Source organism: Gopherus flavomarginatus, chromosome 11 (genome assembly GCF_025201925.1).
Source record: "Gopherus flavomarginatus isolate rGopFla2 chromosome 11, rGopFla2.mat.asm, whole genome shotgun sequence".
In the NCBI taxonomy this organism is placed as follows: Eukaryota; Metazoa; Chordata; order Testudines; family Testudinidae; genus Gopherus; species Gopherus flavomarginatus.
The window spans coordinates 12,877,391-12,949,479 of record NC_066627.1 but is presented as its reverse complement, the minus strand read 5'-3'; the positions used below and the strand labels follow the sequence as shown (position 1 = coordinate 12,949,479).

The window sequence follows — 72,089 nt, the reverse complement described above, 5'->3', positions numbered from 1 at the left end:
AAACTTATTTCTTCACTTCCAAAAGCACAAGTCTCTTCTAAATGAGAGCAATGAGCCCTCCTTTGGGACTAGAGCACAGAAACCCAACATAAATCCTAAACTGTAGCAGAGAATGTACACAGGCTGAGGATCGGTCCTGAGTATTTTTCTTGCTTTCCTGAAGAAATAAAAAACTGCAATTACATAGGTGCCCCTCTGTGGAAATGACATTAGCCATCCCCAGGACTCCATATAATAATGTAAAATCTTCCCACAGCCACACAGATTGGGATATGATATAATTATACTGGAAGTTGGATGTGACAAGGGTTGTCTTTTGGCTCCGGTTTTGTCCAGAGAATAGAACAATGTGGTCCTGATGCATGATCAGGACTCTTAGATATTACCTCAGATCAAGCAAAGAAAGAAAGAAAGAAAGAAAGAAAAGGTGTCCTGTAAGCAATGCAAACCAGAACCTACCACTCTTGTAAATCAAACAGACATAGTTCCATGTCTGGCAGAATCTGGCAATCAATAAAGGGAGAAACCAGTATCTTATAATTAACTTGAAGGCAACTGAGAGTTTGTATTGTGTTTTATTACTTTATTTGTAGAAAGCGATTATGTAGCATTAATGCTAGTGATGAAGCATTTGTCCTCTTTTTATTTGTTATCTTTATTTAATTATTTTTAATTCTCCATGATTTTCAGAGATCTCAGACACTGAATTAAGTCATTGCCAATTACATTTCAATTTTAGACATATCTTCCTGATTCTGGAAATCTAGAAGTGTTAACAATAGGACTGTCTACTTTATCAGACATTTATCCAGGGCTCAATTCTGCAAAGGCACATGAATAAGCCACCTCAAGTGGCAAAGTTTTCTAGATTGTAGTGGTTGGCTTTAAGTGACTCCTCACAGGTGTTGTTTTTTTTCCTGAAACCCAAGGTGTCCGGGCTGTGGGCTCTGCGGCCTCTTTATTCATGAAGACTTTACATCTGTCTTTAGAATGGAAGTGGGTGCATGAAATAAAAAGCTTGTCTGTCTCTGCATAGAGACATGTCCCCTATCTGTGTAATATGATTGGTCATATCACTGGATTTCTGCTGAGGCTTACACTCTCATATCTATAGGATATATTCAGTGGTAATTCATGAGACCCAGAATCTCTTTCTGCTCCCACTACAAGCTAGCTGTGGGACCTTGATGGAGAATCGCTTCTTGCCTCTCTGTGCCTCAGTTTCTCCATCTGCGAAAGTGGGGTAAATACTGACCTGCCACAGCCAGAGGTTGTGAAGCTGGCACAACTGATGTTAGTTTCTCAGAGAACCTGAGTTGGAAGGTGCTGTATAAATATTAGGGGACATATTTTAATACTTTCAGCCTGAATGGGACCTTGTTCCATAAATAATCACACTGGTTTCTGTGGAATTACTCAAGGAACAATTCAGATAGTAATCAGTAAGGGCTCAAAGAACTGGCTAGTTATTCATCATTACTATTATCACAAATAAGAACAGGAACAATGCCTTATATCTTTTTCAGGGCTAGTCTAACAAATTAATTTCTATCCTGGAAGAAATGAATAATTTCAGAATTTGGTTTTACCCCAAATCAGGCCAAAAAGTCAACACTGCAGATTTTTCAATGAAACAAAATATTCTGAAATACAGCATTTCAATAAGGTAAAAATGTCAGGAGGGTTTAATAAGTTGAAAATTATATGATATGATATGATATATTATAGTTAAAATGATAAATATTAAATCATTTTCCCTCACAATATGAATTTCCCAAACAGATAAAAATAAAACATTCCAGGTGAACATTCAGATTTTGTTTAATCAGCATTTTCTTACCAAAAACATTTATCTGAAATGTTTCAATCAGCTCTACTCTCCTTTACAACCCTCTACGTCTATCCATAGTTGTTATATTGTCTGGCTGTCATATAGTCACATACTCCAAGTCTCTGGAAGTTTCTTCATATTTTAGACTGTTTAATTCCTTTCCCCCACAACAATATTCATATTTTCCCCTCTCCTTCTTTACTATCTCCATTTTTCTATGAGCCTTTATTTAATAAAAAAAAAAGCAATCAATTTCAGCTCTTGTCCATATACAATGAAAAAATAATCAATTCATTTTTACTTGAATTGTCAACAGTTATTTAGGAATGTCTTTGATTCAATAATAAGAATATACATTTCCATATCCATACCACCCGCTACTTGAGGATCTCAACGCGGTCTATACATGAGTTAGGATCTGAGGCTAAAATAAGGAAAGAGCAAGTTAAAAATTGCTTACACAAGTAAGAGGTGTTCAAGTGAGCAGGTACTGATGAAATACATGCTATAATACTTAAGGAACTGACTGAGGAGATATCTGAGCCATTAGTGATTATCTTTGAAAAGTCGTAAAAAATGGGAGAGATTCCACAAGATTGGAAGAGGGCAAATACAGTGCTCAACTATAAACAGAGGAGTAAGGAAAACCTGGGGAACTACAAACCAGTCAGCATAACTTCAGTATTTGGAAAGATAAAGGAGCAAATAATCCAGCAATCAATCTTCAAACACCTGGAAGATGATAAGTTACTGTCACAACCAAGAACAAATCATGTCAAACTAAATGACAGAGTAACAAGGCTTGTGGATGGGGGGAATCAGTAAATGTAGTATGTCCTGACTTTAGCAAAGCTTTTGATACTGTCTCACATGACCTTCTCATAAACAAATTAGGGAAATACAATTTAGATGGAGCTACTATGAGGTGGATGCACAACTGTTTGGAAGACCATTCCCAAAGAATAGTTATCAGTAGTTGAGATCATGCTGGAAGGGCATAATGAGTGGGGTCCTGCAGGGATCAGTACTGGGTCCAGTTTTGTTCAATATCTTCATCAATTATTTAGATAATGACAAAGAGAGTACACTGTAAAAATTTTGGATGATACCAAAATTTGGGGTGGGGAAACCCAGAGAAAGACAGTGGGGTACTGTAGGAGGTAGAATCCTGAGATAAGGGCACTGGGGTCCTGGAAGGGACACGGGGGCCAATGGCAAGCGGATCACCAGCCTGCAGAGGGTGCTCTGGGGTCTAAGAGCTAATTCCCAAGGACATCCAGCAGGAGGCGTGTCATAAACAGATAGCTAAGGGTTAATGTCTCTTTCACCTGGAAAGAAGTAACCTGAAACACCTGACCAGAGGACCAATCAGGAAACATGACTTTTTTTCAAATCTGGGTGGAGGGAAGTTTGTGTGTGAGTCCTTTGTTCTGGTCTTGAATCTTTTTCTCTCTCGGCTATGAGAGGATTTCTGTCTCTTGCTTCCTAATCTTCTGTTTCCCAGTTGTAAGTACAAAAAAGATAAGACAGTGATTTATATGTTTTTTTTAATTTTGTATTTACATGTGTGTAGTTGCTGGAGTGCTTTGAATTGTATTCTTTTTGAATAAGGCTGTTTATTCATATTTCTTTTAAGCAATTGACCCTGTATTTGTCACCTTAATACAGAGAGACCATTTTTATGTATTTTTTTTTCTTTTTACATAAAGTTTTCTCTTTAAGACTTGTTGGAGTTTTTCTTTAGTGGGGGACTCCAGGGAATTGAGTCTGTGCTCACCAGGGAATTGGTGGGAGGAAGAAGTCAGGGGGAAATCTGTGTGTGTTAGATTTACTAGCCTGACTTTGCATACCCTCTGGGTGAAGAGGGAAGTACTTCTGTTTCCAGGACTGGAAATAGAGAGGGTGGAATCCCTCTGTTTAGATTCACGGAGCTTGCTTCTGTGTATCTCTCCAGGAACCCAGGGAGGAAAGACCTGGAGGGGGGAAGGGAAATGGTTTATTTCCCTTTGTTGTGAGACTCAATGGATTTGAGTCTTGGGGTCCCCAGGGAAGGTTTTTGGGGGGACCAGAGTGCCCCAAAACACTCTAATTTTTTGGGTGGTGGCAGCTTTACCAGGTCCAAGCTGGTAACTAAGCTTGGAGGTTTTCATGCTAACCTCCATATTTTGGACGCTAAGGTCCAAATCTGGGACTAGGTTATGACATGGTGGCAGCGCTGGGAAAGATAGAATCCAGAAGCCAGTAGGAATTTATATTTTTCTTTTCTCTGCTAGGGGCTTTTAAGCAGACACAGTTTGGTTTTAAAGGGAACCAGAGAGAATTTTTTTTTCTCTGCTCTCTCTTACAGTTTCTGGCTTGCATATTAAGCAAGGAACCATTAAGGAACTATTACGAGTCTTTTGTCAGACAATAGCACTCCCATTAGGGGGCAATTACCAGCACAATACACATGCAAATAAAGTGGTTTTTCTGGTTTACTTTACACTGCAAAGATTAGCTAAAGGAAGAAAAGGAAAAAGGCACTGTTGCTAGGCAGACCTCAGGAGGCAACAGAGAACCTGCAGTTCAGAAGATAAACACCGGAGGGCACCCCAACACAAGAAAACAGGAACTATGCCTAACAAGACAAAAATGAAGGCTGAAGGACAAATCAAAGACGCCGAGCACAGGCGAGAGATGGAAAAAAAATGCAGGAACTAGAAATAAAACAAAAAGAGATGGAGCTGAAAGAAAGAGAAGAACAGATCAAAAATACAGCCCACCTCAGAAAACTACAAGAAGAAGAGGTGGCCTACAAAAGAGAACAAGCAGCCAGAGAGGTGGCCTACAAAAGAGAACAAGCAGCCAGAGAGGCAGCCTACAAAAGAGAGCAAGAAGCCAAAGATGCAGACCACCAAAAACAGCTGGAAATAAAAGAGAAAGAGTGGGAACTCCAGAGGGAAGCCCACCGACAGGCCATGGAATTAGAAAAGGCTAAGCAAAACACAGCCAACCCTAACAACCCTGCGCCAACGATTGTTCCACAGCACAGGAAATTTCCCACCTACAAGGCAGGTGGTGACACTGAGGCCTTCTTAGAAAATTTTAAAAGAGCCTGTCTTGGGTACAGCATCCCTGAAGGCCAGTACATGTTAGAATTGAGGCCACAGCTCAGTGGACCTTTAGCAGAGGTGGCAGCTGAAATGCCTAAGGAGAACATGAACGACTATAAACTTTTTCAAACCAAGGCCAGATAAAGAATGGGGATAACCCCAGATCATGCCCGTCGGCGTTTCAGAACCCAAAAGTGGAAACCAGATGTGTCATTTCCCAAACACGCCTACTACGTTGGGAAAAATTATGAGGCCTGGATATCAGGACACAATGTTAAATCCTTGGAAGAACTGCACCTCCTCATACAAATGGAGCAGTTCTTGGATGGTGTTCCTGAGGACATAACACGGTACATACAAGATGGAAAACCCAAAAATCTCGCTGAGGCGGGGGAGATTGGAGCCAGATGGATGGAAGTGGCAAAAAGCAAGAAAGCTACTGTCAAGGGGAACGAATACCCCAGAGGGCACACCGACCATTAACCCTACAACCGAGGGCAGCCAAAAACCCCATCTACAACCCAAGTAAAGCCACTTTTCTTCCACCTCACCAGTCTCCAGTAACTCACCTCAACCAGTAACCCATCAGATGTGATAGCGGATGGATTTCTTCATCAAGTAGTTGAAGTACCTACGAGAGGGGATGCCATTTTAGATTTGGTTTTTGTGAGCAGTGAGGACCTCGTAGAAGAAATGGTGGTAGGGGATAACCTTGGTTCGAGTGATCATGAGCTGATTCAGTTCAAACTAGATGGAAGGATAAACAAATGTAGATCTCGGATTAGGGTTTTCGATTTCTCGAGGGCTAATTTTAAAGAGTTAAGGAAATTAGTTAGGGAAGTGGATTGGACAGAGGAACTTGCGGATTTAAATGCGGAGGAGGCCTGGAATTACTTTAAGTCGCAGCTGCGGAAATTGTCGGAAGCCTGCATCCCAAGAAAGGGGAAAAAAACCATGGGCAGGAGTTATAGGCCAAGCTGGATGAGCAAGCAACTCAGAGAGTGGATTAGGAGAAAGCAGAAAGCTTACAGGGAGTGGAAGAAAGGCGGGATTAGCAAGGAAAGCTACCTTGGTGAGGTCAGAACATGTAGGGATAAAGTGAGGAAGGCTAAAAGCCGCATTGAACTGGACCTTGCTAAGGGAATCAAAACCAATAGTAAAAGGTTCTACAGCCACATAAATAAGAAGAAAACAAAGAAAGAAGAAGTGGGGCCGCTATACACTGAGGATGGAATGGAGGTTAAGGACAACCTAGGCATGGCCCAATATCTAAATAAGTACTTTGCCTCAGTTTTTAATAAGACTAGTGAGGAATTTAGCAATGATGGAGGGATGATAATCGGGAATGTGGATTTGAAGGTGGATATTACCACGACTGAGGTAGAGGCCAAACTTGAACAGCTTGATGGGACAAAATCGGAGGGCCCGGACAATCTCCATCTGAGGATATTAAAGGAACTGGCGCGTGAAATTGCGAGCCCGTTAGCGAGAATTTTTAAGCAATCAATAAACTCAGGTGTTGTGCCGTACGACTGGAGGATTGCTAACATAGTCCCTATTTTTAAGAAAGGGAATAAAAGTGATCCGGGTAATTATAGGCCTGTTAGCTTGACGTCTGTAGTATGTAAGGTCTTGGAAAAAATTTTAAGGGAGAAAGTAGTCAAGGACATAGAGGTCAATGGTAATTGGGACGAATTGCAACATGGATTTACTAAAGGTAGATCGTGCCAAACCAATCTGATCTCCTTCTTTGAGAAGGTGACAGATTACTTAGATAAAGGAAATGCGGTAGATCTAATTTACCTCGATTTCAGTAAGGCGTTTGACACGGTTCCGCATGGGGAACTGTTAGTTAAATTGGAAAAGATGGGGATGAATATGAAAGTTGTAAGGTGGATAAGGAACTGGTTAAAGGGGAGACTCCAGCGGGTCGTATTGAAGGGTGAACTGTCAGGCTGGAAGGAGGTTACTAGTGGAGTCCCTCAAGGATCGGTTTTGGGACCGATCTTATTTAACCTTTTTATTACTGACCTTGGCACAAAGAGTGGGAATGTGCTAATAAAGTTTGTGGATGACACAAAGTTGGGGGGTATTGCTAACACGGAGAAGGACAGGGATACTATTCAGGAAGGTCTGGACCACCTTGTAAACTGGAGTAAGAGTAATAGGATGAAATACAATAGTGAAAAGTGCAAGGTGCAAAAGTGCACCTAGGGATTAATAATAAGAATTTTAGATGTACGTTGGGGATGCATCAGTTGGAAGCGACGGAGGAGGAGAAGGACCTTGGGGTATTGGTCGATAGCAGGATGACTATGAGCCGCCAATGTGATACAGCTGTTAAAAAAGCAAATGCGATTTTAGGATGCATTAGGCGAGGTATTTCCAGCAAGGATAAGGAGGTGTTAGTACTGTTATATAAGGCGCTGGTGAGACCCCATCTGGAATATTGTGTGCAGTTCTGGTGTCCCATGTTCAAGAAGGATGAATTCAAACTGGAACAGGTCCAGAGACGGGTTACTAGGATGATCTGAGGAATGGAAAACCCGCCTTATGAAAGGAGACTCAAAGAGCTTGGCTTGTTTAGCCTGGCCAAAAGAAGGCTGAGGGGGGATATGCTTGCTCTATATAAATATATCAGGGGGGTTAACGTTAGGGAGGGAGAGGAATTATTTAAGTTTAGTTCTAATGTAGGCACGAGGACGAATGGGTACAAACTGGATATTAGGAAGTTTAGACTTGAAATTAGACGAAGGTTTCTAACCATTAGGGGAGTGAAGTTTTGGAACAGCCTTCCGAGGGAAGTAGTGGGGGCAAAAGACTTATCTTGCTTCAAGACTAAGCTGTATAAGTATATGGAGGGGATGTTATGATAGGATAGTTTAATTTGGGCAATTGATCTTTGATTATCACCAGATAAGTCTGCTCAATGGTCTGCGGGGAGATGTTGGATGGGATGGGAACTGAGTTACTACAGAGAATTCCTTCTTGGGTACTGGCTGGTGAGTCTTGCCCACATGCTCAGGGTTTAGCTGATCGCCATATTTGGGGTTGGGAAGGAATTTTCCTCCAGGGCGGATTGGCAGGGGCCCTGGAGGTTTTTCGCCTTCCTCTGCAGCGTGGGGCATGGGTCGCTTGCTGGTGGATTCTCTGCAGTTTGAGGTCTTCAAACCAGTTTTGAGGATTTCAATAACTCAGTCCTGGATTAGGGGTTGTATTAAAGTGGATGGGTAGGGTTCTGTGGCCTGCCTTGTGCAGGAGGTCAGACTAGAAGATCATATTGGTCCCTTCTGACCTATGAGTCTATGAGTCTATGAGTCTATGAGATGGAAGATGCTTTAAGTGTAATGAACTGGGACATATCAAGGCCAAATGTCCAAAGAATGCCATCCGAGTGCAGTTCATTACACCACCATCACCCAAAAGATCCCCAGGCCCAGATGCCTCTCAAATACCCTTGGAGCGAAGGGAAAATTTGAGAGTGGGCGGAAAGAAGGTTACTGTGTGGAGAGACATGGGGACACAAGTGTCAGCTATCCACCAATCCTTCGTCGACCACAAATTCATCAACTCAAAGGCCCAAGTGGCAATTTACCCCTTCATGTCACAAGCTGTAGTCTTGCCTACAGCTGAACTGCCTGTCCAGTACAAAGGCTGGTCAGGAAAGTGGACTTTTGCAGTTTATGACAACTATCCCATCCCCATGCTACTGGGGGAAGACTTGGCCAACCAAGTGAAGCGGGCCAAGAGAGTGAGAATGGTTACACGCAGCCAAACCAGACAAGCTTCCAAACCCATTCCTGTTCCTGAGCCATCCACAGAGGCCCCGTCTGTGTTACCAGGGACCCAGACAGAGGTAGTGGACACGGATTCCACGCCAACCACAGAAACAGCCACAGCACCTCCAGTCCCAGGCCCGGAACTGGAACAGCAACCAACACCAGCAAGTGCAACCACATCTTCAAACTCAACGCCAGAGGGCGCCAGCGAGCCAGAACTGGCAGAAGCAACGGACAGCCATACCCAAAAGGCTCAACCAGAGCCTGAAATACCCTCAGGTGCACCAGCGGAGAGCGGTTCACCAGCAACAGAAACAACCCTATCACCTACATCGCTTCCAGAGAGACCAAGTCCAAGTCCCCAGTCTGAGGAAGAACTGGTGACCCCAGCATCAAGGGAACAGTTCCAGACTGAGCAGGAAGCAGATGACAGCCTTCAGAAAGCTTGGGCGGCGGCACGGAGCACCCCACCGCCTCTCAGCTCTTCTAATCGATCCCGGTTTGTTATAGACCAAGGACTTTTATACAAGGAGATTCTTTCTGGTGGACACCGGGAAGAATGGCAGCCACAAAAACAGTCGGTGGTTCCAACTAAGTAGTGGGGGAAGCTCTTAAGCTTAGCCCATGATCATCTCAGTGGCCATGCTGGGATGAACAGAACCAAGGACCAGTTGGGGAAGTCCTTCCACTGGGAGGGGATGGGCAAGGAGGTTGCCAAGTATGTCCTGTCTTCTGAGATATGCCAAAGAGTGGGAAAGCCCCAAGACCAGGTCAAGGCCCCTCTCCAGCCACTCCTCATAATTGAGGTCCCATTTCAGCGAGTAGCTGTGGATATTCTGGGTCCTTTCCCAAAAAAGACACCCAGAGGAAAGCAGTACATACTGACTTTCGTGGACTTTGCTACCTGATGGCCGGAAGCTGTAGCTCTAGGCAACACCAGGGCTAACACTGTGTGCCTGGCCCTAACAGACATTTTTGCCAGGGTAGGTTGGCCCTCCGACATCCTTACTGATTCAGGATCTAATTTCCTGGCAGGGACCATGCAAAAACTGTGGGAAACTCATGGGGTGAACCACTTGGTTGCCACCCTGTACCACCATCAAACCAATGGCCTGGTGGAAAGGTTTAATGGAACTTTGGGGGCCATAATACGTATATTTGTCAATGAACACTCCATTAATTGGGACCTAGTGCTGCAGCAGTTGCTGTTTGCCTACAGGGCTGTACCACATCCCAGTTTAGGGTTTTCACCGTTTGAACTTGTGTATGGTCACGAGGTTAAGGGGCCATTACAGTTGGTGAAGCAGCAATGGGAGGGGTTTACGTCTTCTCCAGGAACTAACATTCTGGACTTTGTAAGCAACCTACAAAGCACCCTCCCACACTCCTTAGCCCTTGCTAAAGAGAACCTAAAGGATGCTCAGGAAGAGCAAAAGTCCTGGAATTACAGACATGCCAGAGAACGTTCCTTCAAGGTAGGAGACCAGGTTATGGTCTTGAAGGCGCAACAGGCCCATAAGATGGAAGCATCATGGGAAGGGCCATTCACGGTCCAGGAGCACCTGGGAATTGTGAACTACCTCATAGCATTTCCCAATTCCTCACTAAAGCCCAGAGTGTACCATGTTAATTCTCTCAAGCCTTTCTATTCCAGAGACTTACAGGTTTGTCAGTTTACAGTCCAGGGAGATGATGCTTAGTGGCCTGACGGTGTCTACTACGACGGGAAAAAAGACGGTGGCATGGAAGAGGTGTACCTCTCAACCACCCCGGAACGTCTGCAGCGGCGACAAATCAAGGAGCTGTGCACTAGCTTCACCCCATTGTTCTCAGCCACCCCAGAACGGACTGAACGGGTATACCACTCCATTGACACTGGTAATTCTCACCCCATTAGAACCCCACCCTACCGAGTGTCTCCTTATGACCAAGCTGCTATAGAAAGGGAGATCCAGAACATGCTACAGATGGGTATAATCCGCTCATCTACCAGTGCATGGGCATCTCCAGTGGTTCTGGTACCCAAACCAGATGGCAAAATATGCTTTTGCGTGGACTACCATAAGCTAAATGCGGTAACTCGTCCGGACAACTATCCAATGCCATGCATTGATGAGCTATTAGAGAAGTTGGGACATGCCCAGTTCATCTCTACAATAGACTTAACCAAGGGGTACTGGCAAGTACCACTAGCTGAAACTGCCAAGGAGAGGTCAGCATTCGTCACCCATGCGGGGGTGTATGAATTTAATGTCCTTCCTTTCGGGCTGCGAAATGCACCCGCCACCTTTCAGAGGCTGGTAAATGGTCTACTAGCAGGACTGGGCGAATATGCAGTTGCCTACCTCGATGATGTGGCCATTTTTTCAGACTCCTGGCCCGAACACCTACTACACCTGGAAAAGGTCTTTGAGTGCATCAGGCAGGCCGGACTAACTATTAAGGCCAAAAAGTGTCAAATAGGCCAAAACAGAGTGACTTACCTGGGGCACCAGGTGGGTCGAGGAACCATAAACCCCCTACAGGCCAAGGTGGATGCTATCCAAAAGTGGCCTGTCCCGAAGTCAAAGAAACAGGTCCAATCCTTCTTAGGCTTGGCCAGGTACTACAGGCGATATGTACCACACTACAGCCAAATCGCTGCCCCACTGACCGACCTGACCAAAAAGACCCAGCCAAATGCAGTTAAGTGGACTGATGAGTGTCAAAAGGCCTTTACACAACTTAAGGCAACGCTCATGTCTGACCCTGTGCTCAGGGCCGCGGACTTTGACAAGCCATTCCTAGTAACCACGGATGCATCTGAGAGTGGTATAGGAGCAGTTCTCATGCAGGAAGCTATGGATCACAACTTCCATCCTGTCGTGTTTCTCAGCAAGAAACTGTCTGAGAGGGAAAGTCACTGGTCAGTCGGTGAAAAGGAATGCTACGCCATTGTGTACGCCCTGGAAAAGCTACGCCCATATGTTTGGGGACGGCGGTTCCAGCTACAAAGTGACCATGCTGCGCTAAAGTGGCTTCATACTGCCAAGGGGAACAACAAGAAACTTCTTCGTTGGAGTTTAGCTCTCCAAGATTTTGATTTTGAAATTCAGCACATCTCAGGAGCTTCTAACAAAGTAGCTGATGCACTCTCCCGTGAGAGTTTCCCAGATTCCAGTAGTTAAAAAGTGTTCTTAAAATGTAGAAGTTTGTTAGTTATATACTTAGTGGTATATGTAAAGGTGCATGTGTTATATTAATCTGTTTATTGTAAAGTTCTAGGAGGAAATCGCCGCCAGTGAGCTTCCCCACTGTCTGCAATTTGGGGGGCGTGTCATAAACAGATAGCTAAGGGTTAATGTCTCTTTCACCTGGAAAGAAGTAACCTGAAACACCTGACCAGAGGACCAATCAGGAAACAAGACTTATTTTCAAATCTGGGTGGAGGGAAGTTTGTGTTTAAGTCCTTTGTTCTGGTCTTGAATCTGTCTCTCTCGGCTATGAGAGGATTTCTGTCTCTTGCTTTCTAATCTTCTGTTTCCCAGTTGTAAGTACAAAAAAGATAAGACAGTGATTTATATGTTTTTTTTAATTTTGTATTTACATGTGTGTAGTTGCTGGAGTGCTTTGAATTGTATTCTTTTTGAATAAGGCTGTTTATTCATATTTCTTTTAAGCAATTGACCCTGTATTTGTCACCTTAATACAGAGAGACCATTTTTATGTATTTTTTTTTTCTTTTTACATAAAGTTTTCTCTTTAAGACTTGTTGGAGTTTTTCTTTAGTGGGGGACTCCAGGGAATTGAGTCTGTGCTCACCAGGGAATTGGTGGGAGGAAGAAGTCAAGGGGAAATCTGTGTATGTTAGATTTATTAGCCTGACTTTGCATACCCTCTTGGTGAAGAGGGAAGTACTTCTGTTTCCAGGACTGGAAATAGAGAGGGTGGAATCCCTCTGTTTAGATTCACGGAGCTTGCTTCTGTGTATCTCTCCAGGAACCCAGGGAGGAAAGACCTGGAGGGGGGAAGGGAAATGGTTTATTTCCCTTTGTTGTGAGACTCAATGGATTTGGGTCTTGGGGTCCCCAGGGAAGGTTTTTGGGGGGACCAGAGTGCCCCAAAACACTCTAATTTTTTGGGTGGTGGCAGCTTTACCAGGTCCAAGCTGGTAACTAAGCTTGGAGGTTTTCATGCTAACCCCCATATTTTGGACGCTAAGGTCCAAATCTGGGACTAGGTTATGACAAGGCGCCGTAGGGGTGAGTCTTCACTATGCTACATACACCTTTATCATCTCCACCATCTGAAAGATGGCATTGACTGAAGGCAGACACAAAGCCTTCTCCACCTGCTCCTTACATCTCATTGTGGTGATCTATTACAAGAGTGTCAGCCTGATCTATTTAGGACCCAAATTCACTGACTCACCAGACAGCAACAAAGTGCTCTCTCTCATATACACAACCATCACCCCCACCTTGAACCCTTTATGTATCGTCTGAGGAACAAGGAAGTGAAGGGGGCTCTGAGGAGACTGTAGGGGGACAGGATGAAGAGAAAAATATTTTCCTTCAGAAAGTAATTTGGGCACAGATCTTGTTCTGATATCAGTTACACAACCATGCAAATTTGGAGTAGCTCCATTGACAACAATGGCGTTCAATATTACGGTAGAACTAGTGTCCAAAAACTGCATAATGAAACGTGCAAAAATGTTGTTAACATTTTGTCAATTTTGGGGGAGCTTGAAATTAAACATTTTGGCCAAAAAAGTCACCAAAGTTTCAGAAATGATGCTCATCTCTCTAGCTGCTTGAAACAGAAAAATTACAAAAACTCATCTACAATTCAGATTAATATGCATAGATTTTTTTTCATCTCAGCTCAAATTTACAATGAAAAATGTTGAAAAATTTGATTTTGGAAAATAATGTTGATGTTCTGTATGTAAAATCATTGTAAAATAATGTTGATGTTCTGTATGTAAAATCATTGTATGTTAGATGATATGTACACATGATTGTCCTCTAATTACATGTATTTATTATGAATGGCTTGCTGAGATCTGTAAAAGCAGCAAAGAATCCTGTGGCACCTTATAGACTAACAGACGTTTTGGAGCATGAGCTTTCGTGGGTGAATACCCACTTCCTCAGATGCATGTAGTGGAAATTTCCAGGGGCAGGTATATATATGCTAGCAAGCAAGCTAGAGATAACGAGGTCAGTTCATCAGGGAGGATGAGGCCCTGTTCTAGCAGTTGAAGTGTGAAAACCAAGAGAGGAGAAACTGGTTCTGTAGTTGGCAAGCCATTCACAGTCTTTGTTCAATCCTGAGCTGATGGTGTCAAATTTGCAGATGAACTGAAGCTCAGCAGTTTCTCTTTGAAGTCTGGTCCTGAAGTTTTTTTGCTGCAGGATGGCCACCTTAAGGTCTGCTATAGTGTGGCCAGGGAGGTTGAAGTGCTCTCCTACAGGTTTTTGTATATTGCCATTCCTAATGTCTGATTTGTGTCCATTTATCCTTTTCCATAGAGACTGTCCAGTTTGGCTGATGTATATAGCAGAGGGGCATTGCTGGCATATGATGGCGTATATTACATTGGTGGATGTGCAGGTGAATGAGCCAGTGATGGTGTGGCTGATCTGGTTAGGTCCTGTGATGGTGTCGCTGGTGTAGATATGTGGGCAGAGTTGGCATCGAGGTTTGTTGCATGGATTGGTTCCTGAGCTAGAGTTATTATGGTGCTGTGTGCAGTTACTGGTGAGAATATGTTTCAGGTTGGCAGGTTGTCTGTGGGCAACGACTGGCCTGCCACTCAAGGCCTGTGAAAGTGTGGGATCATTGTCCAGGATGGGTTGTAGATCCTTGATGATGCGTTGGAGGGGTTTTAGCTGGGGGCTGTATGTGATGGCCAGTGGAATCCTGTTGGTTTCTTTCTTGGGTTTGTCTTGAAATAGTTGTGTGTAAGTATAAAGGCACAGAGCTCAGCAGCCAGTTGTGCTGTGGCATCATCAGAGATAGTGTTCCTGACAGCTTGTATTCCATCTGTGTGTGGGATGTTCACAGATGGAATACAAGCTGTCAGGAACACACAGATGGAATACAAGCTGTCAGGAACACTATCCCTGATGATGCCACAGCACAACTGGCTGCTGAGCTCTGTGCCTTTATACTTACACACAACTATTTCAAATTTGATGACAATATATATCTCCAGATCAGCAGCACTGCTATGGGCACCCGCATGGCCCCACAATATGCCAATATCTTTATGGCCGACCTGGAACAACGCTTCCTCAGCTCTCGTCCACTCATGCCCCTTCTCTACCTACGCTACATTGATGACATCTTCATCATCTGGACCCATGGGAAGGAGACTCTGGAAAAATTCCACCACGATTTCAACAGCTTCCACCCCACCATCAACCTCAGCCTGGACCAATCTACACGGGAGGTCCACTTTCTTGACACCACGGTGCAAATAAGTGATAGTCACATTAACACCACCCTATATCGAAAACCTACCAACCGCTATGCCTACCTTCATGCCTCCAGCTTCCATCCCGAACACATCACACGATCCATTGTCTACAGCCAAGCACTGAGGTACAACCGCATCTACTCTAACCCCTCAGACAGAGACCAACACCTACAAAATCTCCACCAAGCATTGTCAAAACTACAATACCCGCACGAGGAAATAAGGAAACAGATCAACAGAGCCAGACGTGTACCCAGAAGCCTCCTACTTCAAGACCAACCCAAGAAAGAAACCAACAGGACTCCACTGGCCATCACATACAGCCCCCAGCTAAAACCCCTCCAACACATCATCAAGGATCTACAACCCATCCTGGACAATGATCCCACACTTTCACAGGTTTTTGGTGGCAGGCCAGTCCTTGCCCACAGACAACCTGCCAACCTGAAACATATTCTCACCAGTAACTGCACACCGCACCATAATAACTCTAGCTCAGGAACCAATCCATGCAACAAACCTCGATGCCAACTCTGCCCACATATCTACACCAGCGTCACCATCACAGGACCTAACCAAATCAGCCACACCATCACTGGCTCATTCACCTGCACATCCACCACTGTAATATACGCCATCATATGCCAGCAATGCCCCTCTGCTATGTACATCGGCCAAACTGGACAGTCTCTATGGAAAAGGATAAATGGACACAAATCAGACATTAGGAATGGCAATATACAAAAACCTGTAGGAGAGCACTTCGACCTCCCTGGCCACACTATAGCAGACCTTAAGGTGGCCATCCTGCAGCAAAAAAACTTCAGGACCAGACTTCAAAGAGAAACTGCTGAGCTTCAGTTCATCTGCAAATTTGACACCGTCAGCTCAGGATTGAACAAAAACTGTGAATGGCTTGCCAACTATAGAACCAGTTTCTCCTCTCTTGGTTTTCACACCTCAGCTGCTAGAACAGGGCCTCATCCTCCCTGATTGAACTGACCTCGTTATCTCTAGCTTGCTTGCTAGCATATATATACCTGCCCCTGGAAATTTCCACTACATGCATCTGAGGAAGTGGGTATTCACCCACGAAAGCTCATGCTCCAAAATGTCTGTTAGTCTATAAGGTGCCACAGGATTCTTTGCTGCTTTTACAGATCCAGGCTAACATGGCTACCCCTCTGATACTTGCCTAGATCTGGGACAGAGATATGAACAGCGTTACCTCTAGGCTGATTGCAAATTTAAGGTCAATGCTGACCAGCAGCTATTAATTTAATCATGAATGGTTGGTTGACTGTGACAAAGTAAGCTGGTAGTTCAGTCATTCCTTTCTGGGAGAAGTGTCCACATGTGAGGAAACTTCCTTCTGAATTCTCATTCATCACTGCCTTGTTTTGCCAAGGTTTGAAATAAATCACAGTATATGTGGGCAGGGTTTTCCATGACCTTGTGTCTTCTGTAATGGATTACACCTGTACAGAAGAATGACAGAGCAGATGTAAAAAGCTACCAGAATAGAATGATAGGTCCTGGTTCTTCTCTAAAAGACTCTGGTGTAAATCAGAAATGACTGCATTGACATCAGAGGCATAAATCAGAGGAGAAATAGGACCTAAGCATTTATAGTCTCATTCAGAGGTGTGAATGAGTATGCAAGGTGCAAGGCAGTGGATATTCATATTCTACTCTCCTTTGTAGAATTGGTCCCTATACAGTAGACCATTTGGCTGGTTGTTTTCCAATTTCTTCATTCTAGGTTCACTTTTCATGAGAAAAAATACTTGAAACTTCTGAAATTAAAACCATTGCACTGGCATGAAGGAAGGGGCTGAATCATGACAAGGATGTTGAACGTGGAGTAACACACTGATTGTCTCAGACACATTGTATAAGGCTCTCAATAAAATAATAGGACTGGTAGCAGCAGAGCAGGTGAAAATGATGTCTGGTCACCAAAGGCAAAAGTAAATCAAGACACTTACTGGTATGGGGCCAGGGTGGCTCTGGCCCCCAGAAGGGGGGGGCCTAAGGCAGAAGGGCAGGGCTAGGGGTCAGCCACCTGGGGACTAGTGGACCATCCTTTTCTATGGCAATGCTTTAAGGTCCCTGCCCCTCCCCCCGATGAGTGTAGTGGGGAGGGGGCAGAGGGAGCAGCTGCCAGAACCCCAGACCCTTTTAAATTGCTGGCCTCAGGGCAGCTGCTCCCTCTGCCCCCGCCCTACTACTCTCGTCGGGGGGAGGGGCAGGGACCTTAAAGTACTGCCATAGAAAAGGACGGTCCTTAAAGTGTTGTCATGGCAGCACTTTAATGTCTCTGCCCCTTTTGCCTCTCCTGTAGGCCGCCCTACTGGTAAGGACCCTACCAGCAGTGCCACCTACAGAGGAGGCAAAAGGGGCAGGGACATTCAGGTGCTGCTGTGACAGTGCTTTAATGTGGGCTAGGTATGGGCCGGCGCAGTTCTTACCGGTGTGCCGTACTGCCCCCTACTGGTTCACTTTCACCCCTGCTGGTCACCAAGGCCCAGATCCACAAAGGGACTTAGCATCTCAAGATGAGATTTAGGCAGCTTTAGGCACCACTGCAGTCCACAAACACCTGTTCTGCTGCCACTAAACTCTATAGGCTCCTAAACTAACTAAGGGCCAGATTTTTAAAGTATTTAGGTGCCTACTGGGATTTTCAAAAGCATCTAAAAACCCACTGAAATCCATACCTTTAAAAATCTGGCCCTAGGCACCTACCTTTGTACTGTCAACATTTCCTTACTGCCTAAACTTCTGCCTCTAGGCATGGAATGACCATTTGACACCAAAGCTGCAGTGTGATCAAAAGACCTGTGAAGATTGGTGTCTCCAGCCTGTCTCATCTGAGGAGCCTTATCCACGAGGCAGGCTCTGCATGAATATAATGGCCCGAGGGAGACATGGGAAAAAATGAAGTAATAGCAGTCTCTTCCATTATAAAATTTAGCCTGGCAGTTAAAGAACCACTTGGGCTGTCAGACACCCAAATTCAATTCCCCTCTTGGGTCAATCAGGAGAAGGAATCTTCCAGCTCTGAAGTGACTGCCTTGACCACTGGGGTACAGAGTCATTTTCATTTGCTGTGAGGCCCAATGCATATTTAATTGCTTGTACAAAGTGGAACAGATTCAACAGGAGAGACTGGAAGAGCACAGTATCAGGATTTCCTTTAATTAGGCTTGGTAAAATTCAATTTTTATTTTTTTATAATTTTGATGCATAATATTGATGTTTGTTTATAACAGGGTTTCTCAAACTGGGGTCGCCGCTTATGTAGGGAAAGCCCCTGGCGGGCCAGGTCGGTGTGTTTACCTGCCCCATCTGCAGGTCCGGCTGATCGCGGCTCCCACTGGATGTGGATCATTGCTCCAGGCCAATGGGAGCCATGATCGTCCAGACCTGCAGACGGGGCAGGTAAACAAATTGTCCTGGCCCACTGGGGGCTTTCACTACACAAGCGGTGACCCCTGTTTGACAAACCCTGGTTTATAAGCATTTTTCTATTTTTATCAATTTACATTATCACAGTTGTGTAACATCATAGGATTTAAGTATTTTTTCTGATTTTTATCAGTTTATATGTTCATAGTTGTGGGAAATAATGAGGGGACAAAGACAAGAGGGTGGGTCATTATTTAATGACAAGAGACATTAATTGCAAAAAGTTAAAGCTTTATAATCACTAAAACAGAAAATGAAATCACATGACAAAATATACAAGGTAAGTATCATTCAATCAAATTCTAATAAGTTCCCAAGCAGCATTTATCTTACTTTGTCTATCCATAATTTTCTATTCTTTTCAAAGGAAATATTTTTGCTGTTTCGTGTGTGTAGGGTGAAATTGATGCTTGTCGTCATTTACCAATAAAAATCTCATCCTTCAAACCTACCCTTAAGTCAGTGGTTACAGCATGTAGCCAAAACATCGAAAACCCATCTTTGAATCCCTTCTACTTCTCGGGCAGAGAGGGGAACTAATCTGAGGGCATCTCCCATATTTTTGGTGTGTGCCCTGAACAGTGGGCTAAAGCTTATAAGAGAAGTTGCCTCCTCTCTGTGACATTTTGTGTGCAGTCAGGCTGGCTCTAAGAATGCCTACTGGATGAAGTACAGCACATGTTGGGCCCATGGATCTTTAAAGGCGCCTTGTGAGTACATTGACCATTGTAGCAGTGGAGATATGTCTCCAAGTTTTGCATCTGTTGTTATGGCAGGGGCTGGTGCTGCTTTGTTTTGGTGGATCCTGGTGGGGAGTTTCTGATGATGAGCTTGGTGATGTTGAGGGGTTGTTTTGAAGGCCAAAAGAAGGAGTTTGGGAAAGATTTCTTTCAGGATGTGGCCCCCAGTGAGTATGCATTGTAATTTTTTAAATTATACTTACATTCATAAATCTGCTAGACAACAAAAAACATGTTTTTAATAAAGACAGTGGATATCTGGCTCATTATAACCATTTGTAACTCACTAACCCCACTTTGTCCAATTATTGTAGAAGTGTTAACTGCCTACCTCACCTTCAGTGATTTTTGTGACATGTATTAATGTGTTATCTATTTCACCCTTGTATTTAGCTGTGATTCTCTGAGTACCTTTCTCCGACCTGAAGAAAAGCTCCATGTAAGCACAAAAGCTTGTCTCTCTCACCAGCAGAAGTTGGTCTACTAAAAAATATCACCTCACCCAACTTGCGTCTTTAATATCCTGGGACAAACATGGCTACAACAACACTGCAAACAAGGTATACCTCATGTAGACCATCTGAACTGTGGAGAAATTCATCGCTACTTAAATCCCTAAAATCACTTCCCATCTTGCAGTGCAGCTCATTTCACTCACATTACCCCAGGAAGATTCAGGGTCCATCCAGACTATATCTTATGAGTCAACCTATACCTGCCCCGCAGTCCATACTTCTAAACTTGCCCTTTCTCACACTTAGGGTCTTACTACAGGTAATAGAACAGCTCTAATAATTAAGGATGCCCTCATGAGCCGTGGTTTGCTACACTGCATCGCATGATGAGCTCCCTTTCTACATGTTTGATTGCAACTCACAATAAATGCCTACCACATAGTTGGTGATTGGTTATAGAAGTCATAGTCTTACTTAGAGCTTTTCTCAGGGCCTCCTTGACCTCTTTGTTTCTCAAGCTGTAGATGAGGGGATTGGTCAGGGGAGTCAGGATGGTGTAGAAGACAGGGAGCACTTTGTTCAGGTCTCGAAGGGCAGCAGTGTCTGGGAGCATGTACACAATGGTTAGGGTCCCATAGAAAATTGTGACCATGATGAGGTGAGAGGAGCAGGTAGAAAAAGCCTTTTGCCTCCCCATGGTGGAAGGGATTCTCAGGATGGTGCTGATGATACACATGTAAGATGTCAGCGTAAAGAGAAATGGAAGAAGAATCATTATGAAGGAGAGAAGGAAGATCAGAAGAACCATCTTGCTGGTGTCACTGCAGGACAATTTGAGCAATGCGATTTAATCACAAAAGAAATGTTCAATTTCATTGGGCCCACAGAAAATCATTTGTGACATCCAGCATGCTGTGTTGTACTGACTGTGAAGCCACTTAGCCAAGACCCAACTCCTAGCTGGAGGGAAAACCGATCATTCATAAGGGCTGAATAATGCAGGGGTTTGCATATGGCTAAATACCGATCATAAGACATCACTGCTAGGAGACAACCTTCTGTAGCTACCAGACAAACAAAGCAATGCAATTGTACAATACAGCCCTCAACAGAAATGGTTCTGTCCCCAGTCAGGAGACTGGCCAACACCCTGGGCAGAATGTTTGAGGTGTAGCAGGTCTCCAAGCAGGACAAGTTTCCCAGGAAGAAGTACATGGGAGTGTGGAGGTGCTGATCAGCCACAACTAGCACAACAATGAGGATGTTCCCAGCCACGGTCACAATGTAGATCACTAGGAACAGCAGGAAGAGAAGAATCTGTAGTTCGAGGAGATTCCCAAATCCCAGGAGGATGAATTCTGTGACACCTGTTTGATTTCCCCATTCAATATCTTCCATGGGTTGTATCTACAGAAAATAACTCCCAATAATAATTAAGTGAATTCTGTCACTGTTTGATTTCCCTTTACTCTGTTTCCCATGACCAGTCCCTAAAAGATAGTTAAACACAACCTTTGCAATGTTATTAGATGAAGTTAGAAATTTAATACAGAGTCAATAATTTAAGCCTATAAAGATTATAATTTAAACTCCGATTTTCCCGGTGATTACTAATGTTATTTTTGACCTGATACTCCAGACAGTGAACATTCATTTCTTCATATCTCTGATGCTTGAGGCATCTGATATCAGCTTAAAAGTAACTTGACATTTCATTAGCCACAAACCTTGTTAATACAACCAATGCAATCTCCATTTCTTCCAACTTGAACTCTGGTCTCTTTTGTGGGCTAGAACCCACTTCTTCATATCTGATGAATGCCTGAGAATTTAGGCCCAATTGCATTTGTTAGTCTCTAAGTTGCCACAAGGATTCCTCATTTTTTTTTGATCATACAGACTAACACGGGTACCACTAAAATGTGTTCTCTATCAGTAGAATTTCAATAACTTTCAAGAACTACACTGATTTAAACCAGATGGGGATCTGACCCATTGACTGCAGTAGCATTGAATATCTGGGCCAGTGCATTCAAAAAATGAGACAGTCAAGATTTAAACCATTCTTTACAGTGAAAGATACCCCTCTCACATCTACGAAGTCTCCTTCTATAATATTTACTGACTTTCCAATTCCTCATTCAGCCTACAAGTAAAATATATATAACAGTATAGCTGTGAAGCTAACAAAAGTATATAAGTGCCTCTGTTATCCTTCTTAAAGGTCAAGCGACGTATGTTTGAATCCCACCCTTCTAGTTGAATACTTCCGAATTTCTAAACAGTTTTCTAAGCGCACTCACCTAGGATATATGGGACCATGGATCTAGAGGCTGGCTTCTTCCTCACATTGTTCTCAGATCTGTTAAACTGGATGGTATATACTGCCTTGTGTTTTTTTTAAGAATGAGCAAAAGACTCTTGATTCAATATTTATCTGGGAGAAATTATCCTTTCTGTGAGAGGGTGAGATCTCCCTGGGCATTTCTGCTGTTGGGAATTTTAAACAGGTGAGAAGGTATCATTTATGAGAAACCCATCAAAGAGTCTACAAACAACAAGTTTAATGATGGAGCACATCTAACCTCAAAGGAAAATCATGCAGACAGTAAAACTCTTGACTTCAGTCTCTTCATAAATTTGATGATATACACACCATTGTCCTGTCTATGCAATTTACCTGTCCCCCTTCAACAAAGTTTCTGAGCACTCCACAATATTAAAAGTATTTATCCTTTGAGCTGCTGTGAGACATAGAGAAGAGTATTATCCTCAATTTAAACACAGAGAATTCAAGTAGAAAGAGAAAAGGAGCAGATTTACAAAGGTATTAGGCACTGACAGATGGACATTGGTATCTCGGGGGAGTTACAAAAGTGTGTAAGTGAGTTAGGTGCCTAAGTCACATTGACTTCCAATGAGTGTTATGGGACAAATATTTAAAGATATTTGGTTGTCTACAGATGCAAATAGGAATCTAGTGGGATTTTCAAAAGGCCGAGGTACTTAATATGCAGTGAATCCCAAACACTTTGCTGCCCCTAGAGTATAGCCACCCCTTCCCCATGTGCCACCCACTGTTGTCGGGGAGGGATAGCTTAGCAATTTGATCATTGGCTGCTAAACCCAGGGTTGTGAGCTCAGTGAGGAGGGAGAAACAGTAACAGGAACCTTGGAAATGGCAGAGATGCTTAATGACTTCTTTGTTTCGGTCTTGACCAAGAAGTCTGAAGGAATGTCTAATATAGTGGACAAGGGAGAAGCGGTGGATGTGGTATACCTAGACTTTAATTAGGCATTTGATACTCATGATATTCTTATCAATAAACTAGGCAAATACAATTTAGATGGGACTACTATAAGGTGGATGCATAACTGGCTGGATAACCGTACTCAGAGAGTAGTTATTAATGGTTCTCTATCCTGCTGGAAAGGTATAACAAGTGGGGCTCTGCAGGGGTCTGTTTTGAGACTAGCTCTGTTCAATATCTTCATCAACGACTTAGATGTTGGCATAGAAAGTACGCTTATTAAGTTTGCAGATGATACCAAACTGGGAGGGATTGCAACTGCTTTGGAGGACAGGGTCATAATTCAAAATGATCTGGACAAATTGGAGAAATGGTCTGAGGTAAACTGGATTAAGTTTAATAAAGACAAATGCAAAGTGCTCCACTTAGGAAGGAACAATCAGTTTCACACATACAGAATGGGAAGAGATTGTCTAGGAAGGAGTACGACAGAAAAAGAACTAGCGGTTATAGTGGACCACAAGCTAAATATGAGTCAATAGTGTGATGCTGTTGCAAAAAAAGCAAACATGATTCTGAGATGCATTAACAGGTGTGTTGTGAGCAAGACATGAGAAGTGACTCTTCCGCTCTACTCTGCGCTGGTTAGGCCTCAACTGGAGTATTGTGTCCAGTTCTGGACACCACATTTCAAGAAAGATGTGGAGAAATTGGAGAGGGTCCAGAGAAGAGCAACAAGAAAGATTAAAGGTCTTGAGAACATGACCTATGAATGAAGCCTGAAAGAATTGTGTTTCTTTAGTTTGGAAAAGAGAATACTGAGAAGGGACATGATAACAGTTTTCAGGTATCTAAAAGGGTGTCATCAGGAGGAGGGAGAAAATTTGTTCACCTTAGCCTTTAATGATAGAACAAGAAGCAATGGGCTTAAACTGCAGCAAGGGAGATTTAGGTTGGACATTAGGAAAAAGTTCCTAACTGTCAGGGTGGTTAAACACTGGAATAAATTGCCTAGGGAGGCTGTGGAATCTTCATCTCTGGAGATATTTAAGAGTAGGTTAGATAAATGTCTATCCGGGATGGTCTAGACAGTATTTGGTCCTGCCATGAGTGCGGGGGACTGGACTCGATGACCTCTCGAGGTCCCTTCCAGTCCTAGAGTCTATAAATCTATGAATCCTTGAGAGGGCCATTTAGGGAACTGAGGTAAATATCTGTCTGGGGATTGGTCCTGCTTTGAACAGGGGGTTGGACTAGATGACTTCCTAAGATTGCTTCCAACCCTGATATTCTATGTTTCTATGCTGCCCCACCTCAACACACTGTTGTCCCTAGTGCCCATTATACAGAATAGCTGTCACTTGCCTATCTCTCAACCTCTGCTGCCCCAATGTCCATTATACAGTATAGCCACCCTTTCCCCACCCAATTCCTCTTTTACTCCCAGTTCCCATTACATAGTACAACTGCCCCTTCATCACCTCTCATTGTCTCCAGGAACCAGCTGACATCTGGGCACATTTGCCTCTATTTATGATAGTCCTCTAAAGCAGAGAGTGGCAAATTAACAGATATACACCAAAGCTGTATGAGAAGAAAGAAGATTCCATTCTGTAGCAACAAAAGAGGCAACTGTAAAGTCTTCGGCAACTCATCCAGAGAAAGAGATCAATCTGGTGTTGATTAAAGTGTTATCCATGGATTTGAGGATGGTGACAGAGGTGAAACGGACCTAAGAAGGATCAGTTAACCTGAAGAAGTACACTGGGGTGTGAACATGGTGTTCAAGTACTAGGCCCATGATGGTAAGAATATTTCTCGTCATAGGTGCCAGGTAAACCACTAGAAAGGCCATGAAATGTAAAATCTGCAACTCTCAATATACAGGGAATCCCAGCAGGACAAACTCGGTCACTATGGTTTGACTAGACATTTCCTGCATTGGATACAGTCTGTGGAGGGATGATGTGGGACAGAAAGAAGGAAACAAACTGCTTATACTTATTATGCCACCAGAGAAAAAGCAAAGGACATGATACATTCTAGATATAATGTCCTAGATAATCACATGGACATAGAATGGAGCAAGGGAAAAGTATCTTGTTCAATTGAAAACCTTGACCCAACTTTCACTACAGTCTCTGTACTGCTCCATTACACATATATAATTGGAGGGTAACCTGTTTGTCATCTCTACCCTATTTTAGCTTTCTAGGAAGCAACTAATGAAAAACAGATATATAAAGGTTAAAAGAATGTTCACAACATTTCAAAGGTATTATAATTCCATTCATTTCATGAGGAACACAAAGGCAATATAATTTCATAATGAAAACAAGATGGCTGACACAGAGGGGAGATTTTTACTGAAATAATCCAATTACTTGACTGAAGACTGTGTCCTGGACCTGAAAACCTGATGGAAGGGCTGACATCAGAGACTCCAGCTTGCAAGTCACCTGTCCAAAAGGTAAGTCTACCTTCATCTCTACTTGAAATGAAAGCAAGAAGGGCTAGATTCACAACGGGACTTAGGTGGCTAAATGCCAGAATCAGGTCCCACTGGTATTTAAGAAATCCCCACTCAACTGATGCTGAATCCTGTAGACACCAAACACACTTGGCACTAGCATTTTATGGTTGTCCATAGCCTTCAAAGAGACAGCAAAGGAGACACTGTCCTTTCACATGGCCTGACTTGCTGAGGTTATCACACCATAGGAAGGGAACTGTGCAAAACCCTGTTCAGGAGAGTGTCTGCCATAGTGATATGACGGCTGATGAGTTGAGCAGCTAGCATGAGTGCACTTCTCAGGAATGTGTGTGTTTTTGTAATACCAGCCTTGTTTTTGCCTGGTGCTCTGAGCTTACAAGCAGGCAGAGCCTGACTTCTGCTAACTTTGCTTCTTTGCTTTATATCAGCAAAGCTTGACTACTATTTTAGTTCAGACCTTAGGCCTCACAGCAGGCCTCTGATACAAGGCCTTATGTCTTGGGCTCTCTTTCTACTACACTAATTATCATCTACATACAACACATATCCTGCTGTCAGGACAGGACATTTCATGTTACAATCAAGTGTCTCGTAATCTTGAGCAATACGTTGTGGTCTATTGCAATCTATTTTTCTGTAACATCACCTATTGGCAGATCTTTTACAGTAATCTTGTGACCTCACTGGCATAGGGCTATTCCTATGCCATCCATTCATATCAACCATTCTTAAGCCTATGGTCTAGTCTCGCTCAGCTAAAATCTTACAGGCCTTAGCCTGTGGGCCTTGTGTTCCACCCATGCTTTACTTATATACCTAATACACACTCATCGCTCTGAAATACTTTTCAGTTTTTTACTGCTATTATCCTACAATTTAAATCTATTTAACACACTTTGACTATAATATATGAAATAACATATGAAATGAGCATAACACCAAATAACACAATGATAAAATGAGTCTACAGTCTGGTAATACCCAAGAGGAGATTTTAGAGGGCTTATTTCTTTACCCATTTACTTCCCTGGTTCTTGCATAAACAGAGAGCAACAATACTCAAAGTTCAAAGGTGCAAACAATTTAATGTTTATTGGGGTGAACTTTCAGCAAGCAATGATTTCAATTTTCTTCCCCAGTGTCCCGCTTCTCAGCTCTAAAACCACAGAGCCTTGCCTGTGTCCCTGTTCCCAATTCCTATTCCCATCCCCCCCTTAGCAAAATATGATTCCAATCCCGCCCCTTACTTTCTGATTGACTGCAGACTATATAGTAAAACTTGAGTTCTTAACCAATCATTTTACTGAAATTTAACTAACCAATTCTAACATATTTTAACATAATTATTTAACCAATTATATCCCACCACCTTAATTGGTTTACACCTAACAAAATTAATTATACAGCAGATGGAAACAATCACAGAAGCAGACAGTGATAATACAGACAAACAATAGGGAAGTGGAGACTACAGTGACAGAACAAGAAAGAAATTAGGATTTTACACCCCAGCTATTGATAACTGAGTTCTTGCCAGACAGGATGGTATCAAACTAAGTTTTCTTTACATTTTTTAGGCTCTTCCCTTTCTCTGGAGGGGATAGATCGGATCACCTTTCTAAAAGCCCCAGATTCCCTTATTTCAGTGTGGCTGGTTTGGGATGTGAGGATGTAACCATTCGCTTTCCAGCTTATGGCTGCCCCTGCTGCTTAGCCAAAGGCCTTAGCTTAAGATCAGGGCCTCAGACTGTCACAGTGGGAGAAGGCCCTTATACAGGCAGACAATGATTTTGATTCTTTTATACCTCTATAACTAGCTAAGTGATAAACATGTACCTAAATTCTTAAAATATAGGCCTTTAAAGACAGGCATTAATATCTATATCTTAACAGTAGATGTTAAATTTGTGGGATAAAATTCAAAGCCATATGATCAGTTAATTTAACATGCCCCATTGGCTTCCCCCTCTGCACTCTGCCTCCTAATCCATCACCTCTACAGGTTTGTGTTTGTGGAAGCTGGGACTTGTAAGGGTGTCTAGAGATAAAAAATCCCATTGAACTTCCTTTGAAACAACCCATTGACCTACCTTTCAGAAATTCCAGTTACAACCTATATTCATATGCCTAGTATATGGACCACTCACCTGAATAAGTAATATTCAGATTACAAGTGACAATCCCATATAACAATCATTTCAAATTTTATTTTACCTTAAAAACATTAACTTGGACTATATGAATTTTAGGAAGGCTGTGAACAAAATGCAGAGTCCAAAGGAAAGCATCAAAAACAATGAAAAGTTTAGCAAACCTGACATGTGAGGAAAGGTTAAAAAAAAACTAGGCATATTTAGTATTGAGAAAAAAGACTGAAGGGGGAATCTGATAACTGTCCACAAATATGTTAAGGTCTCATCTAAAAAGATGTGTGATCAATTGTTCTCCATGTGCACAGAAGGTAGGACAAAAAGGAATCAGCTTAATTTGCAGCAAGGGATTTATGTTAGATAGAAGAAAAAAATTCTACCTATGATAGTTAAGGTCTGGAACAAGCTTCCAACAGAGGTTGTGGAATCCCAGTCACTGGAGACTTTTAACAACAGACTGGTCAGCACGTCTCAGGGATGGTGTAGGTTTACTTGTTCCTGCCTCAGTGCACGTGGTTGGACGAGATAACCTCTCAAGTTCCCTTCCAACTCTACATTTCCATGATTCTTGCAAAAGCCACACATTTACTTAGAGCTTTTCTCAGGGCCTCTTTGACCTCTTTGTTTCGCAGGCTGTAGATGAGGGGGTTGAGCAGAGGTGTAACGACAGTGTAGAAGACAGAGAATACTTTATTCAGGTTTCTCAATGTATCCGTTTTTGGTAACATATAGGCAATGATTAGTGTTCCATAGTAAATGGTAACAACGATGAGATGTGAAGAGCAGGTGGAAAATGCCTTTTGCTTCCCAGTGGTGGAAGGGATTCTGAGGATAGTGATGATGATGCACATGTAGGATGTCAGAGTTAAAATGAACGGAATCACTGAGAATACTGAAGAGCATATGAACGCAACCACCTTCAGCACATGGAGATCACTGCAGGAGAGTTTTATTACTGGAATGAAATCACAAAAGAAACTGTTTATTTCTGTTGGACCACAAAAAATTAACTGTGACATCAATATTATTATTATGATCATAGCCAGAAACCCAGTTATCCAAGATCCAACTGTTAGCTGGAGACAGAACCTATCATTCATGAGGACAGCATAATGCAGTGGTTTGCATATCGCTAAATACCGATCATATGACATCATGGATAAGAGGAAACATTCTGTAGCCACCAGAGCACTAAAGAAATAAAATTGTGTGATGCAGATGCTAACAGAAATGGTTCTGTCCCCAGTTAGGAGACTGGCCAGCATTCTAGGCAGGACAGTGGAGCTGTAGCAGGTCTCTAAACAAGACAAGTTCCCTAGGAAAAAGTACATGGGGGTATGAAGGTGCTGATCAGCCACAACTAGTGCTGCAATGAGGATGTTCCCGGCCATGGTCACAATGTAGATCACTAGAAACACCAGGAAGAGAAGGGTCTGCAGCTCAGGGAGATTCCCGAATCCCAGAAGGATGAGTTCCGTCACTGATTGATTTCCTCTGTCTCTGTTTTCCATGAACAGTCCCTAGAGAAAATTAAACAAAACCTCTACAATTGTACTTGATGAAGTTAGAAAATTAATACAGAGTCAATCATTATAATTTATAAAGATAATGTAAACTCCCCTTGTCCTGCTGATTACTGGTGGTATGTTTCAGCTGATACTTGAGACAATGGACATGCATGTTTTTGGTATCGCTGATACTTGAGGCATCTGATGGTAGCCTAAAAGTGACTTGACATTTCATTAGCCACAAACCTGGTTGATACAACTGGTGCAATCTCCATTTCTTCCAACTCTAATTCTGATCTCATTGGTATCATGCAGACACCATGTTTTTCCAACTATTCCCATACACTTGTTTGGAAAGAATCCAAATCCCTTCTGAGTCACTGAAAACTGACAGGCAACTTTCTTTCTTAAGCAACCTGGGCCTGATTTTCAAAGTTATTCAGGTAGCTGCCTAGGACTGGAGTCACAACAGGATTCAGCTGCCTAACTGCCACTTTACACACCTAAACCCCAGAATCAGGCCCCACTGGAATTCACAAAATTGCCACTCAAAAGGTCCCAAAACCCAAAGATGCCTAAACTTGTTCAGCGCCTAAATTTTGGTTGTAAAAGTCCCCCAGGTGCCTACATTTCTGCCCCACACCAGAGCAGACAATCCCAGTGGTTTTCTAGGCACCTAAAATTTGCACACAGTGACAATATCAACAAGCCTTTGTGATTCTTGCCCTTTAGTGGAGCTTTCAAAGCTAGATGAGCTTTCTTGTGCCCAGCCTACTCGGGAGCTTTTGAAAATTGCACTATGCACCTGGAGCCGAAAAACTCTTTTGAAAATCTGACCCCATATCTTCAAACTGTTTTATATCAGCAGAGCTGCAATAACTTTCCAGAGCTACATTGGTTTACACCAGGTGGGAATCTGACCCCTGGACTGCACTTGCATTGGATATCTGGCCCAGTGAATTGAAAAATGTGACAGTCAAGATTTAAGTCATTCTCTATAGTGGAAGATATCTCCCTCACTTCTACTTAGTCTACTTTTATAAGATTTCCTGACCTTCCAATTCCTCATTCAGCCTACAAGTAAAGATATATAATAGTATACTTGTGAAGCTAACAAAAGTATAAAAACATCCTTCTTAAAGGTCAAGATTCCGACGTTTGAATCCAATACTTCTAGCTGAATACTTCTGAATCTGGAAACAGTTTCATTATAACTGAAGCTCACCAGCTGGCATCAAGATGATATACACTTCAAATGAGAAAAATGCTTTCTTGCTGCCTTATTTTTCATTGAGCATGAGATTTTTCTGTGAGAGTCCTATGGACCAAGGAGATAAATCCCACTTGCTCACTTAGTCTGGGATTTTCTAAGAGACATAAGGGATTTAGGCAGAAAGGGTAAAATTTACAAAAGTCTAATGGCCTGATTTTGAAAGGTGCTTAGGCACCTAGTGGGATTTTTAAAAGCACGTATGTGCCTTAATGTGACTTGTTTCATAGTACTCCCAACTCAGAAAGACACAAAGGTGAGTTCTCCCATTAAATCCTCTAGCCCACAGACATTCCAAATCTTCTGAAATAACATGTCTAAAACCCTGTGTAAATTCCTGGTTGCCAGGTTGCTCTGAATTTCATCACAGATTCTAACAGGTGTAATAAATGTAACTATGATTTGGGAAACTAAAAAGTTTTGCTGAACTTTTTGTGTTTCTTCGTTCTGTTTTGTGATGAATAATGGCTTCCTGCCTAAATGGAGAATATTGATTATCATTGAACTTGTTAAAATTTCCTTTGAAAAATTAAAACAAATACCAATTTTTGCCATCTTTCTGAAAATATAAAATGATGTTTAGGGTTTATTGAGAACCACAAATATTCCTTTATTGGATATTCATTCTGTTTGGGGAAAAAAAAGAAGGAGAAAAGAAAAATTCAGGGAAAGGTGTTGACAAAAACAATATTCATTTCCTTTGACAATTTTGGCAGAAATTAAAATATTTTTCACATGATCTAATGTTCAATATGTTAACTTCTTGCAAAAAGAAATGACTCCAAATCACAAAAAGAAACTATCCCAGGATTAAAATGTTGAGCAAGAAACAGGACTTTTTCAGAGCCTATAACTAACCAATCTCAAGTCAAAACTTCTAGATCTTCCCATGTCTACGGGACTCCCTCACAGGAATGGATGTCAAAACCTCTTCATCTTGAATATTAGTTTTCCAGGCTCGCATCTTCCAAACATTTCAATTAAATTAACAAGAAGGCAGTGAGAGGAGACTCAATATTCTCTCATTCTCCCTCAACTACATTCATCTATCAGTACATACCTCCAATTTTCCCAGGTCAGCAGAGGATCTAAGTGAGAAACAGACAGACTATATGAGAGGAAAGAGAGACAGACAGTGTCTGTAATATACCTCAATAAACATAGCTGATAACATTCCATGAGGGAAAATCCTGAAGTTGGGGAGAGAATGAAGATGGAATGGTCTGTGTTTCATCTTCTCCAGTGCTTCAGACCAGAAAACCACAAAGGAACTTAGACACCTAGTAAATCACTGGGATTCACAAAACCTGAATTTAGCATCCAGGCATCCTATAGAATGAATGGTGGGAGAGACAGGCACCTCAAAATGGGATTCACAAAAGCCAGCTCACTCAGCGGGGACTCATTTAAGCTGTCAAGGAGAGGTGTAGTCTGTTCCTAGCACTCTTAGGGAGTTTGATGCCTGAGTCTGTGCTGGAGGGAAACATCGATGTGGGCTTTGCATTCTCAGCTGTGATCCCTCTTTAGGATCAGGGGTTTCTTCTGACCAGAAGTAGCTACCTCATAAGTTTTATCCTAGTAGTGAGAGCACTCACCTAGGATATACAAGACCACAGATCTAGAGGCTGGCTTGTTCTCACGGTGTTCTCAGATCAGTTGATTTGGATGGTATATTCTGCCTTGTGGTTTTTTTATGAAAGCGCAAAAGACTTTCTTGATTCAATATTTATATGGGATCAATTATCCTTTCTGTGAGAGGGTGAGATCTCCCTGGGCATTTCTGCTGTTGGGAATTTTAAACAGGTGGGAAGGGACCATTTATGAGAAACCCATCAAAGAGTCTACAAACAACAAGTTTAATGATGGAGAACATCTAACCTCAAAGGAAAATCATGCAGACAGTGAAACTTTTCACTTCAGTCTCTTCACAAATTTGATGAGATACACATCATTGTCCTGTCTATGTCACCATTACTTGTCCCCTATCAACAAAATCTCTGAGCACCCCACAATATTAAGAGTATTTATCCTCTGAGCTGCTGTGAGAGGTAGAAAAGAGTATTATCCTCAATTTAAACACAGAGAATTTAGGTAGAAAGAGAAAAAGGGCAGATTTACAAAGGTATTAGGCACCGACAGATGGACTTTGGTGTCTCGGGGGATTTACAAAAGTGTGTAAGTGAGTTAGGTGCCTAAGTCACATTGACTTTCAATGAGTGTTATGGGACAAAAGTTTAAATATGCAAATAGGCATTTAGTGAGATTTTCAAAAGGCCTAGGCACTTAATGTGCAGTGAATACCAAACCCTCTGCTGCCCCTATAGTATAGCCACCCTTCCGCACATGTCATCCTCTGCTGCCTCTAGTGCCCATTATACAGTACAGCCACCCTTTCCTCTCCCCTCACTGTTTCCAAGAACCAGCTGACCTCTAGGCATATTTGTCCCATTCATGATAGCCCTCTAAGGCAGAGGGTTGGATATGGCAACATAGCAGACGTATGCCATTGCTGTATGAGAAGAAAGAATATTCCTCTTTGTTGCAGCAAAAGTGGCAACTATATAGTTTTGTTCAGCACATCCAGAGAAATAGATCAATCTGGTGTTGATGAAATTGTTAGCCATGGGTTTGGGGATGGTGACAGAGGACTAACAAGTGTCTAAGAAGGATCAGTTAACCAGGAAGAAGTACAATGGGGTGTGAAGATAGTGTTCAAGTACTAGGCCCATGATGGTAAGAATATTTATCATCTCAGCTGCCAAGTAAACTACTAGAAAGGCCATGAAATGTAAAATCTGCAGCTCTCAATATACAGGGAATCCCAGCAGAATGAACTCGGTCACTGTGGTTTGACTAGACATTTCTCGCATTGGATACAGTCTGTGGAGGGATGATGTTGGAAAGAAAGAAGAAGGAAACAAACTGCTTATATTTATTATGCACCAGACAAAAAGCAAAGGACATGATACATTCTAGGTATAATGTCCTAGATAATCACATGGACATAGAATGAAGCAAGGGAAATGTATCTTATTTAACTGAAAACCTTAACCCAACCTTCCCTACAGTCTCTGTACTGCTCCACCACATATATATATAAGTAGAGGGTAACCTGTTTGTCATCTCTACCCTATTTTAGCTTTCTAGAAAGCAACTAGTGAATCCATTTATTGAAAAGCAGATGTATAAAGATTAGAAGAGTATTCCCAAAATTTTAAAGGTGTTATATTTCCTTTCATTTCATGTGGAACTCAAAGGTGATAAAATTTCACAATTAAAACAAGATGGGTGACACAGAAGGGAGACCTTTACTGAAATAATTCTATTATTTGACTGAAGACCATCTCCTGGGCCTGAAATCCTGATGGAAGGGCTGACATCAGAGACTCAAGGTTGCAATTCTCATCTCTGCAAGGTAAGAGTACCTTTGTCTCTACCTGAAATGAAAGCAAGAAGGGCTAGATTCACAAAGGGACTTTAGTGCTTAAACGCCAGACTCAGGTTCCCACTGGCATTCAAGAAATTCCTGCTCAGCTACTGCTGAATCCTGTAGACACCAAACTCACCTGGCACTAGCATTTTACAGTTGTCCATAGTGTTAGGGGCTTATTCCTTCATCCTTTCAGTGTCCTGGTCCTTCTTGCATGAACAGAGAGCAACAATACCCAAAGTCCGAAGGTGCAAACAATTTGATGTTTTTTGGGGTGAATTTCCAGCAAGCATCATTCCAGTTTCCTTCCTTAGTGTCCCCCTTCCCAGTCTGATATGTGTCCCTCTTCCTGTTCTCATCCCCTTTTCCCATTCTCCCCCTTAGCAAAACAGATTCCCAATTCCCCCACCCCACCCCCAGTCCCTGTTCCCATTCCCCTTTTACTTCCTAGTTGACTGTAGACTACATAGTAAAACTTGTGTTCTGCTTAGCTATACCTTAACCAATCATTTTACTGAAATTTAACTAACCAATCCTAACATACTGTAACATGGTTATTTAACCAATTATATCCCATCACCTTAATTGATTTACACCCAAGAAAATTAATTCTACAGCAGACCAAAACAATTACAAAACCAAACAAAAATTGTACAGACAAACAATAGAAAAGTGAAGACTACAGGAATAAAACAATACAAAAATAAGAATTTCACACCCGAGCTATTAAATAGTGAGTTCTTGCCAAACAGAATGCTGTCAGGGACTTTAACCCCCAGACGGCAAAGTTCGTTGTCTGACTGCGAGAGAGACAGGCAACACCAGCAAGGTCCGATCAAAAGCTCTTTATCGACAAGTGCACGCATCAGTAGAGAGCAGCTCATCTTCAGAGAGAACCAGCCTGCTCTTTACATCTTAGTATGAGCCTATATAGACAGTTCCGTCGCATTATAAATTATTCACTGGAGCAATCCACCCCCTTTTTTTAACAACTAAAAACTAAACACTTTTACTATACATGTTTTACAGCATTAGGTAATTAACAATATCTTAGCAAGCACCAAAAGTTAAAAATGTAGAAAAGTTAAAACAAACAAAAAAACTAAACCAAAAAGTAAAAACAAAAAGGCTGAAATTTCTTATCAGTTTTTCAAAGAAACTGTTTCTAACACAGCACAGCTGGTATTATACCAGAAATGCAGCCTCTCCCTTATTTTACTTTTTCCCAGCGCTTCATAAAACATGCTGCTTCTCAGTTCTTTTCCACTCAGGGATTACCCACAAACCTCTGTTAGCCTAACTTTGGTCAGGTTGGCATACCTGGTTTTGTCTGCAATATCTTTATTCAGGCCTAACAATGCTATCCAACTAAGTTTTCTTTCACATCTTCTAGGCTCTTCCCTTTCTCTGGAACATCAGGACAAAATTGTGTTTCTAACAGCCCGATAGCACCTTATTTCAATGTAACTAGTTTGAAATGTAAAAATGTAACCATACACTTCCTAGTTTATGGCTGGCCTTTTCTGCTTAGCTGAAGGCCTTAGCCTAAGAACCAGGCCTCAGACTGTCACAGTAAAAAAAGGCCCTTATACCAACAGACAGTAATTTTAATTCTTTCTTTTATACTTCTATGACTAGCTAAGAAATTAGAATACACCTAAATTCTTAAGTATAGGCCTTTGCAGACAGGCCTGACTATCTATATCCTAACACATAGCCTTCAAAGACATAGCAAAGGAGACATTGGCCTTTCATATGGCCTGACTTTCTGTGGTTGTCATACCACAGGCAGGGAACTGTGCAAAAATCCGTTCAGGAGGGAGAAAGACACAGGTCTCTGCCAAAGAGAGATGATGCCTGATGAGTTGAGAACCTAGCATGGCTGCCCTTGGTGGACCACAGAGAGGGAACACAGGTGTCCTGAACCACGAGAGGTGCATTATTCACAGAGAAGCCAATGGCTTAGATGGAAACTGAATCACCTGCTTGGAGATTGTGTTTCTAGGTTGGGGATGGGCCTTCAGTCCTCCAAAGAAGGCAATTATCTCAGATAATTGGATGAGGTGTGTGTGCTGTTGTTCCTTGTCCAGGACCTTGAGAAATGTCGGACACTCTTTTCTCAGGGGTCAGAAAGGGAACAGCTGCTGCAGGCTACTCACTTACTTAAGTAGGTCCCTAAAGATGAAGGGATCTACCTCATTCCCTGTGCCCTGAGCCAGCTACTTCCTGTGTACACTGAGCTCTCTATAATAGTCCCATGTGATCGTGGTGTGAAATGAGATCTCATTTGCTACCCATTGCCCAGTGTTGAACTGATAACAGGACATTTTGTTTATTCTTGGGATACCTTGGGACACTGTCTATTCACAGTCCTTGCTTCTGCTTCTGCATAGCATACAAGGAACATTTCTTCAGCTCAGGAAAGCAGGTAACAATAGCTCCTAAAAGAAACAGGCCATGTGGAAATTCCCTGAGGAGCCACCTATGAGGATATGATACTCTGATTATCCATAGTGAGTACGAGAGTAGATTTGGGAGGAAATAACTCAACTGAAAGGCCTGGACTCATCCATGTTGTGAGTTTGTTTATTTCTGTGGAGTTACAGAAGGGGTGCATTTGACCCCCTTGCCCTATGGAGAAAAATGTGATTGACTCTGCCATGTCCTGGCCTTGAACTCTATGAAATTGTATTTAATCTAATCTAAATGAAAGCTTCTCTACAAGCCAATCTTGATGGTCTTACATCTTCAGTTATAGGATAAGACGTGAACCAAACTCACATCCTCTAAGGAAGTCAAGAAGTTCCTGGTATCCAGCCTAGCCTCAGTTTCTCTCCATGACTCTGTCTTCCTCTTGCAGGGAAATCCAGGTTTTTTGAAAGCCCTCACCCTGCTTGTGTATGTCTGGACACAGCTACCATATTGCTCAATGATGTTTTTGATAGAGGGCCCAGGCGTAAAATCTTCTCTCTGCTCCAACTGGCTTTTCCCACTTGACTGGAGCATCCAGATAGGCCACCTATGATTATACCTTAAACATGCGTAAAACCCATGCCTTGTCTAAGACTGTAGTCCTACTCACATCCTCAAAAGTATTGTAGGGTCTGATGTGTCTTATCTTGAGGAGGTTCCAGTGTGTTCTTATTACCTGGGGTTGATGTTTGTACCATACTTGGTATTATGGTGTTCCAGTACCACCCTTCTGGAGTGCATTTGCTGGATTGTCCTGTGCCTAGCACTTCTCAGAAATGTGTGTGTTTTTTGCAATACCAGCCCCATTCTTGCCAGGTTCTGTGAGCTTGCAAGGAGGCAGAGCCTGACTTCTGCGAGCTTTGCTTCTTTGCTTTATATCAGCAAAGCAGGACTATTACTTTAGTTCAGGTCTTAGGCCTCACACTGAGCCTCTGATACAAGGCCTTATGTCTCGGGGTCTCCTTCTACTACTCTTATTATAATCTACATACAACATGTATCCTGCTGTCAGGACAAGACATTTCATTTTACAATCAATTGTCTCGTAATCTTGGGCAGTACGTTGTGGTCTATCGCAATCTGTTTTTCCATAACATTACCTATTGGCAGATCTTTTACAGTAATCTTGTGACTTTATTGGCATAGAGCTACTCCTATGTCATCCACCTATATCAAGCATTGTTAAGCCAATTACCTAGTCTGGCTCAGCTAAAATCTTCTACCCATGCTTTACTTATATACCTAATACACATTCATCACTTCAAAATACTTTGCAATATTATACTGCTATAGTATGATAATTTAAATCTAGTTAACATACATTGACTATATATGAAATAGCATATGAATTAACTATAATACCAAATAACACAATGATAAAATGAACTACAGCCTATATTTGAATGAGAATACGGCTCGACACTAAGGGCAGAATTATAAAAATATTTAGGGGCTTAGTTGGAAATTCACAAGCACCTAGTTGCCTAAAACCTCCTGATTTCAGTGGTTGTTAGGCAACTAGGCACTATTGAATATCCCACTGGGCACCTCAATAGCTTTAAAATCTTTCCCTAAGGCTGAAAGTCTCCCTCATAGGCAGATATAAGGCCAAATCCTATTTGCTACATTAAAGTCAATAGCCTCATAGGGCTCAGTTGGACAGCTCAGGGAAGGAGTCAATCCTTTGGCTTATAGTACACCAGAGCTCAGACCAGAAGATAATCACAATGACCCCTTCTGGCCTTGGAATCTATGGACGGATGGATGGATAGATAGATGGATAGATAGATAGATAGATATGATTTTTAAGCCAATGTGAATATTTTTGGGGAGGAGAGATTTTTGAACATTTGGCACTGGCAATGCTGCCTTATCTTCTAACAAGAAAAGATTTAAATTGATTTTTTTTGGGACCAGTCCTAGTTATCCGATTGTTTTTATTCTTGATTACAAGGCAGATTCCTCCTGTGTACTTGTTTATGAGCTCTGCAGGCCTCCAGGGAATAACAGCCCTAGTACATGTCAGAGAAATCGCCTGGATAAATCTCCTTAGCAAGGCATCCGTGGCTCACTGTTAGGAAGGTTCGGCTTGGGTACCCACCACATCAAAAGCAGATCTTGTCTTAATATATTTCCATGATACCTGATGGTGATTCCAGAGCACTGGTAGGTTAGGAATAGCTCGTTATCATCAACATTATTCACCAATTCTAAGCAGCTGCATTAAGAGTGGGTCTCCCTTTCCCAGCCCCAAATGGTACCAGTAATCAGTAATTCTTTGGTTGCAGACTTAGGGGGGCAGGGAGATATAGGAATGCATGTATTTCAGTGTCCTATTTTCATTATATTGTTTTATAGCATCTGAAACAATATCTGGTGTTCTAACTCAGGATTCTGGCAGGTAAGCTTCCTATCATGCAACTGAACATGATTCTGATTTCTGCACCAGACAATGTAAATCTTGAATTTATTTCTCCACTGACATTCATAGCTGTCTTTCTATCAATTTTCCTTTTGTGGGATAATTTACCATGATACATGTTGGTGTCCTGTTCTGTCTGATTCAAGAAGCTGGTGCTGATTTATATAAAAGTCAAAGCAGATTAGAGAGAGAGAGAGAGAGAGAGAGAGAATGATGGAAATGGATGAATTGCTGTTGCTTGATAGGTATATACTTACAAAAATGGGTGGATTGTTATATAGATAGCTGCTTATAGGGATGGGTAGATGGATAAAATGTGGGTTGGATGGATGACAGAATAAGTTTTCCTTATAGTTAATTCCCTCCAACCAATAAAAACTCTGTTCCTCCCACTTCTGCATTCATTTATCATTATCTTTCTTTTTGATGCCCAGCGCTGAGTGTACTGTTCCAGGTGTCCCGTGGAATCAGATAGAATCAGACTCCCACCTGTTGCTTTTGTTTATCTCATCAAAAGCATCATCGGCTCTTTTGGACACCATAAGTATGTCTATACCGGGGAAAAATATCCCATGGCAGCAAGCTTCAAAGATTCAGTCAAGTGACTTGAGCTCACGGGGCTCAGGCTATGGGGCTGAAAACAGCAGTGCAGACATTCCCATTCAGGTTGGAGCCAGACTCTGAGATCCTTTCACTTCACCGGGTTTTAAAACTGGTCCTCCAACCCAACCGGGCATGTCTACACTGCTACTTTTAGCCCAGTCGCATGAGCGCAAATCACTTGACCTAGGCGCTGAGACTCGTCGCTAATGGGAGGTTTTTTTGCAATGTAGACATACTCCATATACCATTGTAAATACATGTCCATTGACTGTGCCAATATACTGTGGATTGACTTATAAGTAGGCTTGGAAGAATTAGAGATATGTCTTTAAAAGTCAGTAAATATTAATTTCACCATACACACAAAAAACAGCAAAAATATTTCGACTGAGAATAATCAAAATATGCAGCTAGGCAAAGTAAGAAAAATGGTACTTGAAAACTTAGTCAAGCATCGATTTAAGGCTATTTACTTTGTATATTTTGAGGAAATATTGACAATTTACATTTTAACAGTTACAAACCCTTAATTTTTTTCATTTTCAATGTCATGAAACAAGTATTGTCTATCCCCCCCCATTATGTAATCCCCTCCCAATAATTTCCTGCAAATGTGAAAATTTAAATAGATAAAATGTAATGGGAAAATGCTTAAAACATAATTTTTTGGAATTTTTAAAATATAAATTAGTAATACTAATGTTTAAAAAATAACATTGATATTCTCTGGTGAAGTTATAAAAAAATAAAAATTGAATTCTGTGACATCTGAAGATAAGGATTCTACTTCCCATAATTGAGGGCGTAATGTGAAAACAGCCCAACAAATTCTCCACTGACGTAAGCTGACAATGTTTCATAGAAGGTAAAAATTTACAATAGCAGAGAATTTGATCCAATGGGTTTCTCTAGCTGTAAATGAGGCTGAATCATTTTGAAGAGCAGTTAGGTTTGGGAAAATGTCAATCAACTCCAGGGCATAGCATGAACATTAAATTTTCAAAATGTATCTGAATAAATTGAGAATAATTTGTCACTAACACTTTCTCCTTGTATCTGAATGACTTTAGAAAAGCACTATTCTACGCACTAGTTTCTAGAATCCAGAATCTTTTCTGAAGAAGAATAAGCACATATATTGTTCACTTTTCTTCTTTTCTACCCCCACTCTGGTTTTATCTTGCATTTCTCTCCACACAGCAGGAAATGTCCAACCAAAGCACCGTGACCGAGTTCCTTCTCCTGAGATTCTCTGAAGTTCGGGATCTGCAGATTTTGCACTTTGTGGTGTTCCTGGTGATCTACCTGGCAGCCGTAATGGGCAATCTTCTCATCATCACAGCCATAGCCATTGACCACCATCTTCACAGCCCCATGTACTTCTTCCTGGGCAACTTGTCCTTCCTAGATGTCTGCTACATCTCCATCACCGTTCCCAAGTCCATGGTGAACTCCCTAACCAATCTCTTTTTCTGGCTGTGTCGCTCAAGTCTATTTTGGTATCTTCTTTGCCTTTTCAGAGTTGGTCCTTCTCGCAGCGATGGCATATGATCGCTACGTTGCAATCTGCCATCATCTGCGTTACAGGGTCATCATGACCAGAGGGGCATGTGCACAGATGGCAACTGGTTCCTGGCTCAGCAGCTGTATCTATTCATTGCTCCACACTACTAATACCTTCCTATTACCTTTCTGTGTGTCCAATGTTGTTGATCAGTTCTTCTGCGATATCCCACAGCTACTGAAAATCTCTTGTGCTGATACAAGTGCTAATGAAATAGTGGATATTCTATGTAGTGCTGTTATGGGTTTATTTTTCTTATTTTCCATATTGGTGTCCTATATTCACATCCTTTCTGCTGTGCTGAGAATCCCCTTTGCAAAGGGCAGGTATAAAGCCTTCTCCACTTGTCTGCCACACCTAGTTGTGTTTTTGTTGTTTATCAGCACTGGCATATATACGTACCTAAGGCCGGGATCAGAATCTTCCCCGTACCAGGGCATGCTGGCTACTATGTTGTATTCTGTAGTGACCCCAGTAATAAATCCACTCATTTACAGCCTGAGAAACAAGGAGATAAAAGAAGCTCTGGGCAAAATTTCAAGCCAGATATTTTTCACCAAGAGCCTTTTTACTTCTTAATATGTATATAGGTTACTATTCCCTCCCCACTCCAGGTTCTCATATTCATAAATGAATGAGGGGATTCCTTTTAGCTGCAGAGATGCTCATAAATTCACTATTGCAGTGGTTTTCAAACTGTGGGTCAGGACTGTAAAGTGGGTTGTGATCCCAATTTAATGGGGTCACTAGGGCTGACTTAGACTTGCTGGGACCCAAGGCTGAAGCCCAAGCTCCATCGCCCGAGGCTGCAGTAGAAGCCCTGGGCAGAGGGGCTCAGGTTATTGGTCCCTGACTGGGGCTGAAACCCTAGGGATTTGCCCCCCTGCCCTGGGTGGAGGGGCTTGGGCAGGCTCAGGCTTTGTTCCCCTCTCTGGGGTTGTGTAGTAAATGTCATAAGGGGGTCGTGGTACAATGAAGTTTTAGAATCTCTGCATTACAGGACAGTGCTAAGATACTATGAAGGTGGGTGTATTATGAAAACTCACGTACTGCAGAACACAATTCTGAGAGTTTTCACTAGATGGTCAAATTAGTAATGTGTCTCTAAGCAGTGTTTAAACATGGTGCATGGGACAGATATGGCCAGTCCCGGAATATCCCTGGGGAAAAAAAACTGACAGGATTATTTTTTAAAGACTTTGGAGTCCATTGTAATGAATGCAAAGTTTGCTTATATTTGTATGTATCCTAGCTAGCAAGGAGATGGGATTTGAGCCCTGGGAAGGGTTATGAATTTCAAAGGACTCTAGTGAACAATGAGCCAGACAAAAATGGATTTTGGGACAAACAGTGTCAAGTGGTTTGCAGAGGGAATTTCTAGGGCAAGGTGAACACAAATTCCTATCTCTGCTTATGCAAAAACCCAGCCTTTTCAAGCTACAGATGCAAATACAAAGTGATGCACATTGGAAAACAGAATACCAAGTAAAATGATCGAGTCAAAAGTAGCTGTTGCTACTCAAGATCTCAGAGCCATTGTGAATAGCTCTCAGAAAATATCCACTCAATATGCAGCCGCAGTCAAAAAAAGCTAAAAGAATGTTGGGAATATTTATGAAAGTGATAGATAAAAAGACAGAAAATATCATATTGCCTCTACATAAAGCCTTAATACTGCATGCAGATGTGGTCACCTCATCTTAAAAAAATATATTGGAATTGGAAAAGGTACAGAAAAGGAAAAGAAAAAAGATTAGGAGTATGGAACAGTTTCCATAGGAGGAGAGATTAATGAGACTTTTCAGCTTGGACAAGAGATAACGAAGGAGGGATATGATCGAGGTCTATTAAATCATGCCTGGTGTTGAGAAAGAAAATAAGGAAGTGCTATTTATGCCTTCTCATAACAAAGAACTAGGGAGTCAACAAATGAATTAATAGGCAGCAGGTTTTAAAAAATAATAAATGAAGTATTTCTTCACACAATGCAGGCAACCTGTGGAACTTCTTGCCAGAGGATACTATGACTGCCAAGACTATAATAGCATTTAAAAAAGAACTAGAGGATAGGTCCATCAAGGTCTATTAGTCAGGATGGGCGAGGATGGTGTCCCTAGCCTCTGTTTGTCAGAAGGTGGGAATGGGTGACAGGGGATAAATCACTCAATGATTGCTTGTTATGCTCATTCCCTCTGAATGTCCTGGCATTGGCCACTGTGGGAAGACAGCATACTGGGCTAGATGGACCATTGGCCTGACCCAGTAGGTCCATTCTTATGTTCTTATGTATGTATACCCTGAGGAGGGGACCATTGTTTGTTGATCACCTGTTACATGACACTTAGTTTAAAAGCCAAGGCTGTCTAAATAAAAGTTTAAACTATTCATGGTGGTTCTGGTTCTGAATCGGAGACAATTATGAACATGTAACCAAAGGGAAAAACCAGCTGTGGGTTTGAAGGACTCATCCCTACTAGAGCCTGAGGTGGAGGTAGGATCGGCTTTGCTAAGGTTTGCATGTGTGTAAATTCTTTCATTGTTTTTGAAATGTTTTCAATGCAATGCTTTCATCTTAAGAATAAATGTGCTTGCTCAGAAAGACTTGGTGGTAACTTATAACTGTAGGTTATTGTGCTGTTCACAGCCTTAAAACAGAAATCAAAGTCCAGACGCTGGCCAGTTTCAGTTTTCTGGGAATATCACATTGTAGTCAAGGAGCTGTGCAGCCTGGGAAAACTCCAGTCAGGAGGAAGAGAGAGCATCTGCTCAAGAAAGGTGATGGCTAGGAGCTGGGAGTAGCTGCCCTCGAGGAACTGTGGAGGGGGAACACAGAATCAATTACCCTAAACTCAGAGGGGTAGTAATGTTAGTCTGGATCTATAAAAATCAACAGAGAGTCCTGTGGCAATTTTAAGACTAAGAGATATCTGACGAAGTGGGTATTCACCCACAAAAGCTTATGCTCCAATACATCTGTTAGTCTTAAAGGTGCCACGGGACTCTCTGTTGCTTTTTACCCTAAACGTTGACATATATCTATCCTGTAAAGACTTGGTGAAACTAGGCTGAGGACAAGCACCTTCGTTAACCCATTGACTGGTTTTCTGGACAGGTTTATTCCCTGGAGGACTTTTTTGCCATGACATTCCATTATGTAACATTTCCACTATCCAGATAATATACGTTCTACTAGCAGTCCACCAGACAGCAGAAACCCATACAACATCATTTGACAGCCGCCGTCTTTAATTTTTATGTCTAGTGCTTGTAGAGTGAAGACTTCATGACCCCATCTTACTTCAAAACTTGTTGGTGTAAACATGCAACCTAATCCTCCCCTTCCCATCTCTCATCCAGTTTGAAGGCTTGTATATGATGTCCTACTGTCCCCCATGGGGATGGCTGCCCCTAAATTAGTTGAAGTTCTCCCCACCCTGGAAATATTACACATAGCAATTATCTCAACCAAAAGCAGAAATAAGGCTGAGATGTGTCCCTGTGAAGTGCCTCTCCACAATGCACTGCTTGTAACAACAGAGGGGTTTAGCAAAGGAGATTATTCAAACCTTCCCATAGGCTAAATTCCTCTCTCTGCCCCAACTCCCCGGCCATCAGGGCCCAGGAACTCCGATAGCCTGAACTGAGGCAAACAGGAGGGTTATTGATTCCTCACTCCACTGGGGTGGCCTGTTGTTCCCCACACACTCAGGCAAGGAGAGCAGATTTCCTCTCCCACCCAGCTCAGGGTCCTTTACCTTCTGCAGGATATCAGGGAGCCAAAAACTGTGGGAAGAAGTCTCACCTGCTTCCTGTCTGTAGGTACCTTTGTCATCCCAAGAAGCTCTCGTACACTTTACAAGGACATTTCCCACTCAGGTGGCCAGATGCCCCGATTTTATAGGGACAGTCCTGATTTTTGGGTCTTTTTCTTATAGAGCAGGGACCTGCTCACAGAATCTGTCAAGAACCAGGCTAATATTGCAGAAATACACATTCTATTAAGTGTTAGTCACAGAGTACTTATGCAAACACATTTTGATATGAAGTGGTACCAGAACATTCCGATATTAAGGATGGTACAAAAACATTCCCCAAGGATAACAGGAACATACTGACCCGTCCTGAAAGATAAAGTTAGGATAACAGTATGTAATAAAAATGTTTTAATTAAATCAACATGTACAAGATAATGAAAAATAACTAGCCATGTTAGGGGGAAGTAACTACAGTAATTATGTCACAGGGGCAGTACTATCATGTTTGTATCAAGATATAAAGATATATTTCAGAGAGTATCTTTGTTTGGCCTTAGGGAGGAATGGAATGTCCTAGCTTTCACTGTTCTTACAAGTATACATATATACTCCAATGGATTCCACTGAATACTAGTACTGTGCTTTGTTGACAATAAACCTGGCTTAATGCCTTTGTCCCTTAACGGATCTTGTGGTCATTAGGTGGTTCACTCGAGATCTGACATGCCAGCTGTTTGCACTGGGCTGTGCAGACACACAAAGGAAACACACACATGCAGCCAAACACCTATTAACATCTAATCAGACTGGTGACCCTCACATGCAGCCAAAAACATGCACAGAGACAAACATCTATTAACATTTAACCACAGCCATGACCTATAACATTAGGCAGTGATGCTTCTGTTACTTGTCTCACTCTGGACACACTCAGGAGCCATCATGCTGTATTGTGGGGAAGCCTCTGCACTGGCTGTGCATAGATTTGTAAATTTTAAGGCCAGAAGGAACCATTACATTAAGTAGACACACCTCCCATGTAATACAGGCCTACCTATATTGTGTATAGAGAACTCAGGTCTCAATCTAATTGACATACAAATCAAAGAGAGTTTTACCATCAACCCCATCTGCAACAAAGCTGGCCCAGAGGAAGGGAATAGACCTCTTATATTCTGTGACCTGTGATCACAATGGTCCTTTCTGGCTTTAGAATAGATAGATTAGATTAGATCAGATTTTTATGTCAATGTGAATATTTTGGGGAGGAGACATTTTTGAACATTTGGCACTGGCAATGCTGCCTTATTTTCCAACAAGAAAAAGTTTCACTCGAATTTTTTGGGACCAGTCCTAGTGATTTAATTGTTTTTATTCTTGATTACAAGGCAGATTCCTCCTGTGTCCTTGTTTCTGAGCTCTGCAGGCCTCCAGGGAATAACAACCCTGATACACATCAGAGAAATCTCCTGGACAAATCTCCTTGGCAAGGCATCAGTGGCTCACTGTTATGAAGGTTTGGCTTGCGTACCCACCATATCAAAAGCAGATCTTGTCTTAATATATTTCCATGATACCTGATGGTGACTCCAGAGCACTGATAGGGTGGGAATTGCTTGATTTGATTAAGAAACAGGTGAACTATAATCAACAATATTAACCAATTCTAAGCAGCTGCATTATGAGTCAGTCTCCCTTTCCCAGTCATCAGTAATTCTTTGGTCGCAGACTTAGGGGGGCAGGAAGATACAGAAATGCATGTATTTCAGTGTTTTATTTTCATTTTACAGTTTTATACAATCTTAAAAAATACAGGCATCTCACCTTGGGATTCCAGCAGGTAAGCTTCCTACCATGTAACTGAACATGATTCTGATTTCAGCACCAGCCAATGTAAATCTTGAATTTATTTCTGCACTGACATCCAGATCTGTCTTTCTATCAATATTCTTTTAGTGGGATAATTTACCAAGGTATATGTTGATGTCCTGTGCTGCCTGATTCGAGAAGATGGTGTTGTGTCATGTAAAAGACAAAGCAGATTTAGATAGATAGATAGATAGATAGATAGATAGATAATTATGGAGATGGATGGATTGCTATATAGATAGCTTCTTATGAGGATGGATAGATGATTTATAAATGGCATAGAGCATACACAAAATTTGCAGATGATATGAGGCTGAGAAGGGTTGCAAGTGAAGGATAGGATTATAATTCACAATTATCTGGACAAATTGTAGAAATGGTCCGAAGTAAATAGGATGACATTCTACTCCACTTAGGAAGGAACAATCAATTGAACTCATACAAAACGGGAAATGACTGTCTAGGAAAGAGTATTGCGGAAAGGGAATTGGGGGTCATGGTGCACCAGAAGCTAAATATGAGTCAACAGTGTAACACTGTAGCTCACGAAAGCTTATGCTGAAATAAATTTGTTAGTCTCTAAGGTGCCACAAGTACTCCTGTTCTTTTTGCAGTGTAACACTCTTTCAAAAAAAGCGAACGTCATTCTGGGATGTGTTATAAGCAAGACATGAGAAGTAATTCTTCCACTCTACTCTGAGCTTATTAGGCCTCAACTGAATTATTGTGTCCAGTTGTGGACACCACATTTCAGGAAGGATGTGGACAAATTGGAGAAAGTCCATAAAAGAGCAACAAAAAATGATTAAAGGCCTAGAAAACATGACCTATGAGGGAAAATTAAAAAAACTGGGTTTGTTTAGTCTGGAAAAAAAGAAGACTGAAAGGGGATATGATAACAGTCTTCAAGTACATAAAAGGTTGTTACAAGGAGGAGAGTGAAAAATTATTCTTCTACAGCCTCTGAGGATAGGACAAGAAGAAAATGACTTAAATTGCAGCAAGGGAGCTTTAGGCTGGACATTAGGAAAAACCTCCTAATTGTCAGAGTGGTTCAGCACTGGAATAAATTTCCTAGAGAGGTTGTGGAATCTCCATCATTGGAGATTTTTAAGAGCAGGTTAGACAAACACCTGTCAGGGATGGTATAGATAATAATTAGTCCTGCCATGAGTCCAGGGGACCAGACTAGAAGACTTCTCAAGGTCCTTTCCAGTCCTATGATTCTATGACAGAATAAACTTTCCTCAAAATTAAGTCCCTCCAACCTATAAAAATTATGTTCCTCCTCACTTCTGCCTTCATTTATTTTTCTGTTTGATGCCTAGCACTGGGTGTTGTGTTCCAGGTGCCCCATAGAATTAGATAGAATGGGACTCGAATCACCACCATCTTTTTCTCATGTTTATTCCACCAAAAACAGCACTGGCTTTTTTGGACACTAGGAGTATGTCTATACAGAAAACAAAGAAAAAAAAATCCCATAGCAGCAAGCTTCAAAGATTCAGTCAACTGATTTGGGCTTATGGGTCTCAGGCTATGGGGCTAAAAATAGCAAGGTTGACATTCCCGTTCAGGCTGGAGCCAGGCTCTGAGAACATTTCACTTCACTGGGTTTTATAATTGGTCCTCCAGGCCATCCGGGAATGTCTACACTGCTCTTTTTAGCCCAAGCAGTTGACGTAGGCTCTGAGACTCGCAGCTAATGGGTGCTCTTTGGCAGTATAGACAAACAACAAATAACATTGTAAATACATGTGCACTGACTGCAATTTTACCAGAGAATAACAAGTGAATTGAATTTTTTTTGGCAGAGGAAAGAAGGTTTCTTATATTCTGGGCATGTCATTTTCTAGCACAGGATAAGGAGCTCCTATCTTGGTTGTTTATGGAATAGGAAGTGAGTTTGGATGTGATATGTATTGAAGAAATAAAGAGAGCATTAAACGTTTCGTGAAATACATTTCAAAGGGACACAGGCAGTTAAACACCTGGAAGTCAATGGGAGTTGAGTCCCTAACTCTTTTAGGCAACTTTGAAAACCCCAGCTGAAGTTGTTAAGGATGCGTACAGGTGAAGATGGATCGACAGGGGGCTGATGAATGGGAGGGGAAGCATAGAAAAGTTTATCCTCATTTGACAGATTCAGTAAATCAGTAAATTCTTCCTCGGGATTAAGGCTAAAATGTTCAAGGATACCTAAAGGATTTGCACATCCAGCTCCCACTCATTTAATGCGAATTGGGCATCAAGGTCCCTTAGGCAGCTTTAAAAAATCTCAGCCTACGTGTCCAGATGCTGAGCAGGGAACAGAATGAGAGATTATTCAATTCACATTTGACTGCTTTCTTCAGGGCACATGCAAGTCTATTTCTGCCTGGCCGCAGAACAATTCCAGTTTTCATTAACAGTAAATCTTAAAGCACAAATTTATTAGGAGATCCAATAAATTCAATAGAAATTACATCTACAAGAGCCAATTCTCATGCCAATTCTCTTTCATGGGTATCATTGATGGCACAATCACAAGATAGTATTCCTTTCCAGATCTCAGTGAACAGAGAACTATAAAGAAATGTAGTTCCATGAGTACTGTATATAAAAATTATGATTCTTTTTTTCCCCATGTCCTCTGTATTGAATTATAAGCATGCCTGGAGGAGTTAGAGATTTCCTGGTAAATATCAGTAAATATTAATTTTACCATAAACACACAAACTAACTAAACATATTTCCATTGATAACAATCAAAAGATAGAGCTAGGCAAAATAAGAAAAATGCCGCTTGAGAACTTAGTACAGTTTTAATTAAAAGCTAGTTAATTTGCATATTTTGACATGATGTTAACAATTTGTATTTTAATGGTTACAGACCTTCAATTTTTTGAATCTCAATATAATTAAATAAGCATTGTCTGTCCCCCCATTGTATAACAACCTCCCGATAATTTCCCACAACTGTGAAAATTTAAATAGATAAAATGCAAAGGAAAAATGCTTAAAACTCATACATTTTTGCAACTGTGAAAATATAAATCGGTAATACTAATATTTAAAAATTAACATTGATATTGCCTGGTGAAGTTACAACAATAAATATTGAAAACAGCCAGAAAAATTCTCTGCTGATGTAAGCTGACACAGTTTTATAGAAAGTAAAAATTTACACTAGCAGAGAATTTGACTCAATGGGTTTCTCTAGATGTAAATGAGACTGAAGCATTTTGAAGGGCAAATAAGTTTGGGAAAATTGCAAGTCACTGAAGGATGTATCATGAACATTAAATACACAAAAAAGTATCTGAATAAAAGTTACATTGACAATAATTTGTTGCTAGTACTTTCTTCTTGGATCTGTCAGACCTTAGAGAAGGAAACCCTCCACATTAGTTCTAGGAACCAGATTTTTTTCTACAGAAGAATAAGTACATATATTGTCCTCTTTTCTTCTTTTCTACTCTGACCCTGGTTTTTACTGCTGAATTTCTCTCCAAACAGCAGGAAATGGTCAACCAAAGCACTATGACCGAGTTCCTTCTCCAGGGATTCTCTGACGTTCAGGAGTTGCAGATTTTACACTTCTTGGTGTTTCTAGTGATTTATCTGGCAGCCCTGGTGGGCAATCTTCTCATCATCATAGCCATTGCCACTGACCACCACCTTCACACCTCCATGTACTTCTTCATGGGCAACTTGTCCTTCCTAGATGTCTGCTACATCTCCGTCACTGTCCCCAAGTCCATGGTGAACTCCTTAAACAACACCAGGCTGATCTCTTTCTTTGGCTGTGCTGCCCAACTCTATTTTGGCATCACCTTTGCCTTTGCAGAGGTGACCCTTCTCACTGCAATGGCATATGACCGCTACATTGCAATCTGTCATCCTTTGCATTACAGGGTCATTATGACCAGAGGGGTATGTGCACAGATGGCAGCTGTTTCCTGGATCAGCAGCTGTATCTATTCATTGTGCCACACTGCTAATACCTTCCTATTACCTTTCTGTGGGCCCAGTGTTGTTGATCAGTTCTTCTGTGATATCCCACAGCTACTGAAACTCTCTTGTGCTGATACAAGCGCTAATGAAATTGTGGTTATTGTATTAAGTGCTTTGGTGGGTTTATTTTTCTTCATTTCAATATTTGTGTCCTACATTCACATTTTTCTGCTGTGCTAAGAATCCCCTCTGCACAGGGCAGGTATAAAGCCTTCTCCACTTGTTTGCATCACTTACCTGTATTTTCATTGTTTATCAGCACTGGCATATATACGTACCTAAGGCCAGGATCAGCATCTTCCCCGTATCAGGGCATGTTGGCTGCTGTGTTGTATACTGTGGTTTCCCCAATAATAAATCCACTCATTTACAGCCTGAGAAAGCAGGAGATAAAAGAAGCTCTGGGCAAAATTTTAAGCAAGACGTTCTTCACCAAGAGCCTTTTTACCTCTTAATATAGGTTAATATTCTCTCCCCATTCCAGGGGTTCATATTCCTAAGTGAACAGGAGGATTCCAGTTAACTGCAGAGATGTTCATTAATGAACTACAGGGTAGCACTAAGGTACTGTGATGATGGGTGCATTACGAAAACTCATGTAAACGGAACACAGTTCTGGGAGGGTTCACTACAGGCCAAGTAAATTATGTGTTTCTAAGTGGTCTTTAAGCATTGTGCATGGGACAGATATGGTAAGTCCCTGCACCATCCTTGAAAAAACCTAAATGGATTAAGTTTAAAAGTCTTTGGAGTCCATTGTGCTAATTCAAAGTTTGTATATTATTTTGGGCTGTGTTTGTACATACACTCATCAGGGAGGAGATGGGATGTGAACTGTGGGAAGGGTTATGAACTTCAAAGGACTCTAGTGAACAATGGGCCAGACAATAATGGACTTTAGAGGCAAACTGTGTCAAGTGGTTTGCCTGAGAAATTTCTAGGAAGAGGTGAATGTAAATTCCTACCTCTGGTTATGCGCTAACTCAGCCTTTTTAAGCTATGCTCTGAGAAGTGGAGAATTCTCTGGCCCTGCTGTGGAGTCTTAAAAAGCTGCACCAATTGAAAGGGGCTAATGCCAAGATGCTGAGGTGGAGTTTGACCCTCCAGGATTATGATATAGAAGTGGTCCATGTTAACGGGAGTGCCAAAATGTTATAGCCCAGGCTTTGTCATGGGGGGCAGAGGTTGAACTTTGCCAGGTCACTGGATAAAGTGACCCGCTCAGTTTGGTCTTGAAAGTGGGAGAGATGTGAAGAAATAGGAATATTCTTAATGTTTTTTTTCTGAATACTGTATGTGTGCCTTGGTTTCCCATATGTATTACTCAAGTATCTAGGTGGTGGGGTAAAGGTGTGTGATCATTGTAGGGACCCCTAGAGGGTAGGTATGACTACCAACTGGCTGCCTGGGGCCAACACTCTGCAGCCTCACAGCTGATGGCCAGGCCCCATCCTATACAAGAATCAGTCGGAGGCATTGGAGAGCAAGGTGAGAGGTGCAAGCCAGGTAATCCCATTTGCCAGGAAAGAGACAAAGGATGGAGGGGCAACAGGTGGGACTGAGCCCAGACAGCTGGAAACTGACCAGTCTCCTGGTTTGGGACTTGGGGGGGAAGGGCCAGGGCTCTGGAGCTCTGGGTCCCCCCAAGATGGACTTTACTGAAAGTTCATGATTTCTGTGCTAACAATCTCTGTTCTACGCTTTGTTCCCTTCAACTCATAAAACCTTCTGTTTTACAATGTTGGCTGAGAGTCACTTCTGACTGCGAAGTTGGTGTGATGGGTCCTTTGGGGGTATATAAGGCTTCTCCCGGTGTGACATGCAAGTAGACTTGCTGCAGGGAGTTCACAGGGTGAACAGGGGGCTGAACACTCCAAGATCGGACCCAGGAAGCATCGAAGCCAAGTGGGCTTCTTGCCATGGTGAAAGAATGCCCTGTGAGGAGACACGCTGCACCAGAGTCCTAGCTGAACTTCATTCCGAGCTTTTTCAGAGCACCAAGATTGTGATTCCATGGTATTGTCTGCTGATCATCTATTATGTGATGCTAAGATTAAAGGCACAAGCTATCTAAAGGAAAGAATGAACTATTCATGGTTGCTCTTGTTCTGAACCTAAGATAATTATGAACTTCTAATCAAAGGGAAAAAACAGCTATGGGCTTTGAAGGACTGTCACCTACCATAGCCTGAGATTGGAGTTGAGGTGATCTCTAGTAAGCTTTTTAGCATGTGTTTAAATTCTTTCATTGTTTTCCCTATGAGTTCCCTGTAATGCTTTCACCTTAAGAATAAATGTGCTTGCTCAGAAGGACCCGTGTGGTAACTTATCACTGCAGGCTATTACACTATTCGTTGCCTTAGAAGAGAAAGCAAAGTGCAGACATTGGCCTGTTGAAGCTTTCTGGGAACATGACAGTGGACAAATTTATTCCCTAGATGACCCTTTTGCTATGACCCTAGAGAATTTCACTTTTCTACTATTCAGAAAATAAACATTCTGCTAGCAGGCCACCATGCATCTGGTGTCCTGTTTAATTTTTCTCCCTAGTATTTATGGGAAGGCAATTTCATGCACCCTTCTTACTTCAAAGCCTTTGAGTGTAAACATGCAATCTGATCCTCCCACTCCAAGCTCCCATCCAGTTTTTAGGGTGTGTGTGTGGTGTCGCAGAGTCCCTCAAGGGAATGGCTACCCCATCAATGGGTTGAACTTCTCCCCACCCTGGAAATATTACATGAAGCAATTCTTTGGATCAAAGGCAGAAATTATGCAGAGATGCCTCCTTGTGAAGTAACTCTCAACCATGCACTGCTTCTATGGGCTATGTTCTCAAATCTCCATAATTCCATTTTATAATGCTGGCTTTACTGACTTCAGTCGAACTATACTGGGGATCTGGGCAACTGGCTGTTGATTTCAGAGGATTTACGTTGCTTTACCCAAGCTGGAGATCTGGCCTAATGACTTCAGATGATCTACACTGATTTATATCAGCAGGGGATCTGGCCCACTGACTTCAATGGATCTTTATTGCTTTACCCAAGCTGGGGATCTGGCCCATTGACCTCAGTGGAGCTCTGCTGATGTACAACAGCAAGGGAAGTGGCTCAAAGACTCCGCCGGGGCCACCTTGATTGACATCAGCTGGGCTTCTTGCCCCATTGATTAAATATCAGAGTGGCAAGTAGTGATAATGGAAGTTCATTGAATTAAGCATTGACATCAGAGTTGTTTGCAATAATTGTGGAGACAATTATAGCATGCAATAGATAGATAGATAGAGGGCCTGTTATCTATGTCTCATCCTTTGCCTCCAACGTAGAGACACTGATTTACACCATCTGGAGATATGAAGCATTATCTTGAGTGAAGTTATGCCAGTTTACAACAACCAAGATTCTGGCCCATATACTCTATCACATTTCATTATCTGAGTGCTTAAGAAGTTACAGACACCAATGCTGATATTGTGTCATGATCATTGACTCCTGAGGTGTTGTGCTACTTCTACCACTGCTGACTTTGGCCCAGAGTTCATAGGTTCTGGTAGAATTATCTCAAATGCTCTGAAAAAAAATGAGCCAGATTCATAAATGGACTATTCCTCTTTTAGCTGATCTAAACTTATTTTAATACATGGAGCCCATAGAGCTGGAATAATGCAGGAGTGGTGAATCAGGGTCAAGTCTCTGAGTTAAATTCGATGGAATTTAAATGACCTCCAGGAGTGGACCTCAACAAAGAAGGTCTTGCCCATCACTGAGCTGAATTGCTTCCATTGGCCACTACCTACAGCGTTAGGCAGTGATGCTGCTGTTCTTTCTCTCACTCTGGACACTTTCAGTGGTTATGATGCTGTATTATGGGGAAGCCTCTGCACAGGCTGTTCATAGATTCATACATTTTAATTTGTAGTTTTTTGTTTTCAGGCATTTGCAAACCCACCCAGAGGTGAGGTACTGGGGCCCCTTTTAATCCAGTAGCCTAATACTTAGAACACACCACTAAAATGTGGGTGTTGCACTGCCTGGAATGGGTCGTGACCGTAGGTGCCCAGCTCAGGGCAGACTGTCAAAAACAGGGCAGACAGCCCAAACTGTTGGTGTCTTCTGTCATTAGTTTTCACCAACCCAGAAACAAATATGAACTCTTGGATCACTATAACAGTTTTAACATGGAGTTACAGACGTTCCCCTTAGATCCTCCAGTCTATCTTGCCACCCAAGGAAGTTAGACTTCATGATAAATGATCAATTACACCAAAAATCACAAAATTTTCAGGTCGCTTCCAGTCTCAAGAGGCCAGTTGCTTACCCCCTATCAGTTGCTACCCTAGATCTTACACCAAAAAAAGTCTGTAGCCAATCCTGTAATAAACTATCTAAAGGTTTATTAACTAGGTAAAAGAAATAAGAGAGTTGTTTACAGGTTAAAGCAAGCAAACAGATACACACAAATGTGTTATCATCTATGGTTCCTAAAGATGACAGAGATGTAGTCATCTGTCCATTCAAAATGTCTTTCCGGGCAGATCCAGGCATAACCCCTGGGGATAGCTGCCTTAGTTTAATACCTCTGGCCCTCAAACAGCAAAGAGAGGACAAATGTTTGTGACTCTGCTTTATCTTTGACTTTTGGCCTTTCAGTACAGGAAAGCTGCTCTCTGGCATGTAGCATTTCCAAGGTGTGGTAGAGCCATTCACTGGTCCTTGGTATTGCAATGTTCCTTAATGGGCTATTGAATCTTGATAGGCCTCCTGAATGGGCAGGGGGAGATGATTCATGTGCCTGGGTTCACAGATTCAGAGCAAACCTTTAAATAGTTAGAAAGCAAAATGCACGTATTTCCTAAGAGCATGGGATACAGACATTGCAAGTGAGATTAATGCATGCAGCAATTTATACACATTTCATAGAGGCTAAACACTAAATTCATTCTTAAACAACTAATAACTATTTTGGACAAAACTGATATACAGGTGAGCTGGTTTGGGTTCCAGCTCTGAGTTTGTCAGTTCTTAGCTTAGCCTATGGCCTTGGCCAGAAGTGGCACTTGGTTTGCCAGCCTCACGGCGAGAGACCTTGTCTAATCTGTTCTGAAGCAATGCCTTGCTACCTACATTTCCTAGGGTAGTGTCCTAATCCATGGACTACAGTATTCGAAGGTGGCTTTCAATCTTCCCTGTTGAAGCTGTTCCACTTTGCAAGCTAATTGTATTTTCACTGGCATGGAGACTAGAACCAAAGGCTCCATCTTTCTAGCTGATTGTCCAAACAGTCAGTGCAACCAGTCATTCTTACCCTGGTCTGATGAATATGTCATCAGTTCTACAAGGTGGAACAACTCTAGAGAGATTCAGAGAGTTCTCTGTCTGAATACCTCTATCCCTTCAAGCTTACGCTCTGTGTGGGAGACCTAGGTTTGAGTCTGCACTCTGCCTGATTCTAGCAGCGTGGTTTGAATGTCAGCCTCCTACATCCCAGCTGAATGCTCTAACTGCTGGTCTATAGGGTATTCTCAGGCAGAGCTTTATCCTGCTGAGGTTGTTCCACTTTGCAATAAATATTTAAATAACTGTTGGGCCAGAGAGAAAGAAGGACTGACTCAAGACGCTGATGACACACACATGGGATCTCACACATTTGATCACATAGCTACATACATACACATGCATAAATGACTTACCTAAATACCAAGGAGATAGGGACCAGACATATAGCTAGAGAATCAGTGAGGGCTGACAAAAATAGACTAACAAATACTGCAAATTAACATTCAAGGCTGATGGGATTTTGGCACATATGTCACTTTTGCACATGGGACTTAGGCTCCTAAATTAAATAGACACTCTTGAACATTTTACTCTCATTGGTTAGAAATGAGCACTTTGTAGTTTCTGCAATGAGCTACACCTAATCTGAATTATTGACCAAGAAAAAAGGAGAGAGCGAGGGAGAGAGAAACAGCATGATCTCTCTCTGTCTCTCTCTCTCTCTCTCTCTTTCCATCACTTGCATATGCTTGTTTGTACACATATTTCCCTATACAACTCCTCATATCAATGACTGAATTTATCCAGAAGCTTTGGTCCCATTTACACCAGTGAAATTTTGGTATCAGTTTTTGATAGGTATACAGTTATAAACAAATACATAAATCATTACAATAAGTGAACAACAATAAGAGAAATATCCTAGATGGACAGACAGCCAGAACTTAAATGCAGTACCACATCTCTTTCTACTGATTGCATCCACCACCACTTCATTTTCTTCTTCTGCATGTTTTTTTTCTCCGCCAATTTTAGAGTGAATAAGTTTGATTAGAGTTTCAAAAAAATTGATTACAATGGGTCAGAATTTTTTTTCCCTTGAAAAATTTTCTTTTTTTTTTCAAAAATCCCCCTCAAAAAAGTTTTGTTTTTCAGCAAATGAGAAACAAAACAAAAAATGTCCAAAACCAACCAAAGAAAGGAATATTTGGGGAGGATTTGGATTCCTGGTTAAAAAATGGAAAATTTCTAAGGAAAGCAGACTCTTTAAGTGATAATTTCCTTTTTGTAAAAAAACATTTTTGAGGTAATTTTGTTGATTAGTGCTAAAAGAAACCCCAGACAAACTGAGGCAAAAAGCAGGAGTAGAATGCTGCTGAGCTCTTTGAGGGAACTCCTGGGAGTCCTATTCTGAGCCCAAACATGAAGAAAACATCCCAGAAGAAGGAGTGATGGACAATAGAACAATTCTATAGCTAACTTGTGCAACACAGTCTTAATGAAGAGGAACCAGTTTTCAAGAATCTTTTTGAACTGCAAAGGCAGATGCTGCTTCAGATTGTGATCCCAATTCTGGAGTCACATTCAGATCCGTACGTTTCAAACCAGAGTCATTCATCTCAAAATCACGGCTGTTCCCAGGAAGATAATATCCTGCCAAAAGTTTTCCTTATCGCTCCTTTCATTTCATTGTTCCTCAGGCTGTAGACGACTGGATTTAACAATGGTGTGAGGATGGTGTAGCAGAGGGACAAGAATTTACTGGTAGTGGATGAACTACTGGACTTGGGCTGGAAGTAGGTGAGACCAGCTGTGCTGAAGAGCAAGATCACCACAGTGAGATGTGAGGAGCAAGTAGAGAAGGTTTTACGCCGCCCCTCAGCAGATGGCATCTTCAGGATTGTGGCCAAAATGCAAATGTAGGACCAAAGTATCAGTGCAAATGGGATCACGACAAATAATACAGTTGAGGTAAGGGCTTCAATTTCAATCATGTAGGTGTTTCCACAGACCAGCTCAAGTACAGGTGGAGCATCGCAGAAGAAATGGTCAATCTCATTAGACGGGCAGAAGGGGAGATTAAATACCCATGTGACATGCATTAGTGTCACAAGGCTGCTGCTTAGCCATGCAATGCCCACAAGCTGTATGCAAACACCTTTATTCATAATGGCAGTATACACCAGAGGGCGGCATATGGCCACATATCTGTCATATGCCATCAGGGTCAGCAGGCAGCACTCTGTGCCACCTAGGGAGATGAGGAAATACATCTGTGCAGCACAACTGGAAAATGAGATGGTTTTCTCCCTGGTGAGGAGGTTGACCAGCATTTCAGGGATAGTAACTGAGGTGTAGCAGATCTCCAGGAAGGACAAGTTCCGGAGAAAAAAATACATGGGGGTGTGAAGGGCTGGGTCAGTAAATGTTATAAGAACTATGAGAGCATTCCCCAGCAGGATGATCATGTATGTAATTAGGACCAACACAAAGAGTAAAACTGGAAGGTTAGAGAGACCAGAAAATCCTAGGAGTATGAACTCAATTGCAGTGGATTGGTTTCTTCCTTTCATGTCATCAGGATGTTTCACCTCCTAAGGAAGTGAAAAGGCACTCAGACACCATGGTGGTGGGAAACCTTATAAAATAGATATATATGAAGCACCATGGACTTGGATAGGTTATTGGCTGCAGGAATTAGACCTGAGAACTCTGGAACTTAACACATGAACCTCTACTGTCTATGCTAAAAAAGTCATCTCTGTTAGCCAACGCCCATCAACCTCTATGTGGCCCAGTCACCATCAGACGGGGACACAGCTCCACACTCAGTGTGCGTGGATTACAGATAGAGGAGCTAATACCAGGATAGATGGATATTTAGATTATTGAAGGGAAGAAAAGTACTTTCTTCAGTCTGAATATAGGTGACCTCATTCATTTCAAGTATATGGGCCTAATTCTTCTGTCATTTATACCTCATGTCAATAAAGAATAATCCTATTAAAGTCAATGGTGTTAATTCTGATTTCTTCAGGAGTAACTTCTGTGAGGGTACGTCTACACTACAGGATAAATTTAAATTAGCTTAAACCGATTTTATAAAACAGATATTATAAAGTCGATTGTGCGCGTCCACACTAGGCACATTAATTCGGTGGTGTGCATCCATGGGCCAAGGCTAGCGTCGATTTCTGGAGCGGTGCATTGTGGGTAGGTACTGTAAAAGAATGAGGCCAATAACGTCGATTTGCATCCACATTAACCCTAAGTCAATATAGTAATATCGATTTTAGCGTTACTCCTCTTTTTTTGTAGGAGTACAGAAATCGATTTAAAGAGCCCTTTAAATCGATATAAAGAGCAATGTAGTGTGGAGGGGGGCAGCATTAAATCGATTTAACGCTGTTAAAATTGGTTTAACAGCATAGTGTGGACCAGGCCTGACAGACTAAATCACAGAAACCCCCCTGGGAGCTGCCAACTGATGTGCCAAGACTACTGCCCCTGCCTTCCCTGCTAGCTCAGGACTTCAACACCCTGTCTTGCTAAGCCAAACACTCCCGTCTGTTCCAGCAAAGATCCAGGGTCTGAATTACTTGCCCCAAAGCTGCAGGTTTACCTGAAAACAGCTCACAGAAGTGTCTTCACCTTTAGCACTCAGCTGCCCAACTCCCAATGGGGTCTAAACCCAAATAAATCCATTTCACCCTGTATAAAGCTTATACAGGGTAAACTCATAAACTGTTCGCCCTCTATAACACTGATAGAGAGATATTCACATTTTTTTGCTCACCCAGGTATTAATACATACTCTGAGTTAATTAATAAGTAAAACGTAATTTTATTAAATACAGAAAATAGGATTTAAGTGGTTCCAAGTAGTAACAGACAGAACAAAGTAAGTCCCAAAGCAAAATAAAATAAAACCTGCAAATCTATGTCTAATCAAACTGAATACAGATAATCTCACTCTCAGAGATGCTTCAGTAAGTTTTTTCCTCAGACCAGACATCTTCCAGACCTGGGCACAATTCTTTTCCCTGGTACAGCTCTTGTTCCAGCTCAGCTGGTAGCTAGGGAATTCTTCATGACGGCTCGCCTCCTTTGTTCTGTTCCACCCCTTTTTGTATATGGTGGGAATCCTTTGTCTCTCTCTTGGTTTCCACCCCCCCCCCCCACTGGAAAAGCACCAGGTTAAAGATGGATTCCAGTTCATGTGACCTGATCACATGTCACTGTAAGACCCCAAGCCTTCATTCCTCCCAGCCTGACTCACAGGAAGGTTTGCTTGCAAACAGAGCCCCAGTCAATTGGCCTGGTTGATGGGAGCCATTAAGATTCCAAACCACCTTTAATGGCCCACACTTTGCGTAATTACAATAGGCCCTCAGAGTTATATTTCATATTTTTAGTCCCAGATACAAAAGTGGTACATTTATACAAATAGGATGATCATACTCAGCAGATTATAAGCTTTGTAATGATACCTTACAAGAGACTTTTTGCATGAAGCATATTCCAGTTATATTATATTCACTTATTACCATATTTTTATAAACCCATATAGACTGCACAATGTCACAACGTCATCCAAATTACCGGAGTGGCCCTTCTATAAATTTTGTTGAGGAGGCAGCAAACTCAGACCTTGGGCATAAGGTGACCAAAAAAAAAAAAAAAAAGGTTTAAAAGGAAAAATCAGTGCAATTTGCACCAATTGGTCATGGTATTTTTTGTGGAAAATGACAGTAACTCACATATAAGAGAAGGTGTCAGAGAAAAACAGCAGAAAGGAAGGAGTAAAAATCTCCTTCTGCCTGCTTGGCAGGTATATCACTCTCAAATCTGCCTTCAGTTACACCCGTGTATATCCAGAATCACTATTGATCCAAGTTCAGAGGAGTGATTCTACATTGTAAGGATTGTAAATTAGAGCGTGGTGAAATTTTTCAGACAAATAGTTTATTCACTGAAAACCACAGACTGAAGTTCATGCAGAGTTCTCCAAATAGTTTTCATGGAACCAAAACAATGGAAACATTTCGGCAATGTCAAACAGAAATTTTTAATTTCATTTTGATCTAGAACTTTGTGTTTCATTTTTCAGGGCAAAGCAAAGTAAAGAATTCACAAAACACCAAGGGGAGGTGAAGGTGGTTACTTCTTTATAATCTTTGCCCCAGTGGTTAGGGGACTTATGCGCAATGTGCAAGACCCACTTTGATTCCCTAGTGTGCCTGAAGTGCAGAAGGGATTTGAAATTGGGATACTGGAGGAGAGCCCTAACCACTGGGCTATGGGGGAGCTCTCTCTCAAACTCTTCTCCTGTATCTGTTCTGTTTTGTATAATCTATTTCAGCAAAGGGAGTGTGATCCTTGGTCTCCTCTCACTCAAGTGAGCACGTTAACCACCAGGCTACAGCATCATTTTCATTCTCTGGCTCAACTGGCCCTGCAGGCTGCTAAGTAGTTTGTGCATAGGGCAGTGTGCTCCCATCCCCTTTTAAGAGAGGGAGAAGCACAAGATACCATCCCAGGACAGGGAAGGGTCGGAGACCCAAGGCATGAGGCTCTCAGAAAAGGCACACGATGCAGCTAGCACTGTAACTGTGAAACTCACACACATTAGTTAGTGTATGCAGTGTTGTGGTAGCTAGGTTGGTCCCAGGATATTAGAGAGAAAAGGTGGGTGAGGTTCAACAGAAGATGATTCACCTATGTTGTCTCTCAAACATTAATTAGTTAATTCAACCATCCTATAGCACAGGGGAAAGGGGAACATGTTTCCCTCTGTTTCCCACTCCATTTTAAATCAAGACTGGATATTTTTATAAAATCTCTGTTCTATGAATTATTTCGGGAAAGTTCTCTGGCCTGTGTTCTGCAGGAAGACAGATCAGATGATCACAATGGTTCCTGAACTGAGACATGAAGAGATTTACCCAGGTGTGTAAAGTTATTGCAATGTCTCACTAGCTTTTATTTTTAAAGGGACAACACATGGCTTTCTGTCACCTAAACTCCTTTGACAATCCCAGCCTGGATGAATATGTAATGTGTCGAAGAGCAGAACTGAAAATAGTCTAATGCCATTTGATCTACTAGCAAGATATCTCCAAATGGAATGTTGTGTTCTGATTCTGCTAGCCCCATCTCAAAAGAGGATACAATAGAAATAGAGGGAGTTCAGATCTGGACAATAACAAGGATTACAAGAATGGAACAATTTAAAATAATATACATTGAAAAACATAATCCCAACTAAACATATAAAATGATGGGGTCTAAATTTGCTGTTACCACTCAAGAAAGAGATCTTGGAGTCATTGTGGATTGTTCTCTGAAAACATCCATTCAATGTGCAGCAGCAGTTAAAAAAGTGAACACAATGTTGGGAATCATTAAGAAAGGGACAGTTAATAAGACAGGAAAACATAGAAAATGCTAATGGGAAGGGGGTAGGTTTAGAAGATAAAATCAAATAAGAACAAGTTAAAAATCACTTAGAAAAGTTAGATGCCTGCAAGTCACCAGGGCCTTATGAAATGCATCCTAGAATACCCAAGGAGCTAATAGAAGAGGTATCTGAGCCTCTAGCTATTATCTGTGGAACTCTTTGCCACAGAATGTTCTCAAGCCCAAAACTATAGCAGGGTTCAAAGAAGAACTTGATAAGGGATGCAAAACCATGCTCTGAAGTGTCCCTAGCCTCTGTTTGCTGGAAGCTGGGAACGGGCGACGGGGGATGGATCACTTGGTGATTACCTGTTCTGTTCATTCCCTCCGAAGCACCTAGATGGACCATTCGTCTGATGAAGTATGGCCATTCTTATGTTCTTATGTAACAATGCAAAGATGAGAAATTTGCCAGAAACAAAAGAGCTGGTTGGGGAAATATTTTCCCTCACTGACAATTTTGATGAAAATAAAAGTGTTTTCTCATTTCTTCAATATTTTTGAAGTGTTTTGAGTTTTCACTGAAAAAAACACAATCTCCAATTTTTGTTTTGATTTTTTTTGTTTTTGGTTGTCAAACATAATTTTAAAAAATAACACTTTGGTGATTATCTCTTTTTCAATGAAAATATGTTTATTTTATTTTATTTTACTTTTAGGAAATGGATTATTTTGGTGAAAATTTCCACTAAAAATATAGAATTAAAAATTTACCTGTTTTGAAAGACACTTCATCTGTACTGCCTTGAACAGTGATCATACATATTCCATTCGATTGCTCTCACACACACACGTAGTTCACAGCATCCATCCATCCTGCATCCAGCTATGTCTAAGACAGGCATCACATATGTACCTGTGCACTGTAATAGCAATCATAACTAAATAAATAGTCACTAATTAGAGTGATCCATTGTCATCATTCATACCTGAAAGAAGCTCTTTCTTTGATGTAGGCTCTCATGTTATTGTTAATTTCAAATCAAAAAGACCTGGGGGATTTTTATTCTTTCTCACTCTCCTCCCACCTTCCACGCTTTCCTGTTTCAGGGATCTCACAAGTATTGTGGCACATGCTACCAAAGGGATCTATTAACATGTTTATGTAGCTGTGAACAAAAGCAGTTTTATCCATTACATTGTGATCCCTGAAGAGAGATTCTGTCTATTAGCCTCAGATGGAAAATGAGATATCTTTTGACCAAGGGTTTTGTTTTTGTTTTTGTTTCTTTCAAAGCAGGGGTTGGCAACTTTCAGAAGTGGTGTGCTAAGTCTTCATTTATTCACTCTAATTTAAGGTTTCATGTGCCAGTAATACATTTTAACATTTTTAGAAGGTCTCTTTCTATAAGTCTATAATACATAACTAAACTATTGTTGTATGTAAAGTAAATAAGGTTTTTACAATGTTTAAGAAGCTTCATTTAAAATGCAGAGCCCCTGGACCGGTGGCCAGGACCTGGCCAGTGTGAGTGCCACTGAAAATCAGCTTGCGTGACGCCTTTGGCACATGTGCCATAGGTTGCCTACCCCTGTTTCAAAGTTTCAAGTGGAGCCACCAGGAGATTGGATTATTTTCATATTTCATGGGCCAAATTTTCTAAAACAGTGGTTTTCAACCTGTGGTCCACAGACTATGTCTAAGGGGTCCACAAAAAGTGACTATGAAAATAAAGTTTCAGATCCCAAAAAAAGGAATTCCATTTTTCAGATAAATCAAAAGCATGTGACTATTTCTCCTACAGGACAAAACCCAGAGTGTTGTCATTACCATAGATGCCCACAATTTAGCACCCTTTCTCATGCATCTGAACATGTGCAACATTTATAGCTGAATTCTGTTCAGTCAGTTTTCAGTTTCAGACTTCTATGGCAAGGGTGTGGATACCACAGCTTGAAATTCCAAAAGGGTCTGCCCCTGCATTCAAAATTTTTCAGGGGTCTACAAATGCAAAAAAGGTTGAAAACCACTGCTCTAAAATCTTCTCAACTCAGCCTCTAGTTTTGTGCAATTTGTGACATGATCTTACAAATATACAGTGTGTGCCTGTCCCTTCTCTTCCCTTATCTCCTGCTGCCTCCAAGTGTCCATTAAATGGTATAACTGCCCCTTCCCCCACCCCCACTCCCACCCTTTGCTGCCTCCTGGTGCCCATTATACAGTATAGCTGCCTCTTCTCCACCCCGACCTTCTGCTGCTCCTAGTACCCATTATACAATGTAGCTGCTCCTTTTCAATCCCTCACCCTCTGCTGCACCCTAAGGTCTATTATACAGTATACATTGTACAATAATCTATTCTTCTTAACAAATAGAAGGTTAAGGAATGACTTGATTACTGTCTATAAGTATCTACTTGGGAGAAAATATTGAATTGTGATCTCTTTGAAATAGCAGAGAATCATAGAATCATAGAAACATAGGACTGGAAGGGACCTTGACAGATCTTCTAGTCCAGTCCTCTGCACTCACAGCAGGACTATGTATTATCTAGAGCATCCGTGACAGTTGATTGTCTAACCTGTTTTTTTAAAACCTCCAATGCTGCAATTTAAGACCAAAGTCAAATAGGGAAGGTTTTTAAGTAGAGGTGCTCGGGAATTTTCTGTAGGATAGTGTTTCTGGCAGAAAATGCAGTTTCCACAACAATGAATTCTGTTGGAAAACTTGAAATGGGAACTTTAGGTTTTGAGTCAGTTCAACTCAGATGAGAATATTTTGTTTCTCGGAACTGACCCAAAATTATTTGTTTCAAAGCAGTTCAAAAAAACATTAAACTGCATTTCCCTATCAATGCATTGCCTTCTGGGAGTTGTAATTCCAGCCCCTATTCTTTCTTAAGGGCCAGGCTCTCTGAAGGTCTACATCACCGGTAATACAATGTGGAATTCCACCTTCCCACATTCCATGATGCATCATGGGAGTCATATGTCTCTGGATGGATTATGAGGGAGATAGTACATTCAATGAGTCTGTTTCAGATGGGAGAATGGAGCCATCTGGTCAGCTTAATGAACCAAAAATAAACATTTTTATTGCTGGAATCTCAAAATGTATTATGATATGATAGGGGTCTATAAAATCAAGACCAGTGTCAAGAAAGTAAATAAGGAAGTGTTATTTACTCCTTCTCATAACACAAGAACTAAGGGTCACCACATGAAATTAATAGGCAGCAGGTTTAAAACAAACAAAAGGAAGTATTTCTTCACACAACGCACACTCAACCTGTGGAACTTTTGACAGAGGATGTTGTGATGGCCAAGACTATAACAGAGTTCAAAAAAGAGCTAGATAAGTTAATGAGGATAGGTCCATCACTGTCTAGTAGCTAGTATGGGCAGGGATGGTGTCCCTAGCCTCAGTAGTTGTTGATTATCTGTTCTGTTCATTCCCTCTGAATTACCAGGCATTGGCTACTGTCAGAAGACAAGATAATGGGCTAGGTGGACCATAGGTCTGACTCAGTATGGCCATTCTTATGTACTTAATAAAATGTTTCAATATTTCCAAATCACAATTTTTCAGAATTTCAATTATGTGAAAAAAAAAATTTTTTTTTTCCTCATTTGGAATGAAAACAAATGTTGAAATGCCAGCTTTTCCTGGGGGACAGGAATTCCAATTATTGTCCAGCTCTGCTTTTAAACCACCTATGCAATACTGAGGTCCCCGCTACAGCAGCCCAAGTCAAACTACCTAGAAGAAAGAGGACAACTGGTGTCATAAAACATAATGGTTAGAGCTGGCTCATTATAAAAAAAAAAAAAAGTAAAATATTTTGACTTCCTTTTCCTTCTACCAATTTCTATCATCAACATTTCTGACAAAATATTTGAGAAATTCAGAAAAGGTCAACCACGCAAGGGCACTTTTCTATTGAACTGAGATGTTTGTGAATTAGACCTGGTAAAGCAATGTCTTTTTATTTTGTATTTTGTTTTTTCCCTAAAATATTAATAGATTTTAAGGCCAGAGGAGGATTCAAGTAATAGTAAAATAGTATTCTAAAAATGATTTTTTTCCTCTGTTCTTGTGTTAAAATTAAAACTTTAAAGGAAAAATTTCACAGAAAAACAAAATTCAGTAAATTTCACCAGCACTATATTACACAAGGGAAACATCTCCATTATGATTGAGACACTACTTGGAAAATATTTCTCAGAGACTCGTGTGACTGAAGGGAAATTATCTGATTTTTTAAAAATATTTTCATTGTTATTTTCCTCAAAGCATCTTTCACCTTCTTGTTCCTGAAGCTGTAGATAATGGTGTTCAAGAGTGCAATGCCCACTGAATAGAAAAGACGGGACAACTTGTCCACACTCAGACCATAGCTGAATTTGGGGTGTACATATATGATAAGGGCAGTCCTGTAGCATGTCACCACTATGAGGTGTGAGAAGTAGGCGGAGAAGGCTCTACGCCTGCCTTTAGTGGATGTAATTCTCAGGATGGTGGAGATGGTACAGATGTAGGACACCAGGGTCAGCAACAATGCCATCATGAGGGTAAAGGTGGCAACCACGAAGATGCGGATCTCAATCCAGTAGGTGTTCCAACACACCAGCTTCAACACCGGCTGGATATCACAGAAAAAGTGGTTGAACACATTGGACCCACAAAAAGGAAGTGTGAAGACAGAGGTTATATGCCTCACTGCCACCAGCATGCCACAGATCCACAAACCACCTGTCAGCTGGATGCAAACTCTCTTATTCATAATGGCAACATAGCGCAATGGGATTACATATTGCACTGTAGCAGTCATATGCCATAGAAGCCAGGAGAAAGCATTCAGTAATGCCAAAGAATAGAAAGAAAAACATCTGCACAGCACAACTGGAAAATGAAATATTTTTATTTTCTGAGAGGAGGTTGGCCAGCATCTTGGGTAGAGTGACTGAGGTGTAACAGAGATCCAAAAAGGACAAGTTCCTAAGGAAAAAGTACACCGGTGTGTGAAGGGTCGGATCGACATATATGACGATGATGATGAGAATGTTGCCCAGCACTGTGACAAAGCAAATACATAGGAACACCACAAACAGAATGAGATTCATGTCTGGGTGGTTAGAGAAGCTGAGAATGACAAACTTAGTCACAGTGGGCACCTAACCCCACAAAAAAACAGCCAGGGATGAGGACATCATTCAGAATTTTTAGCTTAGTGGTTAGGGTGCCCACTTGGGATGGGGAACAACCCTGTTCCAGTCCCCCCTCCCACCACTGAGTCTCACAAATAGATGGGAATTGAACAGAGGTTCCCCTTCTCTCACGTGAATGCCTAGAGGATATTCCAGTATGGTCTGGCTGCAGTCCTTTCTGTTGAAGCTGTTTCACTTTGGTTAAATGCATGACTATTCTTTGAGGCAGAGAGTGTGTGAGACTGACTCTCCTGTGTGGTTAGTGTAATCCCCTGGAAGCTGAGTGCCCTGGGTTCCTGTCCCCCTGCTCCAATGACTTTTAGTTGTTTGTTCAAGTGGAACAGCTCCAACAGAAGAGACCAAGAGAGTCCCACATCAGGATATCCTGTAACCAGGGGTAATGACAGTCATTTGTGATGCGAAAAACCCTGATACAAATCCCTTCTCCTCATCAGACAGATGGGGAACCGAACTGCAGCGGGTCTCCCACATCCCATGTGAGTGCCCTAGCCACTGAGCTAAAGGTTCTGAGACAGCTTCTCCTGCACAACCTCCTCCTCCATTGTTTTTTTGTTTTTGTTTTGTTTTTTTACGAGAAACCCCAGAAGCACCGAACTCTTTGAGAGGGCTTCCTGGCTGTGGAACCTAAGACATGGGAGGTACCTCTCTTCAGTCTGGACTTTGTCACTGAACTCCTGTTGAGGGGCAGGGCCTACCATACACCCCTCTACTCGGCATCTCCAATTAGCTAGTTTAGGCAGTTCCCAACTCAGCATTCTGGCTTTTATGGATCTTATTATTTAGTGCCTATTTCCCTCCACTCATTGTGCAGGGAGCCTTGGACCCTAACTCAGGGTCTGTGAATCCCAACTTAGGCCTTCTCAGAAGGAGAAAAACTCATAATACTCGATGAACCCTTGGCTAACAATGAATTCCCCAGGGGCAAAAAAGACCCTGTAATGAAGGATTTTTCATGTCCCAGGACCTCACAATCATAAAAATAAGCTGACCAACTGTGAACCAGCAACCTCTTGTTGCTAACTTTCAGAGGGGATTGGCGGGTGGGGCAGAGGTATTTTAAGGGATTCTATAGGTCAGATATCTGCATATTAGTTCACCAACGGGTGGCATGTAAGTAGCCCTGTGGACATCATAATTATTGTGAAATGCATGGATGGCTAATATTTAAAAACTTATGCATCTATACTGGAAATGACGTTCTTAATGTAAGGAAGGTTACCAGGAGATGACACACCTAGGACATGGGCCCTTCAGGTAGTTGGTAACAGATGCTTATCTTCCTGTCTAGTCATATGTGCATTGTATATTGTCTGCCTCATAATTTTAACTTACTTGCATACGGAGCCAAGTGCTGATTAAGAGATTGTGATATCTAGAAGAAAGCAAATATGCAGGAATAATCAATCAGCAGGAGGGCCTCTTGTTTATGAATACAGAACAAAGGGCAGTTCGATATATCTAGGGGTGCAACACATTCCCTGTATCCTTCCCTAAGGAGACAAGACAACATTGTGTTCTGTCTCATGAAACAGGATGTCACAGCCAGCCTGACTGTAAAGTGCTGGAGAGTTATACTTTATTGGACAGGGGAGTATGTTGTTACTCACAGACTATAAGGTCAGAAAGGACCATCGTGATCATCTAATCTGAATTCCTTCACATTGCAGGCCACAGAATCTCATCCACACACTTCTGTAAGAGATACCTAACCTCAGGCTGAGTTACTGAAGTCCTCAAATCATGGACACTAGACGAGGATGGCTCTGAGTTACTACAGGGAATTCTTTCCCAGGTATCTGCCTGGTGAGTCTTGCCCACGTGCTAAGGGTCTAACTGATCACCATATTTGGGGTCAGTAAGGAATTTTCCTCTGGGTCAGATTGGAAGAGAACCTGGGTTTTTTTCAGAGTGGTAGCCATGTTAGTCTGTATCAGCAAAAACAACGAGGAGTCCTTGCGGCACCTTAGAGACTAACAAATTTATTTGGGCATAAGTTTTGTGGGCTAAAACCCAATTCATTAGCTGCATGGAATGAAAAATACAGTAACCATTATATATATTGCAGCACATGAAAAGATGGGAGGTGCCTTATCAGTGGGAGGTCAGTGCTAACTAGTCCAATTTGATCAAGGTGGAAGTGGCCTACTCTCAACAGTTGACAATGAGGTGTGAGGTATCAACAGATGGAAAATTACTTTTTGTAGTGACCCAGACACTTTTTTTTGCCTTCCTCAGCATGGGGCACGGGTCACTTGGAAGCTTAAACTAGTGTAAATGGTGAATTCTCTGTAGTAACTCAGAGCCCTCCCCATCTAGTGTCCTGTCTCTGGCCAGTCTTCATGTTTTCTTGAAGGCACCTTTCACTTCTTGTTCCTGAGGTTGTTGTTAATTAAATCTAGTCTCTAGAGGGTGTGTTAAGTAATAGTCCTCATCCAGGGTCTGGTTGGGAAGCATGGCCTAGTGGGCATGGCTGCAACAGCTGACTGCTAAAAGGATTGTGAGGAAAGGAGCCTGAGTCCTCCCACTCCACTGTGCTCCAACCCTGGGCCCTGGCAACCTCTCGTTTGTTCCACTTGCCCTGGAGTGTTTCATCCAAGGCTTTCCCCTGGTGGGGAAATCCAAACCAAAAGAAGAGGGTTACCAATGTCCAAGATCCACAGGATACTTCCCTCTCTGGTTGTCTCTAGGGTGGGTCCTCCCTTCTCTCAGGGAGGGCCCCTTTGGGCAGTTGTCTGAGAGCCTTTAGGCTTCCCTCTGCTCTGCGCTGCTGGAGCTGTGGGCTGCAGGTCTGCTCACCTCCAGCTCTGCCACTCAAATGAGTTAAATCCCTGTTTTTGAATGCCTCCAGCAGATGGAGCATTTGCTGCATGTGGGACCCAGAGGGGGGTGCTGGCTTAGCCCAAAATAATCCCTTAACCCCTTCTTGCCCAGTGTTGGGTTTCTACATCACAGTTATGATTTTATTTTATATGTAACCATTGGTTTCCAATGCTTCTGCCTACTATCATTTGAATATCTGTGCTTTATTTAATAAACTTACATTTGATTTAACTATAAAGCAACCCTGGATTGCCGAGGCAAGCATTACACCAACAATGCAAATTTACTCTTAGACCTCGGATGTCTCATGAAATTTTTTCTACCCAACACACATTTCTGTCATCAGCTTTCATAAGAAAAACGTCATATGGGAAATTTCAACCAGTTCTGATTAAAATAAGGAAGATTTTTTCATAAAATCCAGATATACTTGAATTACAGAATTACAGCTGCTCAAACAATGGGAAGGGGAGAGATGACATTTCAAATTTTTCCTTTCTTTTTCTTTATTTTAATAGAATTAATTGCTTTTAAGGGCAGAAGGGGATTTCAAATGAATAAATTAATTAATATTTCCTCACTTGTTTTGTCAACATTCAAAATATTAATGCAAAATTTCCTGGAAATACAATACTTCAGAACAGGTTGACCAGTTTGATAAAGGGAAATTCTTTGCAGAGTTCAGATGCCAGTTGGTCTCTTCAGAGCTGTAAAGTCCCTTTAGAGTTTAGACAGTCCACGGATGACAAACCTGATGAAGGAAAATAATCTCTGTCTTAACTGAATATCTTCATTCCTGTTTTCCTCAAGGCATCTTTCACCTCCTTGTTCCTGAGGCTGCAGATAATGGGGTTCAAAGTCGGAGTTACCACTGAGTAGAACAGAGAGAGTAACTTGTTCACACCTGGAGAAAAGCTGGATTTGAGGCGCACGTACATGATAAGGGCCATCCCACAGAACAACGTCACGACAATGAGGTGTGAGGAGCAGGTGGAAAATACCTTGCACCTGCCTTCGGCAGAGCTAATTTTAAGGATAGTGGAGATGACAAAGGTGTAGGAGACCAGGATCAGCAACAATGGCAGAATGAGGATGATAGCAGCACCCACGATGATCTGGATCTCATTCCAGTAGGTGTCCCTGCACACCAGCTTCAGCAGTGGCTGGATCTCACACAAGAAGTGGTTGATAATATTGGGTCCACAAAAAGGAAATGTGAAAATAAAGATTGTGTGCTCCAGGGCCACCAGCATGCCACAGATATATGAGCCACCAGACAGCTGGATGTAAACTCTCTTATTCATGATGGCTGTGTAGCGCAGTGGGTTGCATATGGCACAGTAGCGGTCATAGGCCATAGCAGCTAGGAGGAAGCACTCTGTTCCACCAAAGAATAGAAAGAAATACATTTGTACAGCACAACCAGCAAAGGAGATGGTTTTGTCTTCTGAGAGGAGGTTGGCCAGCATCTTGGGCAGAATGACCGAGGTGTAGCAGATCTCCAGGAAGGACAAGTTCCCGAGAAAGAAATACATGGGGGTGTGAAGGGCTGGATCAACACTTATGGCAATGATTATGAGGATGTTGCTGTCATAAACAGATAGCTAAGGGTTACTGTTCTTTTACCTGTAAAGGGTTAACACAGAGAACCAAACACCGGACCAGAAGACCAATCAGGAAACAAGACTTTTTCAAATTTGGGTGGAGGGAAGTTTTGGGTGTGAGTCCTTTGTCTTTGTCTGCTCTCT

The 72,089-nt window shown here is 41.8% G+C and overlaps 3 protein-coding genes and 4 pseudogenes across 3 annotated transcripts in view; 2 read left to right on the top strand and 5 right to left on the bottom strand.

The window, feature by feature from the left end:
• Positions 1 to 20,252: 20,252 nt before the first annotated feature.
• On the bottom strand, positions 20,253 to 21,232 carry LOC127030789 (olfactory receptor 10A4-like; annotated as a pseudogene).
• Positions 21,233 to 28,280: 7,048 nt separating this feature from the next.
• Positions 28,281 to 33,368, bottom strand: LOC127030788 (olfactory receptor 6B1-like). The gene is made up of 2 exons (XM_050917524.1): positions 33,321 to 33,368; positions 28,281 to 29,168 (listed from the first exon to the last, which is right to left on the bottom strand). Exons 1-2 carry the CDS (start codon positions 33,366 to 33,368, stop codon positions 28,281 to 28,283), a joined length of 936 nt encoding a protein of 311 aa, XP_050773481.1.
• A 6,009-nt stretch (positions 33,369 to 39,377) lies between these two features.
• Positions 39,378 to 41,577, top strand: LOC127030787 (olfactory receptor 14A16-like; annotated as a pseudogene).
• An 8,549-nt stretch (positions 41,578 to 50,126) lies between these two features.
• On the top strand, positions 50,127 to 51,073 carry LOC127030786 (olfactory receptor 14A16-like; annotated as a pseudogene).
• A 6,446-nt stretch (positions 51,074 to 57,519) lies between these two features.
• Positions 57,520 to 58,479, bottom strand: LOC127030785 (olfactory receptor 10A3-like). Its single transcript, XM_050917523.1, has one exon. The coding sequence runs from the start codon at positions 58,465 to 58,467 to the stop codon at positions 57,520 to 57,522; it is 948 nt and encodes a 315-aa protein (XP_050773480.1). The 5' UTR covers positions 58,468 to 58,479.
• Positions 58,480 to 66,482: 8,003 nt separating this feature from the next.
• On the bottom strand, positions 66,483 to 68,859 carry LOC127030784 (olfactory receptor 10C1-like; annotated as a pseudogene).
• Positions 68,860 to 71,117: 2,258 nt separating this feature from the next.
• Positions 71,118 to 72,089, bottom strand: part of LOC127031263 (olfactory receptor 10C1-like) — a 7,884-nt gene continuing 6,912 nt past the window's right edge. Inside the window, exon 2 of the mRNA XM_050918019.1 lies at positions 71,118 to 71,929. Coding sequence (XP_050773976.1) covers positions 71,118 to 71,929 — 812 coding nt within the window. The remainder of the gene's footprint in view (positions 71,930 to 72,089) is intronic.

What these genes read in the sequence shown, in the direction of transcription:
- LOC127030785 (XM_050917523.1), bottom strand. Translation starts at nt 58,467, where the DNA reads ATGAAAGGAAGAAACCAATCCACTGCAATTGAGTTCATACTCCTAGGA.
- LOC127030788 (XM_050917524.1), bottom strand. Translation starts at nt 33,368, where the DNA reads ATGTCTAGTCAAACCACAGTGACCGAGTTCATTCTGCTGGGATTCCCT. An exon ending in TCATTCTGCTGGGATTCCCT is followed by an intron (nt 29,169 to 33,320) that starts GTATATTGAGAG and finishes AATCTCCCTGAG; the next exon opens with CTGCAGACCCTTCTCTTCCT.